This window comes from Oryx dammah, unplaced genomic scaffold (genome assembly GCF_014754425.2).
Source record: "Oryx dammah isolate SB20612 unplaced genomic scaffold, SCBI_Odam_1.1 HiC_scaffold_9, whole genome shotgun sequence".
In the NCBI taxonomy this organism is placed as follows: domain Eukaryota; kingdom Metazoa; phylum Chordata; class Mammalia; order Artiodactyla; family Bovidae; genus Oryx; species Oryx dammah.
The window spans coordinates 1,025,566-1,095,686 of record NW_024070193.1 but is presented as its reverse complement, the minus strand read 5'-3'; the positions used below and the strand labels follow the sequence as shown (position 1 = coordinate 1,095,686).

The following is a 70,121-nucleotide window of genomic DNA, read 5'->3' as shown; positions in this document are numbered from 1 at the left end:
TAATGCTTAAGTCAGAAGTTTAAAGGAGAAGGAGGGGATGGGCAACCGGGGTCCTGGGGCCTTTGAGGAGCCCTAAAGCATCGGCTCTTCTGGGAGGCCTTTGCTCGGGGTAGAGCAGGTGCGTGCCCAAGGCTGTAGGGAGGCCTGGGAGGCCCCACAGCAGGCGTGAGGGCCGCGCAGACCTACCCAGGGCCGGGCCCTCTGCACACTCTGCGAGCCCTGTCTGGTCACTAGCTGTCTCCACAGAGACGTCAGTGCTCACACGTTGCTTTGCAGAGTCAGTTCAGGTAAATCAACAGCCAGCAACAGAAACTGAAGCCAGCTTTCGGGAGGGGAGCGAGTCTGACTTCCAGAGTTGCTAGTTTATTTTGCTTAGAAAACCCCGCTATCAGCAACATATGAAACATGGCGAGAAACAGCAATGCAGAGAAAATGCGGTGTACACGCAGGAAGCGAGCCATCCATAGACGCTGTCCCCAAGGATACCCAGACATGGGAGTTACTAGACCAGGACCAAGCTCTTTTAAATACATACAGAGTTAAGTCAGGTCTAGAGACTTAGACATTTCCCTGGTGGCTCAGTGGTAAAGAATCTGCCTGCCCACGCAGGAGATGAGGGTTTGATCCATAGGTTGGGAAGATTCCCCTTGAGGGAAATGGCGATCCACTCCAGTATTCGGGCCTGGGAAATCCCACAGACAGAGGAGCGTGGCAAGCTATAGTCCAAAGGGTCACAAAGAGTTGAACACTACTGAAGAACCACCTGTGCAGGCATGTGAGAACACGCTCACCAAATAGAGGACACCCATACAAACAGGAATTAGGCCATAAGAGAAAGGTGTAACTCAAGGGGGAAAACTCACTTGAGGGCTCAACAGACTTCTCTAGGCAGGAGGAAGAATCCAGCCTACGGACAGATCAGCTGGGATGACCCAGAGGCAAAGAAGAGAGCGAACAGGCAACGTCTGGTGGTGGCTAGTGCCGCGGCAGCGAGACCAGCAAAGGCTCCGTCTGGTGCCCTGGTCTCCTGAGGACCGCACGGCCCAGCTGTATACAGTCGGGTTCCTGTCATCCCACAGCGGCCACTGGCCACGGGGTGAACTGGACGCCACGGCGTCCTGCTGGGATGGCTGTTACTGGCAGGCGGCACACTGCAGACAGTCCCTGGACTTGTGCGCAGTGACCTTCTTGAGCGTCTCTGTGACGCCTTCATCCCCTCAGAAACCACATTTAAAGTGCAAACAAATTCAGTCTGACTTAGATAGAAGCACCTCATTACTAACAGGCCACTCGTCACACTGGATTGCAGCCTAGCCACACACCTAAGTTTATGTTCTTAATACCGTGACGCACACACTCTTGACCTGGAGACGCTCTTACTGGAAATACGCGTCCGTGCTGGGCGAACGAAGTGTGTGCGCAGGGACGCCTCGTACTTCCAGACTCTTGAGGAACTCTGGGACCAACTTGTGTCTGTCTCCTCGGGGTTCAGCCTGGATGCGCAAGAAAGCCAGCCACGTGCTCGGGAAGCAGACTCACCCAGAAGGACCGCAGGTAGCCGAGTGTGGTTTATTACCCCGGCGGGACCTCTTCGGGACAGTCTCCTCTTAGCCAGGGACCCCGACCAGTTTTTGTGAAAACCTTATATGCCCTAAGTGTACATGCCCAAACCCACCTCCCCAAATTCCCTGAAACTAGTCTGAACAACGGAAAAGAAAGATGCAATCCAAGTTAACCCGTGATTCATAAGCCTTAAGCCTAGGTGGCTAACAGTGGACAGTTATCAGTAGGCCTGTGGTCACAGCCCAGTAAGCATACTAGAACGCATGATTCTATCGGTTACACAGATAACTAGGGTGCTCTTTCAGGCAGAGAGTCTAGGTACGAGCCCTGGGGCTCTTCCTTCCGGGGGCCCTGGTTTTCCGGATGGCGTGTCTTTTCCGTAGACACTGGGCATATAGCTCAGAGGTTACACAGATAATTAGGGTGCTCTTTCAGGCGGAGGGTCTAGGTACAAGCCCTGGGGCTCTTCCTTCCGGGGGGCCTGGTTTTCCTGATGGTGTGTCTTTTCCGTAGATACTGGGCATATAGCTCAGAGTCCACAGTCCAGCCCAAGATGGAGTCCCACTTTCAAAACAGAGCCTGTTCTGTTTCCTCCTCCAGCATGAACAACAGAACAGTCAACGAACGTTGACTAAGACAGCAGTTAACAATATCACTGGGAGGGTTTGAGGGTAGCAGGTTAAGTGGCAAATTCAGGGCCAGTACAAGAGACAAAACTGCCTATAAGCTCATGAAATCCAAGACTTGGGTGAGCGACTGGCCTGCAGGGCTGGTGTTGCCCTTGCTGCAGCTGCGCCTAGAACCAGATGCCCGGAGCCGCTGTTTGCACGTCGCGTGTTTCTGCTAAGCCTCACTCTTCCCGGTTGCACTGTTCTCCTTCATAAAGCAGGAAAAGTAACATCCTAACGTGTGCGTGTCAAGTCTCACTTGGGCCCACAAGGGCAAGTGAGTCCTGGGGCCTTGTAAACGCGCGAAGCGAGCTTGGGTGTGCACGGGGGGTGCTGGGGACTGGGGCAGAGTGAATCAGGATTCAGCCTGACTCACCCCAGCCTGGAGCCAGGGAAGAATGTCAGCCCAGGCTTTCCGGTTTTTCCGAGAGGCCCGGCGTCTCAGGCTGGCCCCACCCAGGAGGGCAGCAGGGCTCCCGGAAGCCTGCCCGGGCTTGTGGTCCTGAGGCATCTTCTCCCCAACGGCAGTCGCTGGGCGCGGGGCGAGGGGGTCTAGCCAGACTCTGAGTCTCACCAGGGAGGAGGGAGGAGATGGTGATGGAGAGGTGAGCTGAGCAGTGTCTTCTCGCTGGAAGGAAGACGGGTTCTCAGCAAACACGACGCCCCTGTTCTGATTATAAAGTAACTCAGGGTGTTAAAGGTGTTGGAAGATGCACACACGAGTGACGGGAGGTCCCCGCCACCTGCCCGTCGGGAAGCAAGGTCGGTCTCTTGTCTCTGCTCCGCTTCTGTTTGCAATGTGATCGCGACCACATGTCTTCTTCTGTATTGCTTTTATATCTTAAATCATTTTTGATTTTCAAAAGTTTTAATATTTAGATAAGTATTCTCAGTGTTACTGTGTACTATTTTCCTCGTATCACTAACAGTTTTTTTCCCATAAACTACATTTGAATATTCTACTCATGGGAGGTGCCTCCAGGGATATATAGTGGTGGTATATCCACGGTGTTTTATATATATATATATATATATATATAGCGATCTCCCTGAAGTTAGGGGTTGAGAGTCTTCGCTGTTGTTCTTTTCTGGTTACAAACCACACTGGGCTGAAGCGCTGCATGGCCAACTGTTGCCTCCACACCCTCTTACTTGGGAGCTTCTGGGCGGGTCGGCGGCACGCCGTTCAGGCCCCGGGCGTGTGCTGCCATGTTTCTTGAAGTTGAGCTGCACCTAGTTTGACTCTGAAGCAGGTGATGATAATTTTAAACACGAAAGGCCCGTGTTCTCAGCTGGAATGGAAGAGGGCTGTGTGCGGGCCTCTTGGGATGCAGGCTGACCTGGCCTGCAGGACCGGCCATACCTTCTAGAATAGTCCCACTGTCCCCACAGCCTCCCCCCCCGTGCCTGGCGCCTGTGGTTTTCTGCAGGTGGGTGTCCTCACCTGGACGACGTTGCTCCCAACAGGTTCCAGCCCACCAAAGCCCGTCCGCGTTCCCGACCCTTTCGCGCTGGCCCCGGGCAGGACCCGGGGTGGTCGGAGCCCACAGAGCGCGCGTGAGTCGGTTCAGGAGCAGAGGAAGCCTCTGCCGTAAGAAGGGAGGGGCGCGGGCCCCAGCCCCGGAGCGCGCGCTCCCTGCCCGCCGTCTAGCGAGAAGGGGTCCGCGCCCCACGTCTCTCGTGGCCCCGAGGCGGCGCGGGGGCCGCGCGGTCGTGACACCAGGACCTCTGAGGTGGCGGGTGCGAGGGCCCTGCATGCGGCTTCCTGCGGGCCGGTGGACCTGGGCTAAGCACAAGGGAGAAAAGAAGCTGGAGCTTTTCAGTTACCAGATCCTGCTGGTATTTGCTGGGAGCTGGGCGGCGGCAGCGGGCTGCGGCCCAGGCAGTCCCCGGCCCTCCGCTGACGCCCGAGCGCAGGGGCTGCTCCCAGCACCTTCTGCGGGGGCGCTGGGCCGGTGTCTCGTGGGGGGCGTCGGGCCTCCGCCGGCCTCCCGAGGGGAGAGGCGCCCCGAGGTGCGGGCTGGCTGAGCCTCCGGTCTGGGCGCTGCGCTGCCCCTGGGCTCCGAGCAGGGCGGCCCTGGCCCTTCTGCGCTGGCTTCAAGCAACGGACACCGGGGCTCCGGGGCGCGTCTGCCGAGGGAGTCAGGCCCCGGGAGCTGGAGGGCTGGGGCCGTCCAGCGTCCCGCGTGACCGGGCTCCGGGGGCCGGGTCGGGGGCCGTGGCAGCTGCTCTGCCTTGCCCGTCTCTTCCCCAGCCCAGTTTCCTCCTGGGAGGAGGTGGCGGCCGCCGAGGGAAGTGGCTGAAGACCAGAGGGGGCGCGTCTGTTCTCTGGAGCAGGAGGGACTTGGACAGAAGGGGCCCTGACGCCAGGCGCCCCGCGGCGGGAAAGGGTCGTCAACTGCCAGCGGCTCCCAGTGGGTAGATCCAGGCCCCTGGGCCGGGGGGTCACCTTCCATCTTTGAGACCCGCCGGGGTCTCGGTGCTCAACCCAGGGTGTTGGAAGAGCGACATCGTCGGGATTCCAAGCTCAGACTTCGGAGTCAGAAGGCGCGGCCTCAAGCCCAGGTCTCTGACGGGCCCAGAACCAAGGGCGGTAGCCGAGCCCGAGCCGAGCTCGCCTGAGCTGTGTCTGGCGCTGAGCACTCAGGGCGGGGAGGCGTGAAGCGCTCAGCACGCCGGGTGCTTCCTCAGGCGCCCGTTGGTCAGTCCCTGCTGGCTCAGGAGTTGATGAAGGGGAGTCAGCGTCACCCTCTTGCTCCACAAGCCTTCTCTGCGTCTTGCTTCCTGCCGTGTTTGTACAGAGCCCTCACTTTCCTAATTCCTGGAAATCTGAACCCACCTCACTGCCCTGTTGTGGTCCTCATGTCTGCATCCACCGCGACCTCCTCAGTGCCTTCAGGACGCTGGGCCCAGTAACTGCCCTCCTGCACGCCCAGGCAGCCCCATCCAGCCCACCTGCGACAGGCTTCTAGAGCTCACGTGTCCTTCCCCGTGTCTGTATCACTTAGGAGTAGGTCTGGCTGCTTGTTACAGAAAACCCCGAATAACAGCAGCTCGGACACTTGGTTTCTCTTGTCAGCTTCCAGGGCTCTGGAGGTAGCTGTCTTCGCGCGGCCGCCGGCTCCGTGGTCTCAGAGGCCCAGGCCCCTTCTGTTACTGCCCCGTTCCTGCGACATCGCATTGCCCAGCATAGCTGCTCAAGCGCAGTCCTGTATCTACATGCCAGCCAGCCAGCAGGACGGAGGAAGGGAGAGTCGCGCTCCTCCTTTTAAAGACCCTCTCCGGAAACTGCACACACAAACCTTCCAGGTAGCTCTCGTAGGCCGGACTCCAGCCCCTCGTCACACAAGGGCGGCTGGGGCCTGCATCGCTGAGCGTAAGCAAGATGCACGGCAGGAAAAGCACTCACGCGTCGGTACTCGGGTCACCACGCCCAGGACCGAGGCGGGGACCTCGGTGCCTCCACAGGCTCGTGTGGTCCCAGTTTCGAGACCTCCCCCAGGTACGGACTGTTCCGGCCTCTGCTGTCGTTGCTGACTGCTGCACATTCTGGAGCTCTGCGTGCACGGAAGCACTCAGCGTGGCCCCTGGTGTGTCTGGCTCGTTTCACTGAAGCGCGTTCTGTGAGAGTCGTCCGCGTTGCTGTGTGTGCGGAGATTTGCTCTTTTTAAACATTTTATTTATTTTTGGCTGTGCTGGGTCTCTGTTGCTGTGCGCGCTTCCTCTCGCTGTGGCAGGCGGGGGTTACTGTGGTCGCCGCGCGGGCCTCTCATCGCGGTGGCTGTGCTTGTCTCGGGTCCTGGGCCCTCGGGCACAGACTCGGCAGTTGTGGCCCTCGGGCTCAGCTGCTCCGCCGCCTGTGGGATCGTCCCGGACCAGGGGTTGAACTGGCAGGTGGATTCTTTTACCACTAAGCCACCAGGGGAGCCCCCCAGAGTTCACCTTTCTCCCTGGACGGCTGTGCAACGTGTGACGGAAGCACACAGTCCCTCAGCCACCACTGTAGTCAAGACCCAGAAGAGCTGGGCCCACGGTGCCTTTGTGGTCCGCGCCCCCCGCCCCCAGTCTCAGCTCCTGCCGACCACGGATGGGTTTTCTGTCCCCACGGTTTTTCCTTCACGCCTCCACATGAACACAGCCGTGCAGCGTGTCAGCTCTGCGACTGGGTCCTCCGGCTTGGCCGACACCCGACTTACCGAGTTGTTGGAGCCCTTCTGCAGAGCTTGCCTCTTCACAGCTTTGCAGACCCCCAGCCGCGTCCGAGGATTCCAGTTGGTCTGCAGCCTCACCAGCAGTTGCTCGTGTCAGGCTGCTAATAAACTGTCCGTCTCTTGTGTGGCGTCTTACTGTGTGTCCTACACGGGGGATCTCGCTGCACGTTGCCGTGCTAGCTTCTGCTTAGGACAACGGGAATCGGCCGTACGTATCCACAGGCCCCTGCCTCGTGGGCCTCCCTGCCCGCCCCGCCCACGTCATCGTAGCACCGCGGTGAGCGCCCTGCACTGCCTCCCACCGGCTGTCTGTCCCACGCACGACAGCGCGCACACATCACTGCTCCTCTCGGTTTGCCCCCCTTCCCTGCCCGTGTCTGCAGGTCCACTCTCCATGTGTGTGGGTCTGTCCCTGCCCTGCAGACGGTGCGTCGGCGCTGTTTGTCCAGATTCCACATAGATGTGTTACTGTGCGGTACTTGCTTTTCTCTCTCTGACGTACTTCACTCTGTGTGTGTGTGTGTGTGTTAGGTGCCTAGTCGTGTCCGACTCTTTATGACCCCATGGACTGTAGCCCACCAGGCTCCTCTGCCCACGGGATCCTCCAGGAAAGAGTACTGGCGTGGGTTGCCAGTTGCTTCCCCAAGGGATCTTCCCAACCCAGGGATCAAACCCAGGTCTTCCACATTGCAGGCAGATTCTTTACCCTCTGAGCCACCAGGGACGCCCCTCACTGTGTGTAACAGGCTCTGAGTTCTTACTGTGCTTCTGAATTGTATTTTCCCACTGACTCGCTCTATTGCGCCTCTTCTCATGCGCGTATTTGCCCTCTGTAGATCTTTTGGGGGGAGGGGGGGTTACCATCTTTTCAGGCATTTTGCCAGTTAACAAGGTGGATTGTTTGGATTTTCTTATTATTGACTTTTGACAATTCTTTGTAAGTTCTAGCTAAATATCCTTTATTAGAAAAAGCAAGAGAGTTCAGAAAATTCTCTACTTTTGCTTTCTTGACTCTGCCTAAGCCTTTGACTGTGTGGATCACAACAAACTGGAAAATTCTTCAATAGATGGGAATACCAGACCACCTGACCTGCCTCCTGAGAAATCTGTGTGCAGGTCAGGAAGCAACAGTTAGAACTGGACATGGAACAGCAGATTGGGTCCAAATAGGAAAAGGAGTACGTCAAGGCTGTATATTGTCACCCTGCTTATTTAACCTCTATGCAGAGTACATCATGAGAAACGCTGGGCTGGAAGAAGCCCAAGCTGGAATCAAGATTGCCGGGAGAAATATCAATAACCTCAGATATGCAGATGACATGACCCTTAGAGCGAAAAGCAAAGGAGAACTAAAGAGCCTCTTGAAGCGAAAGAGGAGAGTGAAAAAGTTGCTCTAAAACAACATTCAGAAAATGAAGATCATGGCATCTGGGCCCATCACTTCATGGCAAATAGATGGGGAAACAATGGAAACTGGCAGATTATTTGGGGCTGCAAAGTCACTGCCGACGGTGGCTGCGGCCATGGAAGTAACGCTTGCTCCTTGGCAGGAGAGCTGTAAGCAACCTACCCAGTGCCCTGTCCAGGCCTCCTGGTCATTTCCCCAGATGTAGGGCTGCCTACAGGCACACTCCTGGTTGAAACTTAAGACACTGTCAACACTTTGGAAAACACGTCTGGCTGTTCCTCAGTGACTAGATGACTAACGGTTAAATGTCAAAATTAAAGGAATGGCTTATGGCTTAACCGTTAGATGTTCTTCGTGTGAGTTGTCCTGCACGCTTGATCACTCAGTCAAGTCTGACTCTGCGACCCCGTGGACCGTATCCCGCCAGGTTCCTCTGTCCACAGGATTCTCTAGACAGGAATACTGGCGTGGGTTGCCATGCCCTCCTCCAGGGGAATCTTCTGACCCAGGGACTGAACCCACATCTCCCGTCTCTTCTGCATTGCGGGCGCATTCTTTATCCGCTGACCCAGGAATTCCATGGTTAAATATAAGCCCCAAAGAATTAAAAGCAGATGTTCAAACAAGAACTTGCACAGGAGTGTTCATAGCAGCACTATTCACAATAGTCCAAAAGTGGCGGCAGCCCAGCGAGTGAGGAGGAGATAAATAAAAACAGGCAAATAGGAAGCTCCCTGGTCCGGTGGTCCAGGTTCTGGGCTTCCACTCCAGAGGGTTTCGGTTTGATCCCTGTGCAGGGAGCTTCCACATGGGCTGGTGTGACTGAAAAACATAAAGAGAAAAGGTGGTCCGTTCTTTTGGCTGCAGCAGAAAGAAGTGAAGTGCTGACTCTTCCTCAGCGTAGCTGAGCCCTGGACGCATGGTGCTCGGCGAAAGGAGCCAGTCCCTGGGGCCACGCGCTGTGCGAAGCCCAGAACAGGTGGCCGTAGAGGCAGAGGTCAGGTCAGTGTTTGCCAGGGTGGAGTGGGGATGGAGGAAGTGAAAGGGCGCCTGGAAAGTGTGGGAGGTCTCTGCTTTCTAACGAGCCCGAGTGGGCTGCTTTCAGCTGCTGTCTGTGTCAGAGCGCGCAGGCGGAGCAGAGCTGTGGCCACAGCGAGGTCTGTCCACCCCAGCGTTGCCCTTCCAAGTGTCTTCTCTCCGTTATGTCCTTCTCTCCGTGGGATTTCGTTTCAGGGTGATAAAAAATGTCCTACGTTGGTTGTTGTGATGGTTGCACAGCTCTGAATACTCTCAATCACTGCATTGTCAGTGGGTGAGCGTTGCGATGTGTGAATTTCATCTCAATAAAACCGCTACAAAGCTGCGCTGGCCTGTTTCTCTCTTCTGCTGATGATCCGCTCGACTCCTTAGCAGAGGCTTGTTTTTTTCCTTTGCTGGAAATTCCTCCTTTATGCCCACCGGCCTGGGCTCAGCGGAAGGTACTTCTGGAAGCCGGGCGTACAGTTTTCCGGCTGCCGCAGCCTAGCTGTGTCTTCCATCTCTGGACCCTGAACTCCGACCCCTCCATCCTGCCCCTACTCAGCTGTGCCCCCTGCTGGCCGTCCCCGGAGCCGTTTGCGTGTCCCTGCGGCCTCCCTCCCCAAGCTTGGAAAGACGGAGCAGACCGATCGGGGTCTCGGCCCTCTGCTTGCTTGGCTGAGATGTAGGAACGAAATGAAACCTGCAGCGTGAGGATGGAAGAAGGAGAGGGGACCGCAGGCGGGTGGTGGAGAGCCGAGCAGGGAGGCCAGCTGCCCGCACCGGGCAGGGCTGGGCGTTGTCCAGCAGAGCCACGGCCATACATCCCGTCCTGCTGCCAGGCCGGCCAGGCCAGGGGCGCAGGGACCAGGTCTGCAGGGGACTCCAGGCCTGCATCCGGGTGGCTCGGGCCTGGTGGGCCTTCCTGGGGTCCTAGGGGATGGACGGGAGGGGCCCAGGAAGGTCTGGGTAGGGCTGGGGTGAGCTGGAAGGCAGGGGCTGGAGTAGAGGGAGGCGGCTGCCCTGGAAAACTCGGTCTCAGGCCTTCTCCCGGACTTCCTGACACAGAGTGTCCGGGCTGGGGCCTAGGTCCCTAGGGTGCACACCCCAAGTGATCTCTGTAAGCTTACAGGCCTCGGTGCAAGAATTGCACTTTTAAAGGATGTGGAAACCCCCACCCCCCGCAACAGAAACCAGCAAAGACTTACTCAGACCATGTAGCCATTCAGCTCTTGACGCAGAAAGCTTGCTTGTTGCTGCTGTAAGTCCTGAAGTGTGGGGACCAGCCCCTCACCGAGTGCATCCTTAGGTTCCAGCCTCGGCCTGATCGTCGGAGAAGGGCTGGTCTTTCAGATATAAAGGGAGGTGAGCTCAGATTGGAGAAAATGAAAGACGCGTGTGCCCCGTGGGGACCTGTCCTGGACACAGGAGGCTGTAAGGTTGCTGAAAACGAGCCTCTGTGTCGGGGCGCACCTGTAGCTGCTGGCTATCCTGGGAGGGGGCCCATGTGGCGGGGGCATGGGTCAGCGCCTCAAAGCCTCTGTGTCCACCTTGGCCCCTGCCTGGCTCATCGCAGGCCCCGGACGACTCCCTGGAGGACTGACTCCGTCACTTCTCTCAACAGGGTCGGTCGGAGCATCTCCCCGACACAAACATGGACAAGCCCAGCAAGCTGAGTGACCGAGGCCACACGCTGACCAGTGGGCGCCAGGCCAGGTTAGTCCAGGGAGCTCCCGCCGTGTGGATCTCACTCCAAACAAGGTTGGAGAAATGCTGTAACCAAACGATTACAAAATGTATCGTAAATGTAAAAGAAAGTATAGAGAACAGGGTAAGCGATGCCGTGGAAACCCTGATGCTGGGAAAGACGGAAGGCGGGAGGAGGAGGGACAACAGAGGGTGAGACGGTTGGATGGCATCACCGACTCGACGGACAGGAGTTTGAATGAACTCTGGGAGTTGGGGATGGACAGGGAGGCCTGGCGTGCTGCGGTCCATGGGTCTCAAAGAGTCAGACACAACTGAGCGACTGGACTGAACTGAAACGCCCAGGACAGACAGATACTACCCCGTGTCGTGCGTGGCGTGGATCAGAGCCACTGAGGCCCGGGAACGCTCGGAGGGTCCTGAGCCCGCCGAGCCGCCCCCTGCGTGGTGCACCCCTCCCTCCAGGCCGCCAGCCAGGTCCCAGAGTCCCCCACAGACTGTTACTCTTCTGCTTCACGTAGCCTGTCTCTGAGTCCTGCAGGGCGCTCCTGTGTGTTTCCAGCCCCACCACGGCGTGCGGCGCGGTTTCTGGTTTGCTGCCTGTCTGCCCTTGGCGCTGTATTTCCGAGGTTCCCCCCACACAGACGCGTGCCTGCTCTGATCTGCTTCACTTCTGTGGGGTTTGCAAGCAGGACCGTGCCTGGACGTTCGTGCCTTCTCCTGTGCTGGGCACTGGGTCACTCACTTCCTGACCCCACATCGCAGAAACCCTGCTGTCAGCGTGCGCTCAGGCCACAGGGGCTGCCCGGGCCTGCCTGCACGTCCACCACGCGGGGCCAGCCCGGCGCCCCAGCCTCGCTCCGGCCCGCACGGGCGTGAAGCGGCCCCTCTTCCCGGGTGGACTTGCTGCTCCCCGAATCCAAGCGGGTGAGCTCCTTTTTCCCTCCAGGCTCCCTTTCTGTGAAGCCTGCTCATCCCTTTCCCTGTTCTCCAAGGGTTTTTTTTTTTTTTTGCTCATCCCCGGTGCGGGCTGTCTCCCCGGGGGCCCGAGCGGCTCCTGAGCGCAGCCGTCCAGGCGGTGTCCTCGGAGGTGGCCCCCCGGCCCTCCGAGAGGGGCCGCGGCCTGGCTGTGGGAACGCTGCCCGGTGCCGCCGCCAGGGGGAGCAGCTGCTCCACTGACCGCGCGTCCTCGCCGCGCGGGGCCCCAGGACCGGCCAGCCCAGCCCGGGAAGGGCCGCCCGGAAAGCCCGCGGAGCCGGCCCGCCCAGCCCGGCCAGGGCGGCCCCCTGCCCTCACCCTGCCCGCCATGCCCTTCCCGAGCGGGGCCTGGGCACAGGCTGCCCCCTCTGTCCACCTGTCCTTGGGAGGAGCCCCCAGGACCCCCCACCCTGGGCTGCACACCCCACTCCCCGCAGTTAGGGTCACTTTGCTCCAGGAAGCGAGTCACTCACACGACGCCTCGGGGGTAGTGCCAACCTCCTTCTTTGAGGCCCGGGGCCCTTGTTAGAGCCGACTGGAGGTCGCGCCGCAGGCGAGGGGGCCTGTCCCTCACTGTCCCCGCGACCTCATCCCCAGACCCCGAGGTCCAGGCTGTGCCCCCGTCCCCGCTCTGGGCACTGGCCGCAGCAGCTGCTCATCTCAGGGACGCGCAGTCTCCGCAGCTCCTGTCTCTCCCTCTCCTCCTTGGGCGTCTTCTGTGATTGGTTCCATCTCCTCTGGGGCTTCGGCTGCCCTGGGGACGGGACCACATCCTGTCCTTGGCCACCCACCCACGTCCTGGCCTCTGGGCCTGTCTCCTGATGTCCCTGAAGATGGTCCTTCCTCCCTGACTCTGATTCCCGCCCGGGGAGTGCTGAGCACCCCCTCCTCAAATGAAAGCTGCCCTAAATCGCAGTAGGAGAAACAAAATGAGCCCACCATTTTATCAGTGAGATCTTATTTAATGACTCATTTTACAGCACTTGCTCACTATAAAGTCAGTGGGAACGATGATGCTTCAGCGCCCGGGTCACTACCCCCAGCCCCACCCTGTGCCCCCTGCTCAGCCCCAAACCATCCTGTCTCACACAGAAGAGAACCAGCAACGGTCCCGGTTTTATGAGTCCCCCCCACCCCCACCCTGCCGCCCGCAATACGCACTGGGACAGCTTCAGCTCAGGCGAGAGCGGGGCAGACAGGGAAGCGCTTGAGGCTGGGTCGCTATCAGCAAGAGGAGGTTGTCGCTGCTGCTCAGCCTCTAAGTCGCGTCCTCCTCTCTGCGACCCCAGGCACTGCAGCGTGCCAGGCTCCTCTCCTCCACTGTCTCCCAGAGTTCAAAGTCACGTCTAGATCCCACCAGTCCATCCTAAAGGAAATCGACTGTGCATATTCACTGGAAGGACTGATGCTGAAGCTGAAGCTCCAATCCTTTGGCCACCTGATGTGAAGAACCGACTCCTTGGAAAAGACCCTGATGCTGGGAAAGATTGCAGGCAGGAGAAGGGGATGACAGAGGATGAGATGGTTGGATGGCATCACCGACTCCATGGACATGAGCCTGAGCAAACCCCGGGAGTTGGTGATGGACATGGAGGCCTGGCGTGCTGCAGGCCACGGGCTTGCAAAGAGTCGGACACGACTGAGTGATTGAACACCAACAACACAGTCCCATAGCTCTGCTCCAAAGCTGTCTCTGTCTACCTGGTCTCCCCTGGGTAAGTCAGAGGGGGTCCACTGACTGTTCCTGCTTAAGTAAGAGTCTTGTGCATGTGAAACCCTTGGGAAATTGGTGAAGGACAGCGACCAGAATGCACTCTTTGCATGCAGCGGGCTTCCAGAAGCAGAGATGACGAGTGAAATAGACGGGTGTCCAAGGGCTCTTCAAACAACATTCCTAAATTGTATTTTGAGAGAAGGCTGTTTCCCGATACTGCTCAACTGTGACTGAAGCGGGCAGCTCCGTCCTTACCGTCCGACCGTGGGGAAGACACTGCAAAGGCTGAGTCCTCTCTGTCTGCATAACCCACATCCCCTGCAGCGCCCAGCACGCGCTGCTCTGCTTGGGGGCCACTACTCATGCGAACACACGTGTCCCGGGTGACGGATGTACGTGTGGACCCCCATGCCCAGTGCCTCCGCCGCAGACACCACGGGAGGCCCCTGGGCGATGCTGACCTCAGCGCCCCCCGCCCTCCTCCACCAGATCCGATGGCGGGGGGATGAGGTCGCGGGGGTTCATCCTGGCCACGAGGCAGACGTCGTAGCTGTCGTGCATGAGGACGTCGACGGCCACAATGTTCCACTGGTTCTCCCAGGGGTCCAGCTCCAGGATCTCCTTGCAGATAACCTCGTGGCGATCTGAAAAGCAACAGAGAAGGGCGGCACTGAGGCCAGAGGCCGTCGTCGCTGTTGCACAGCTTCCGCTAGAAGGCGCCGCGCTCCAAAAGTCAGCTAACAGCATGAGCATCGCCCTGCGGCAGACACGGTGCTCCTGACATTTCAGGAACGGAGAAGGGCCGCGTGGGACCTCGCATTCAGGCGTTACTCAGGCGATGCCTGAGTTGTGCACGCGCTGTGGGACGGTCCGCACACTCAAGCTTTCCACGCGCCCTCACCCCACATGGCCCCTCTGTGTGCTGAGCACACTTGGCAGATCTCAGGGATACGACGCAGTCTTGTTTTCTGGGGGTTTTTGGCCAAACGGCTTCTAGGCTCTTAGTCCCCTGACCAGAGATTGAACCTGGGCCGCGGCTGGGATATCCCAAGTCCTGACCCCTGGACGGCCAGGGGGCTCCCAGTACCGTCAGCTGCAGTCCCCAGCCAGGCCTCGGATCCCAGAACGCCCTCAGCGTGGAGCTGGAGGTCTGGACCTTCCGACCAGCATCTCCCCATCTGCCCTGCCCCATCCCGAGTCCCCGGCACTCCCGTCTCCACTGCCTGCTGCTGTGAGTTTGGTTATTCTGGAGTCCGCGTCTCCCTGACACCACACGGGGACGGCTTTCCGGTCTGGACTGCCCCGCTTAGCACCACGTCCCCCGGGTTCACCCTTGTGTGGACTCATGACCAGCTCTTTGTGGCCCAGTGACTGTGGCCGCCAGGCTGCTCTGTCCACGGGATTCTCCAGGCAAGAGTACTGGCTGCTGTTTCCTCTTCCGGGGAATCGTCCCAAGCCACTGAACTCATATTTCTGCTCTGCTCTGTCTCCCCTTCTTGTTTTTGGATTATTTTAATTTCTGTCTCTCTTTTTTGCTTCCCTGGGTCTCTCCTGCGGTGCACGGGCTGGCCTCTTTTGCAGCACTGACTCCAGACCAGCGGGCTCAGCAGTTGCAGCTCCCGGGCTTGCTGCTCTGAGGCATATGGGGTCTCAGTTCCCCAATCAGGGGTCAAGCCCACGTCCCCTGCACTGGAAGGCAGGTTCTCAGCCACTGGACCGCCAGGGAAGTCCCTGGATTGCTTGAATATTTTAAACATCCCATTTTAATTTATCTTGAGATTTTAAGCCTCCTTTTTTTTCTTTGTTTAAAAAATTTTTTTTTTATTAAGCATGTTCTTTCTACAGCTATTTTTTAGTAGTTGTTCTAAGGATTCCAGTGCCTTTGAACAGACTGTTTGCATTTATACCTCATCATATAAGTGGAGGCGGGAGCTCCCCTCACCGCCTCTAGACTCTCAGCCTCTCCACCCTTTCCACTGAATTGTCACCACAGGGAGACGGCCCTCTCTGCGCAACAGTAACCACACTGAGAACAAGATCAGACAATGCTGATTTTTTCAGCTGCCATTCTTGAGCGCAAGAACTGACGAGGAGGGCGCGCCACCCACTGCATTTAGCCCGGCTCCACCGGGTTCCTCTGCGTCTCTCTCTCCTCCAGGACGTCTTCTCAGCGATCCCATTGCCCTTTGTTCAGAGGATTCTCCTTTCTGTCTCTTTAAAGCAGGCTTGTTGGCAATGCATTCTCTTCGCTTTCCTCCGCCTGAGACAGTTTGATTGTCATTTTGCCCTCAATTCTGGAGGACGTTTGTGCTGGATTTGTAATTCCAGAGAGCTGGCAGTGTGTGTGTGTGTGTGTGTGTGTGTGTGCAGGCAGCTGTGTGCATGCATGCGTGTGTGTCTGCGTGTGTCTCTGCATGCGTGTGTCTGTGTCTGTGTCTGTCTCTGTGTCTGTCTCTGTGTGTGTATGTCTGCGTGTATCTCTGCATGTCTGTGTCTGTGTCTGTGTCTGTGTCTGTGTGTGTGTCTCTGTGTGTCTCTGTGTGTCTCTGTGTGTGTGTCTCTGCATGTGTGTGTCTGTATGTCTGTGTGTGTGCGTGTGTGTGTCTGTGTCTCTGTGTGTCTCTGTGTGTGTGTCTGTGTGTGTCTGTGTGCACGTGTGTGTCTGTGCTTAGATTCTGCTACACTGGCTTCTGGTCTCTTTGGTTGAAGACACCTACAGTCATTCTAATAATTTTTCCTTATATGTTCTCTTATTTTTCTCTGGTTCTTAAACATTCAGTTCAGTTCAGTCACTCAGTCGTGTCTAACTCCTTACGATCCCAGGGACCGCAGCACGCCAGGCCTCCCTGTCCATCACCAACTCCCGGAGTTCACTCAGACTCACATCCATCAAGTCAGTGATGCCATCCAGCCATCTCATCCTCTGTCGTCCCCTTCTCCTCCTGCCCCCAATCGCTCCCAGCATCAGGGTCTTTCAGATGAGTCAGTTCTTCACATCAGGTGGCCAAAGTATTGGAGTTTTAGCTTCAGCACCAGTCCTTCCAGTGAATATTCAGGACTGATCTCCTTTAGGATGGACTGGTTGGATCTCCTTGCAGTCCAAGGGATTCTCAAGAGTCTTCTCCAACAGCACAGCTCAAAAGCATCCATTCTTTGGCGCTCAGCCTTCTTCATGGTCCAGCTCTCACACTGTTGTCTCTTTTAAGGGAATAATCCAGTGGTTTTAGTGTATTCTCTGAACTGTCTCAGCCGTCAGCACCATCTGCTTGGAGAGCATTTTCATCACCCCCAGAAAGCAACCCAGTCCCCATTCGCAGTAAGTTCCTGTTCACGCCTCCCCCAGCCGCTGACATCCGATCTCCACACACTTGCCTTTTCTGGACATTTTGTATGAATGGACTCACAGTCTTCTGTGACTGCCATCTTTCCCCGAGCACAACGTTTTCAAGGTTGATTGACGCCGTCACCTGTGTCAGCCTTCTTGCCTTCATCGCCAAGGAGCCCTGTGTGGATGGCCCGTGCTTGTTTATCCATCGTTAGTCGATAGACACTCAGGTTGGCTGCGTTTTGCCTGCTGCAAACCTGCAGCTCTGAACACTTGTGTCTGCTTTGTGTGGACAGATGCTTCCATTTCTGTGGTGTATGTGCTTTGGAGGGGAATTGCTGCTGTCCATGGTGTTACAAAGAGTAACACGCATGCACACACGACGTGACTCCAAAACCTTAGGTTTCAGATCCCGCAGAAGCTGCTCCATTCCACATCCCCACCAGCCAGGCACGAGGCTCGGGGCTCTCCAATCCCTGTCGACGCTGGTCATTACCTGTTTCTCTTCTTTACAATCACTCTAGTGGGTGTAAAGGTGCTCTCACTGTGGTTTTGATTTGCATGTCTCTAGTGGCTGGTTGGAGAAGGCGATGGCACCCCACTCCAGTGCTCTTGCCTGGAGAATCCCAGGGACGGGGGAGCCTGGAGGCTGCAGTCCCTGGGGTCGCTGAGAGTCAGACACGACTGAGCGACGTCACTTTCACTTTTCACTTTCATGCATTGGAGAAGGCACTGGCAGCCCACTCCAGTGCTCTTGCCTGGAGAATCCCAGGGACGGGGGAGCCTGGTGGGCTGCCGTCTGGGGGGTCGAGGAGAGTCGGATGCGATTGAAGCGCCTTGGCAGCAGCGGCAGCAGCAGCGGCTGGTCATGTGACTCCTTGGCCATTTCTTATTTTCACTGGGTGCGTATCTATTCAGGTCCTTTGCCAGTTTTTTTGAAGAGTGTTACTGATCATTTTCTTTGTATTATTAAGTTGTAAGACTTCTAACAGATTCGAGAGACCAGTTTCTTATTAGATGTGTGATATTTTCTCCCAGCCTTTCACTCTCTTGACATTGCGCTGTGGAGCACGGAAGGTAAAATTTGAGGTACAATGCATCTATTTTTTTTCTCAGTTGTGCTTTAAGTTTAGATAAGAAACCATAGCCTCGTTCAGGATGAAAAAGATTTACACCTATGTTTTCTTCTGAAAGTGTAGAGTCTTTCCTTTTGGGATTAGGCTGTAGATCCATTTTGAGCTCATTTTTGTGCCTGTGTGAGGTCCAAACTTCCTTCATTCGTACGTGAATGAATGTCCAATTATTCCTGCACCATTTGCTGAACCATTTCCCCACTGAATTGTCTAGCACTGTTATTGAAGATAAACTGACCATTAAAATAAGGGATCCTTATTCTGGACTCTCAGATACATTCCACTGATCTCCACGTCTATCCTGGGGCCCCTACCGCACAGTCAGTGATTATTGTATGTGTGATGACTGTATGTTTTGAGATTAGGAAGTAGGAATCTTCTTTGTTCTTTTATAAGATTGTTTGGAGTTTTCGGCGTCTCTTGCATTTCCGTGTAAATTTTAGGATCAGTCTGTCAGTTCGTGTGTGTGATGTCTTACCATTTATTTGGGTTTTCAATGTCTTTAATGACGTGCAGTTTTCACTGTACAAGTGCTGAGGTTTTCGGAGTCACATTGTGTGTGTCTGTATGTTACTGTTTGCAACCCCATGGACTGAGGCCTGCCAGGCTCATCTGTCCATGGGATTTTCCAGGCAAGAATACTGGAGTGAGATGCCCTTTACTTCTCCAGGGTATCATCCCAACCCAGGGATCAGATCCTCGTCTCCTATACTGCAGGCAGATTCGCTACTGTCTGAGCCACTAGAGAAGCCCCTTGTTATTTCTGATACTATTATACATGGAATTTTTTCTTTTTAAAAATCTATTCATTTAGTAATTATTTGGCTGTGCTTAATTACAGCACTCGGGACCTTTAGTTGTGGTGTGTGGGATTGAGTTCCCTGACCGGAGATCGAACCCAGGCCTCCTGTGCTGGGAGCAGAGTCTGAGCCCTGGACCACTGGGGCCGTCCTGGAGTCGCTCTCTCGACGTTATTTCTGGAGGAGTCGTGAGCGTATGGAGACACAGCTGATTTATGCCCGTTGGTCTCGCGTCCTACAGCCTTGGGGAACTCGTGTGAGCTCCGGTGGCTTTTTTCTTTTGTGAACATTTATCTGCTTTCCTGCCTCTGTTCTCCGTTGCAGCACAGGGACCCTCCCTGCCACAGGCTGGCTCCTCTGTGGTTGTGGCGTGCGGCCTTGGTTGCCCCGTTGCTTGTGGGATCTTGGTTCCCTGACGATCAGGGATCGAACCCGCGTCTCCTGCACCACAAGGCGACTTCCCAAGCGATGGGGCACCGGCCGAGTCCCTCTCGGAGCTTTTCTGGTGGGTCCCTTCAGGTTTTCCAAAGAAAATACCATGTCCTGGGCAGTTTCCTATTCCTCTCCAATCTGGATGCCTTTTATTTTTTTTTCTTTCCTAACTGCCCTGATTAGCACAATGCTGACTAGAAGTGATGGGGGGCGGGGGTGGTGGGCGTCTTTGTCTTTTTACTGATCTTGGGGGAGAGCTTTTAGTCTGGCCGTACGTCTGATGCTACCTGTGGAGTTTCAGAGACGCCCTTTATTGGGTTCTATCCCCGTGTTTTGGGTGTTTATACCATGGACGGTGTTGGATTTTGTCAAATTCTTTTTCTGCATCTCTGGAGATGATCAACCTGGTTTTGTCCTCTCTTCTACAAATACACTGATGGCATGTCTCACTGGTTACTCTTTGCGAGCCGACTCTTCGGGCCTGGGGCAACTCCTGCTCGGTCGCAGCGCGTAGCTCTTTCTCCACATCGCTGCGTTCAGTTCGCCAATCTTTTATTGAGAACTTTGGCATCCGTATTCATCCAGGGGTCGAGGCCTGTAGTCTTCTTGCAACGTCTGGGCAGTTTTGGTGTCAGGGAAATACTGGCCTCATCAGAAGAGCTGGAAATGTCTCCTCGTCTGCTGTATCCGGTGAGTCTGTGACGCACTGGTGCCATGAGCGCTGCTCTTTCTGAAATGTCGCCGTGGCCTCAGCCTGTGCTGGCGGTGGACAACAGAGGCTGTGAGTCTGTCTGTTACCCGGGTGAGTCCCAGGGCTCTGGGCAAGAACTGTGATGAGACTCTGCTAGCGAGCTTGCTGCAGCTCCACGGATACCGGCAGATGGCCCGAAACTCCCGGGTCTGGAGGAAGGACCCAGTGCACCTACATTTTTAAAGCTGCCAGTAGCTTGAGCCCCAAGCCCCACGGCAGCATGGAGGGTGCCAGGTGGCACCCGAACAGTCAGTGGGCTGCGCTGTGGGAGGGGAGCCCCAAGCGCAGGAACTGGGAGCTTTACTAATGGCCGGTCAGCGTGACTGCCTGCCCTTGCTGTGTTTACCTGTCTTCTGGCCCCCAGCTACGCGTCTCTTAAAGAATCTTGTTTCTCGGTGTTTGTTTGCCGGCGCTGGGCCTCGGCTGTGTGTGGCACGGAGCAACATCAGTCCCCATCGCAGCCTGCGGGATCTAGTTCCCTGACAAGGGGTCGAACCTGGGCCCCTGCGCTGGGCGCTCGGAGTCTTAGCCACCCAGGGAAGCCCCCACTCCCTACTCTTACTTGGCTTGGACGCTTGTTTTTGGTGAAGGAAAACCTCATGAAAGGGAATGGGGGAGACAGATTTCGGGAGACACAGTGTGTCTCACATCTGAAAACGTGGCCCCCACTTGGCGGTTGGGCAGGTATGGCGGTGCGGAGAGAAGGTGGCTTTCCCAAAGGCATTGAAGGCACTGGCCTCCCCTTCTTCTGGCTCCCAGCGTCCTGCTTCCCGAGAGTGGCTCCTCTGATTCCGGACCCTTTCTACGAGACGAGCCCTTTCTCTCCCGGACTCTCGGGACCCTCCTGTGTCCCTGGCGTCCCGCGCTTCACTTCTCATCCGTTTCCTCCCGCTCCGCTGGGGTGGCTGGTTCCTTTCATCAGGGGATTTCAGTTCCAGGAAACTTTACTCATTTACTGCAGGGGTGTTTCATCCATCCATCGTCTCTATTTCTTTCTTTTCTTTGTTTTTTACTAAAACGCCTATTATGCAAATATTGGACATCACAGACATACTCTCTTTCCCTCATTTCCTCTCCAGTTGCTGAGATGTCCCTTCCACCCTGCAGCCCGGGTTCTCTGCTGTAGATTTCTTTCCCTTCGTGCTCGTAACCTCCACGAGCCCTCGGGCACCGACGCACGTTCTCTCTCTTCTCTCCAAGGACGCGTCTCCTCCTGGCATAGCCCGTTTCCTCCGGTCTGTTTCTTCATTTCTGTGTTTTCATTTCTCTCTGTTACGTACACGCTTTCTGCAGAGGTCTGATGACTCCCAGCTGTTTGCTGTCTGTAACAGAGGGACACCACGGAAGCCTTTTCTGTGAGGTTCTTTAGGGGGTGAGTTTGCTTTCCCTTTCCGAGGAGGGGGGTTGCTGGTCGGTCCCCAGGGTAGAGTCGTCCAGTCTCCTGACTCGAGGGTATAGCCCACATCTGGGAGCCAGAGAAGGAAGAAAGCTGACGCTCTCGAGGCCCGAGATGTAGCTGCTCTCTTCAGTTCCGTTTTTATCATTGATCACCTCCCCCGCCCCGCCCTGCCCTCAGCTGCTGTCTTTGTTGGGGTGTAGGAAGGGCTTTAGCTCCGTGTGGGAGGGCATGACTGGCGTCTCCTCCTGCCTCTGTCCCCGTGTGATCAGAGCAGCCCACTCCCCTCCCGCAGTCGCGTGTCCGCTCCTGGGGGTCTGTGGTTTGTGCTTCCGTTTCCTGTTACCAGGTGAGTGCTGAACTCATCCACCCACTTAGGTGCTTCCAACACTGCACTGCTGTTGCCCCCGTCCCCTTCTGTCTGACTGTGTTCATTCCACGTACTGTCCTTTGCAGGGAGTGTGGGAGAAAACAGAGGTGTCCCACCACCATTTTAACCAAAACCCTACCACTGTATTTACTAACTGCTCTGGTATCCATCGAGCTGGGCTCGGCCCCTCGGAATGCAGCCGCCACACTTCTCTGCCCGTGCCTCCCGCAGTGGCAGGCGGGTTGTGTACCACAGAGCCACCGGAGAAGCCAGAGGAATTTCTCAACTGGTTTTCCGGGTAAATAAGCGGGACACGCGGGCTTATGCCGCGTAAGAAGAAAAACGTCAGCGCGTGCCTTCGGGTGCGACCCGGAGATCCCTGGTTCATCACGAGCGTGCGATTGCCTTAATACCCTTGTTCTGCTTTCCATAAACCCTGTGACAACTCACTCATCCAGTCCCGGACAGTTACTGTCTTCGAAGCAAATAATTAAAATGGACTTTGAGAGCTTGCCTGGTAAACCCATTTCCCTCTGGCTGGAAGCATTATTAGTCCATTATTGTTCCAGGAGAAGAGGTTGGCTCAGACAGTCTTGAAACACAGGATATCAATTCTCTAACTCAATATGATACAAAGGGAGATAAGACAAGAAACGAGATGAAGCAGTGTCTTCTGGATCCTTAGACACTGATCGCCGGCCACTGCCCCGGAGGTCCCGAGGCTGCCCTGCATCTTGCCTTCTGCTCCGGAGAAAGCCCGCAGCCAGAGGACAGAGGGCAGGGCCGCGACCAGCAGGGGTTCTGTGCTTTGGTCTTCCTTTTCCTGTTGCCGGGTTAGCGCGCTGAGCTCCGTCACTGCTGGAGGGGAGCCCTAGAGGCGGGGGCGGGAGGAGGTCAGGCACCCAGGCTCTCTCCTGCCCTTCCCAGGCCTCCCTACACTTGTGGCTCCAACAAGGATCCTGACAAGATCTCCTTGTCCTGCCAGGGTTCTTGCTGCTGTGACAGGAACCACCTTTACGTGAGCATCTGATGGTTAATATAACCAAATATTTTGTTGTTCAGCCAGTAAGTCGTGTCTGACTCTGCACCCCACGGACTGCGGCACGCCAGGCTTCCCTGTCCATCACCATCTCCCAGAGCTTGCTCAAACTCATGTCTGTTGAGGCGGTGATGCCATCCAGCCATCTCGTCCTCTGTCTCCCCTTGTCCTCTTACCCTCAATCTTTCCTAGCATCAGGGTCTTTTCCAATGAGTCAGCTCTTCGCAGCAGCTGGCCAAAGTATAATAATGAAAGCTATTAGAACCATTAAAAAATACATTTTGGAAAATTCTGTGAAGAACAAATAGAGAGAGGAAAATTGAAGCTTGTTACCGGGACTTTCAAGCATACAAAAACGAGTAGACATGGGCTTTGGGCGGTCCCGTGGTTAGAGCTCCGAGCTCTCACCTCCAGGGGCCCAGGTTTGATCCCTGGTTGGGGAACTAGGATCCCACAGCCCACGTGGCCAGAACGAAACAAAACAGTAGTAAGTAAAGGCCCTGAGGCCATTATCCAGCTGCAAAAATGACCCGCACTTTACCAGTGCTGTAAAATCTATTCTTGCCATCCCCAGTCCCCAGTCCCCATTCAATTAAAATAAAAATTGCTAGTGGGGAAGGCAGTGGCAGCCCACTCCAGTACTCTTGCCTGGAAAATCCCATGGATGGAGGAGCCTGGTGGGCTGCAGTCCATGGGGTCGCCAAGAGTCGGACACGACTGAGTGACTTCACTTTCACTTTTCACATTCATGCATTGGAGAAGGAAATGGCAACCCACTCCAGTGTTCTTGCCTGGAGAATCCCAGGGACGGGGGAGCCTGGTGGGCTGCCGTCTGTGGGGTCGCACAGAGTTGGACACGACTGAAGCGACTTAGCAGCAGCAGCAGGGTAGATTAACACAAATTTCAGAGAGCGTATCATTCTCGTCTATAAAAACTTCTACACAGTCTCTACTCATCCATGACCTTTTTCCTTTTTCTTCCTCTCTTATGTAAAGCCACAGTGAAAAAAGGGAAAGCGTTAGGCCCTTGGTTGTGTCCAACTCTTTGCGAACCCCTGGACTGTATCCCACCAGGCTTCTCTGTTCATGGGATTTCCCAGGCAAGAATACTGGAGTGGGTTGCCATGCCTTCCTCCTAGGGCCCAAACTTGGGTCTCCCGCATTGCGGGCAGATTCTTTACTGTTTGAACCACCAGGGAAGCGCCTAGAACAGCCTTATCATCGTAACCTAACAAAATTATCAATTCCTTAACACCATGGAGTATTAGACGGTATTAATACTCCAGTCCATTCAGCACTCCAGCCTACATTCAGATTCCCCAGAGTATCTGAAAAAAATATCTTTCTGCAGAAGATTTGTTTGAATCAAGAGCCTAATAAGACACACTCGTCATGTCAGGCTCACAGATCTCCAAAGCCTCTTAGTTGCTAATGGAAACTTTATTCTTTAACTTAAACATATTTATGTGCTTCAACACGAGGGCAGCCGTGCCGCGGGCTCGGCTTTCTTCAGGGGCTGTGCCATTTTTATCTGGCATGCGTCCAAAGTCGTGAGTGCTCCAGAGGCATGTTTTTCCCAGCCCTGTCCTGGCCTCGAGGTCCATTAGGGAGGTTAGAGTGGGACTCCTCGTCGTTCTCAGTGTAAGTGCTTTCCACCTTAGTTACCAGGGCAACTAATCACACTCTGGAGACAGCTGTTTATTAGATTTATGCACATTTAAGATTCTCCCTGTTGCATTAAAAATTATAAATCCATACCGCAGATTGCAACAACGGAGGCAGTTAGATTTATGGAGACAGTCTGGTGACGAGCGTGTGGATTAGGTGTGGTCGCAGAAGTGCTTTCCAGCAATCTGTCGCGGGTGGCTGCGGTGCAGGAGTGAGATTTCTCGGAGGACAGGTCACTCCTGTTCCGCGGGCTCCTCGCATGTTCAAGCTCCACAATCGGGCATCAGCCTTCCCTCCTCCATTCCTCGTCCCCTGGTGTTCAGCTCCTTCTGATTGCAAGGCCGCCGTGTGCCAGGCACGTCGCAGACCCAACCCCACCCACCGGGGAGGGGGCAGCCCCTGCTCTGAGGGTGTGAAGGCCCAAGGTCAGAGGTCACCGACTTTGAGTCAGTCTCCTGAGAGGGTGCCAGGCAGGAAGGCCGGGGGTCTCCAAACGGAGGAAATAGGCTGCGAGCGTCAGACACTTTTTCTCTTTTTCGCTCTCTCTGAAGCGGCAGGAGGAAACGAACTACAAGCGTTAAGATTTTTCCCTTCTCGATACAAATTTAAAAAGAGGTTTCTCTTAAAATTCTGTGTCGCCATGACAACACCTGGCTCCACCTGAACTTAACTGTTGTCAAACCTTGAGCTGAGCAATGCGTTTTCCTTATGGAAATGTTTGTCTTAAGCTATGTCAAGGGACTATGCATTTACCCTAGACTGCAAGTCGGTTCCGCCCAAGACTCAGAACCGACTGGACAAACCAGGATGATTCACTCACACGTTGTTCTCCTAATCTGTGCTAATAAAACTGTATCTGCTTGGAAATCTGCCTTAAAGGTTTCGCGTCCATCGCTTGATGGCCCGGGAAGACTCCCTGGTGCCAGGGTTATCTCAGTGCATCATGTGTGGGTGAGGGGCCTGGTGCCAGCCTCTGAGTTTTGAGACATTCCCTTCCTCTAATTAGCAGTCTGCTAGTAGCTATATAACATCCAGCTAAAGACTAGCAGGGGGCCACGCTTTCTGCCCTTTTCTGATGTCTGTGTCAGAAGCGTTCTCTCTCTTTTATACTGTAATAAAACTTTAATACACAAAAGCTCTGAGCGATCAAGCCGCGTCACTGGCCCCGGATTGAATTCCTGTCCTCCTGGGGCCAAGAATCCCGGCGTCTTTCACTGCTCAGCAGCACCCTTTCAGCCCACCCCCCTCTAGGGACTGTCGGTCGCGGCATTTCCAGCCCCGTGGGTACCTGCTCCGTGGAAGCCCCCGCAGACGTAGAGCTTCCCATCCACGGCGCCCGCGCTGGTGGAGTTGGAGCGCAGCCCGAGCAGGGGCGTGGGCATCGGGGGCCCCTCTCTCCAGAAGTCCCCGTCCGGGTTGTAGATCTCCACCGCGTCCAGGCACTTCCGGACCTGGCCCCTGTCCCGGCCAACGCAGCCGATCCCGCCTGCGGAGGGACACAGGACAGAGTGACGGGGCGGCGCGTCCCTGGGGGCATGCCCCCCACCCGGCCCGCACCCCAGGCTCGCGGCCTGGGCGTTCTCGCGCACCTGGCGCCTTTCCCAGGATGCTTTCTTTCTTTTTTTAATTAACTAATTATTTTAATGGAAGGATAATTGCTTGGCAGAAATTTGCTGTTTTCTGTCAGACCTCAACCTGCATCAGCCATAGGTCCCCACACGTCCCCTCCCTGTTGAGCCTCCCCCCTTGCTCCCATCCCACTCCTCCAGGTTGAGACAGAGCCCCTGTTGGGGTTCCCTGAGACATACAGCAAATTCCGGTTGGCTACCTGCTTTACACACGGTGATGGAAGTCTCCACGTTACTCTCTCTGCACATCTATCCCGAGATGCTTGCTAAGCAGTGGTGAGGCCCGCTGTGCACCCAGCCAAGCCCAACCCCTTTGACCCTCGGTGCCGTCGGTCTGTGCTCACGCGTGGGGCAGACGCACACTGGCTGTCTCAGGGGCCCTCTCTTGAGAGGAGGCCTTTGTGATCTGAGTGTGAGGACGGCCCAGTTCTGACGTCTGCCGTCCCGCAGTCGGTAGGGTCCCAGGGACCTGGCTATCGAGCGAACATCCTTTCCTCTCCCCAAGGTCACCAGCCCGTTTCTCCGTCTCCTCCTGTTTTTATTTTATTTCTGGCAGCACCGACTCCTAGCTTACGGGATCTTATCTCCCTGATGAGGGACCGAACCTGTCCCCGGTGCAAAGCAAGGGCAGAGTCCTAACCACTGGGTCCCCTCTCCCTCTCTTCTCAAGGGGCAGGAATCTTCCCCACTCAGGGCAGGGCCAGCCTTTGGTAAATTTTAGCTTTAGGTTCAAAGGGAGGCCCCAAACCTGAACGCCTGCTGCGTCTTCTGTTTTCGGCAACACCGTGCGTTCAACAGGTGCTCTCGGCCGTGCGCTCGGGATGAGCTGGGAAAGGAGAGGGGCGTGTTTCCTGCCGTTAGGAAGCTGATGGGGTGGAAAGCCACACGAACAAATAGACAGAGGGCAGACTCAGAGGTTAAAGCGTCTGCCTGCAACGCGGGAGGCCCGGGTTCGATCCCTGAGTCAGAAAGATCTCCTGCAGAAGGAAATGGTAACCCACTCCAGTATTCTTGCCTGAGAAATCCCATGAATGTCCACAGGGTCGCAAAGAGTCGGACACGACTGAGCGACTTCACTTTCACACATCATGACAGGCACCTCATAGGAGACACAGGTTATGCTCGGAAGTCCAGAGACTGCAACAAGTTAACAGAAACACCACGTACATAATTATGACTCTAAGTCCCACCCCCCACTGAGGCAGTGATGGCATAAGGATTTCCAATCCACTGTAATAAGAAACAGGAGCTTGCCCCACAAGGAAAGGCTGTAAACGTCGGGCTGTCTCTCCTTGTCTGAAGCGTGGCTCCCGGGAAGCAGGTGAGGTTCCTGGAGGGGAAGGCAGTCCTCTCATCGGCAACCTCACTGCACGCAGACCCCATCAGACCACCTGCTCTGCACGGCCCATCAGAGTCGGGACAGTGCCAGCCTCGGCTACCGAGACCAGCGTTGAGACCTCTGGGCTCTCGCAGCCTCTGCCCAGCGTGTCGTGCCACTTGGAGACTAATCCCAGGACTCCCGGTGGCATCTCTTCCGTCATTTAACCCCGTGCCCGCCCGTGTGCGGCTGGCGGCCCTCCTGCCTCCCATCCATCGAGTTGGTGATGCCATCCAACCATCTCATCCTCTGTCGTCCCCTTCTCCTCCTGCCTTCAATCTTGCCCAGCATCAGGGTCTTTTCCAATGAGTCAGTTCTTCGCATCAGGTGGCCAAAGGATTGGCGCTTCCGTATCTGTCCTTCCAATGACTATTCAGGGTCAATTTCCTTTAGGATGGACTTGTTGGATCTCCTTGCAGTCCAAGGGGCTCTCAAGAGTCTTCTCCAGCACCGCAGTGTGAAAGCACCAATTCTTCAGCGCTCAGCCCTCCTCACGGTCCAGCTCTCACATCTGTACTCGTGTTATAGTGCGTGACGCTCGGCCCTGAGCGACTGCGAGAGGACAGATGGGGTGGCTTGTTCTCACCCGGGTCGGGCCCACCCAGAGTAGAGGCGATGGAGAGCGTGTGGGAGGAAGCTTTTTCTTCCCCCCCTTTGCTGATGGAGCCCGGCCCGTTTCCTGTCTCAGGACACATCCAGGGGTGAAGGCTATAAGCACAGGAAGCTCTTAGCGCTTTCTCTCTTCTCCGCCTGGATAAATAATTTAGCCCATTACTGTGCCAAGTCTGAGTGGCTGCGCTTCCAAGGAGGGGCCACGTGGGCCTCAGTCGACTGCGCTCTCTGACGCTCACAGACCCACTTCCCCGCTGCCACTGGGATGGCCAGAGGCTGCTTCGTCCAACAGATCAGGGAGTCTCTGTCCGAGGGGCAGGACGGCCTTAAGGAAGAGGCTTTGTCCGTAGCCGCTGACCCTGGGAACCACCCATCAGGTAAGAACGAGATCACTTAGCTCTGTGCTCCCTGAGATGGGAAGGGTGGTTACCGGGCTGGTTTCTGTTAATACGAGCACTTGGGATGACCGGTCAGTGGAGGCGAGCAGAGGGCATCGAGTCGCTCGTCATCAGGCTGGCACAGCCAGCAGCCAGCGCCCTGGGTGTGACCAGAAGTTCACATAAAGCCCATCAGGGAAGCTCTCCCAGCGTAATGTACAAGAAGCACGGCTTGTGCTGGAGGTTGCTGGATAATTAGAGTGCTTGTCACTTCTGTCTGTCGCTAAGTGCCTTTAATGGTGCCGTTCAGCCCTTCACGTCGCTGTGCTGCTGCTTGGCTGGCAGAGTTCACAGGCTCCACCCGCGCGGCCCGGGCTCTGCCTTTGCTTCTGACTGTCGGCCCCCGAACGCACCCCGTCTCCCCTGGGTGTAGTTCCAGCACCAAGCACACTCCGGTGGCCCTCTAGTCCCAGCGACTTAATGAGCTTAACCTGAAAGTCGGGGCTGATTAGACAAACCTTCCCACAAAAGCGTGGTCTGTATTAAGAAGTCAGCACCGGCGCCACGAGGGAAGGCTTCTGATCCTGCAATGGGATCAGAGCAGCTTTAGAATTTCAATGAGCCGCCCTGGATCTCTCACTTCTGTGCCACCAGAGCCTGACTTGCCTGTATTCAGAAGCAGGCGCACAGAAGTTCTCTTTGCAAGCCCTACGTCAGCGGACCTCCAGGGCAATATACAAACCTTAGTTCTTTCGGGGTGGGGTGGGAGGGGGTGATTACAGAAGAGGGTGCCTCTCTCTCCTCTTTTATTTCTGCCAAGATGAAGAGCTGCCCTTCGTGTGTTTGGTCATCGTGGTCTTTCCCTGTTCGGAGATGAAATGTCTCCCCACACAGAGCCTCAGCCAGGCACTGGAGACGGTAGGGTGTGGTCCTTCCCTGACTGTCCACGGGGCCTTGACCGCAGCGCGGGGGTTGCTCCTGTGTCCCTCCCCTGCAGGCTGCCATCAGGAGCTTATTCTGCCCTGCTCTGGGCTGGACCCCAAAGGAGGGGTGATTTTGGAGCACTTCTGACAAGCTCCCAGAGTTGCTTCCGTGGCTGAAGAAGCTCTTTTTTTTAAAAATATTTATTTATTTGGTGGTTTTAGCTCTCAGTTGCAGCATATGAGACCGTGTCCCCTGATCAAGCATTGAACCCATGTCTCCTGCATTGGGAGCTAGGAGTCTTAGCCCCCGGACTCCCAGGGAAGTCCCTTAGCAAGCTTTAATAAATATATTCACTGCTGCCGGCTCCTATGGGCCTTGGAAAAAATCTGTGTGCTTTTGAAAACAGAAAATGAATGGGAAAGCGTTGCTTGCTCAGCCGTTTCTTACTCTTTGCAACCGCATAGACCGTAGCCCGCCAGGCTCCTCTGTCCATGGGAGTCTCCAGGCAGGAATCCTGGAGTGGGCTGCCACACCCTCCTCCAAGGTATCTTCCCCACCCAGGGACGGAGCCCAGGTCCCCCCATGGCAGACAGTATAATTTCTCTAAGTCTCAAATTGCTCATCTGTAAGTTTTGGATAATAATTTCAGTTTCGTGTTGCAAAGATTAACTTACACGTGAAGGAGGAGAGTGGTGAGGAGGAGCAGACGAGTGTTGCAAACCCAACTATCACCGCTAGGACAGGAGTTTGATTTCTTCCCACGCACCCGCGAGAGCAAGCAGCCAGCGTGCAGCAGGTCCGGGGGGATGGCCATCCCGCCTCCTCCGTGTTCCAGGACGCTGTGTTAGGAAGCCGGTGTTCACGGGAGCCGCTGAAGTCTTTGGTTTGCTTGCTCACAACTTAATTATCTGCCTGTCTGTGATTAAGGGCTTACTGACTGAAGGGGCGAATCTCTTAAATGCTTCCTTCGAGGTTGGATGGAGGCGATTGGAGGCTGAAGGGCTGAGCAATCAGCTGAACCTCTGGGCGGGGAGATGGGCTCCCTGACACGGCGCATCAGGTCAAGCGTTTCGGGGGGTGGGAATGGTCAGGTGGCCCCATGGGAGACAGGCGGGAGGATCCTGTTTGATGGGGGGGCGTCCGGGAGTGAGGCCGCCTCAGGTCGGGGTGGAGGGGCTGCTCTGACTCACATGTGGGTGCAGTGTCTTCCTGACAGTATAATGCCCGGGCGGCATCATTCTCAGGCTGCCTGCTCTCTCTCTCTCTCTTTAATCATATTTATTTATGTATGGCTGTGCTGGGTCTTCATTGCTGTGCATGGGTTTTTCTCCAGCTGTGTCCACTGGCTTCTCATCGCGGTGGCGTCTCTTGGCGCAGGGCACCGGCTCTTGGGCGTGCGGGATTCAGTACCTGTGGCCCGCGGGCTTAGTTGCCCTGTGGCTTATGGCACCTTCCCGGGTCAGGATTCAAACCCGTGTGCCCCGCCCCACACTGGCAGACGGATTCGTTGCCGTTGAGCCGCCAGGGAAGGGCTCTGCTTCCCTTCTGCTCTCGTTCAGGAGCTCCAGACATGAAGCCTGAACCCCAGAAGGCCCGACTCACTGCTCGTCCCTCGTTAGTTAATGCCGGGCTCTAATGGGTATTTTCAGAAAAGGAAAAAAGCCCCTCAGCACAGGGTGAAAGGCAGGGCCACCTGCCTTCACAAACTCCCGGCCGCGCCCAGGACTGTCCGGCCCACCACCTGGGCGGCATCGCTCTCTGTGCTCACCCGCTGACCCTGCCCGTCCATCAGCAGCCTGCTTGCTCTTCCAAACAGATGATCAGGAAAAATCGAATAAAAGAGCTGAAAGGAAAGACCGAGTTCCACTGGTTAGCGCTTGACTCTGCTTGATTTTGGAGGGAAACTCAAGTGCCTGAAGTGTCTGACAGTTACCAAGTGGGAATGCAGACGGTTGACAGAAGTTCTGGCTCCAAGTCCCGGGCGTCAAAGAAGCTGCAGCTGTATCTGTGGCTGATTCCGGACAACCGCGGGGCTTCCCTCCGGCCCCCCTGAGCGCCTTGCCCCTCTGCTCTTCCAGATTCTGAGCCATCTCTGTCTCCTTTCTGCCCTGACTGTCCTCCCCAGCGCGTCCTGCAGGGCCCGGCAGGTCCAGGAGCCGAGCCCGCAGGGGGCTGAAGGGAGCGCCGGCAGAGGTCAGAACCTCGGAGCAGGCCTCCTGCCACCTCGCCACCCTCAAGCAGGACCCCAGCCATCTCGGGCCTGTCCGTCTCCCACAGGCACGCCTGACTTTCAGCCACCCCTCTGCCCACTCCTCCTCTCCCTGCCTGTCTCCCTGGCCGCCCCGTTCGCGGCTCCCCGTGCTCCAGGCTGGCTCAGCCTGGGCCCCAACAGTGAGGTAGTTCCTCTCTAGGCCTCTGTGGAGGCTGGTCTCCGCCTGGATGGGTCTCTTCTCCCCAGGAGGACAAACCCCTGCTTCAAGGCTCAGCTCAGCCATCACCCCAAAGAAAGGCGTTGTGTCTCTGCAAGCAGCCATCCCCTCCTTCGGGTGCCTGCTGCTCTCTGAACAGAGATCTAGGTTCCTATAAAGACGCTCCTCCTGTGTGTCTTCCTGGGCTGCACGTCACTGGACAGCAGAAGGGTGCCTCGTTCCCATCCGCGCACCCCACGCTCCTCACTGGGGCAGATGGTTGGGTAACAAAACTTAGCTGAGTGCGTGCGTGCGTGGCCCAGCCCCTTCCCACACCGCGGGCACCGTTGTCCTCTTCTACTCTCCTGTCAAAACACAAAGTGATGACTAGCTTTCTAGAGCTGGTCAAGCCCCAAGTCCAAACAGCTGAACGCTCACTTCCTGTCAGATTATAAACACGATCTGCTTAAGGACACAGGACTCCCGGCGCAGATAGGGACCTTGTTGGTGTCTGTTGTTGGGCTCATCTTTGCCCCCAGGTCTGCCTGCCTGGAAAGTCACTGACCTCCCCTAACTCTGGCTGGATGTAACCTCACAGGACCCAGGCTGAGTTTACACTAATAATTCTGTCCGGCGACCAAGCAAGGATGCATTAATCAGAGGTGCCCCACAGCTCGCAAACGCAGACACACAGGATGTAAAGAGTGTAGGGAGACTATGCGTCGTTCTGTTCCCTGAGGTCTTCTAAAGGGGGCTTGACGGCGTGTGGTGAATAATTACTGCAGAGAAAAGATCTCGGGGCTCCTCTGGTAGCCCAGTGGTTAGGACTCTAGCGCTTTCATAGCTGGGGCCCAGGTTTGATTCCCGGTCAGCGAACTAAGATCCCACAAGCTACCCAGAACAGCAAAAAAAAAAAAAAAGTCTTAACAAATCTGGCATATTGACTGTGTGTAAATAAAATCATTTGTGGAAAGTGATAATTTGTGCTCATTCCTATATCTGCCCAAGAAAGGGGAAAGGACGCGAGCATCTAAAAAATGATCACAGACGTGAATCAGGATAAACTAGCTGAAGAAAATGCATTGTCTCCAGAACGACAGGGTTTTAAAATAGGTGTCTTCTTCTTTAAAGCATTAAAATGTTTCCATTTCAACTCTTCACGCTGTTTTAAAACATGTATTACATTATCCCTGCCTTAGTGAACTGATGATACCAGAGTCAAGGTTTTCTTAAGGACTGAGAAGTAGCTAACACTCTGCTCCCCAGCATCCCACAGACACAGACGGTTCTGTACACCAGGCTGCATGAAAACACACCCGGATTTGCTTTGCTGGACGAATCCTTGCTTTTGGTGTGGGTTTGAGCAACTTACCTCTTTTCATGAGCGCAAAGCATAGAAAGTGTACTTGCCTTACGCTCCTCTGCAAACACAAACAAGTCAGAGACCCAGACAGCGTCCGCAGACGTTTCTCATCTGTTCTTGGTAACGGTCTCATCCCTGTCCATCCGGGGCTTTCACACCGTAGCAGCTCCTGACAGTCTCTGCTTTCAGTGTCAAAATCGCTGTGAACTTCTAGCTCGTTTCCTGTGCGTAATTAATCTTATGAGTTTACTTTGGGCCGCGCTGCAGCCCATGGGGTCGCACAGAGTCGGGCACGACTGAGGCGACTTGGGGGCAGCAGCGGTGCTGGTCTTAGTTGCGGGGCAGGCTTTCCTCTGGTTGCGGTTCCTCTCGTTGTGGAGCGTGGGCCCCAGGGTGTGTGAGCTTCAGCACTTGTGGCCCACCGGCTCAGCTGCTCCGAGGCCTGTGGGGTCTTCCCAGCCCAGGGGTCAGAGCTGGGTCTCCTGCACGGGCAGGCAGGCTCTTCACCTCTGGGCCCCCGGGGAAGCCCTCCAGCCATTTTGAAGCAATCCGTGCGCATCTTTCGGATATTTGCCTCCTGTCTCTCCTGGCGCTAGAGAACACGTTTAAGGCTTTGTTTATTTGTGTGTTTTGTGTTTTCTGGTGCATAAAACTCAGTCTTGAGAAACTGAAGGCAAGTAAGAAACCATTAGAAAACAGCATTACAATTATGTATCGATCCAACAGAGGACAAGTTCCCTCTAACCGCCGCACTGAAGTGTGGAGCTGCCGACGCCGGGTCTGTAGGATATCAGTGATGACAGCGAGCTACGCTGTGACGTGAGTTCAGCTCAGTCGCTCAGTCACGTGGACTCTGCGGTCACGTGGACTGCGGCACGCCCGTGAGCACCCCAGGCACACCCTGGCCTCTGGGAGCCCTGATTCTGAGTTCCCCAGTGAGCGGCCGGGTCACCAAGGCGAAAACCCTTCACAGGGTTCCCTGGAAGGACGTCTCATGGGTACCGAGCGCGAAAACGCGGCGAGCCTTCTCTCTGGTTCGAAGCCGCTTCAGCTGGTGCGTCTCTGAACTCAAGTCCGCTCTCAGCATAAAGGGGGCGCTGGGACCCCCGCTGAACTGCTTCGGCCGTTGAAACGGCACCTTCTTTCCTTGGCCAGCATGAGCCTAAGAAGCGTACCTCTAGGCCCAGAAGACTCCCGGGACGACGTCAGAGCACACCCCGAGCCCGCCCTGAGGACACACAGACACGGGGAGCAGCTCCGAGCAGTGCCCGACCTGCGTCCCTGGGACACGCACTGTGCCGGGGGGTCCCCCGTCCCTTCACCTCTGGTCTCTCCTAAACACCAGCTGGGGCGCCTCATGCACCAGGCACTTGGTCAGTGTTGTGAGCATATAAAACACCCTCCTTGAACACGGTGTCCCCTCTTCCCTTCCTCACCCAGCATCTGAGCTTTGCCACCTGCATCCCTGCGGGCATTCTTACCAGAGTCGCCCAGCGCTTCCCACAGACCAGACCCCAGGCCCCACTTCAGACCTGCCAGCCCAGAATTTGCCACAGGTCAGGGCCAGGAATCTGCCATTTTATTGAACAGCCCGGGTGTTTTTAAAAAACTATTTTTAAAAAACTGCTTCAAGGGGACTTCCCTGGTGGTCCAGCGGTTAAGACTCTGTGCTTCCAACGCAGGGGGCACAACAGGTTCAACCCTAGTGCAGAAACTAAGATTTCACATGCCGCTTGCTGCAGCAAAAAAAAGTAAAAATAAATTTAAAAAAATTTTTGTTAAGCTTACTTTGCAAAACATTAAAAAAAATACTGCCTCAAATTTTATCAAAAGACATAAAAAGGCAAAATCAGAACAATGATGAAGCTTGGTCCTCTCATAATGTAATCCACCTCTGGACTGCTCACTGACACGAATTTACTGCAGCAGCTGGAACCTTCTGTGTAACTACCCCCATCGAGGGGCGCCATCACCCAGTGAAAATGACCCCTGTGGCCATGTGGGGAGACTTGGTATTACCTGGCTCCCTGGACAGGAAAGTGAAAAAATCTGTGCTTTGCAAAATCCCCTACAACGCCTGGAACTCTGATGCTGTTTGAGGTTTTTTGCCCTGGTCAGTTCGATCAACTGATGTCTGTGAGCGCTGGTCACGTGGAGCAGCCAGGCCGGAGGTCAGAACAGACACAGCCAGACGAGCGGGGCAGCTCTCTGCCCCTGGGTGTCCGGGGAGCCTGGCCAGAATCCTGCTGAGAGCCGCGCCCCCGATTCACACAAACCACCTCGAGGGGTGGAGTCCTGCCAGACCCTAAAGGGTGCACTGGTCTAGACGCAGAGGCTTAAAAGCAGAGGGAAGAGAGGAAACCCAGCCACAGAAGGGAGGCTTGTTCGGGGGTGACCCCCAGGGCCCACGGTGGGGCGGGCAGGGACGCAGCTGCCGGGGCCGGCCCGGGACAGGTCTCGGCGTTTCCACAAATAGATCTCGTGGCTCACTTTCTGTATTTGACTTCGCCTGACCCATCGAGTTAAAGGAACTTCGGCATCCGATTTGGCTTTTTAAAAACACTTGCGGAAAACCCCAGGTATATTTATAAGTGCTCTGTCATCGCAGAAGCAAGCATACTGCACTCGAAGGTGTAACTGATGCTTTGAAATCTGAATTTTGTCTCCAAAAACTGTTTTCCGAGAGAGAACCCTTGGTATCACATTCTGTCAGTATTTTATAAGAGCGTCAAGAGTTGGATTTAATGAAGTGGAGCCCAGAAGGTTTTATCTTTCTCAAAACTATACTAAAAAGAGTGTACAGAGGACTTCTCTGGGGTCCAGGGGTTAAGACGTCACCTTCCAATGCAGGGGGTGCAGGTTTGATCCCTGGTCGGGGAGCTAAGATCATGGCATCTGGTCCCATCACTTCATGGAAGTATAAGGGTAAAAAGTGGAAACAGTGACAGATTTTACTTTCTTGGGCTCCAAAATCACCGCAGATGGTGACTGCAGCCATGAAATTAAAAGACACTTGCTCCTTGGAAGGAAAAGCTATGACCAACCTAGACAGCATATTAAAAAGCTGAGACATTATTCTGCTGACAAAGGTCCGTCTCGTCAAAGCTGTGGTTTTCCCAGTGGTCATGCATGGATGTGAGAGTTGGACCATAAAGAAAGCTGAGCACTGAAGAACTGATGCTTTTGAACTGTGGTGTTGAAGACTCTTGAGAGTCCCTTGGTCTGCAAGCAGATCCAACCAGTCCATTCTAAAGGAAATCAGCCCTGAATATTCACTGGAAAGACTGAAGCTGAAGCTCCAATACTTTGGCCACCTGATGCGAAGAGCTGACTCACTGGAAAAGACCCTGATGCTGGGAAAGATTGAGGGCAGGAGGAGAAGGGGACGACAGAGGACAAGATGGTTGGATCATCAACTCAAAGGACATGAGTTTGACCAAGCTCAGGGAGATAGCGATGGACAGGGAAGCCTGGTGAGCTGCAGTCCATGGGGTCACTAGGTTGGACACAGCAACTGAACAGTAATGGGGGCTAAGACCCGACATGCCTCGAAGCCAAAAATCAGAACATAAAACAGAGGCAGCATTGTATCACATTTGGCAAAGAGTTTAAAAGCGGTTCACACACAAAAAAAACTTTACAAAAGGGTCTTCATGTAATTTCTTTCCTACTTTATTCTTCGCAAAAGTAGGCTTGAAAGCCTTGAAAACAAGGAATTAACAACATTTTCTCCTAGCAATAGGATATCTTAACCTAAAATTACTGGGCTGACAACTTTTTTAGAGGATCACAGTTACACTTTTGAATACAGTATGCTTGCTTCTGAAATGACAGTGCACACTCACACCTTTTTTAGAGGATTAAGCCATATTTTGGATTAAAGTAGCTTAACTGTCTCTTATAATGAATTCTCACAGTACAAATGACAAAAGAGTTTTCTTAAAAAAAAAAAAAAAAGCACCTTAAAATGCATGGCCTCAAGCAGCACCCTTCCAGGAGTCTCCTTTCAGAGGATTTCAAAGGGTTCTGTTAAGACACAGCGCCTCTTCCCTGCTCTTTCTGAGAACGAGCTGCCCAAGGGAGCTCTCAGGAAAAAGTCAGTGTGGAAATCAGCTCATTTCAAATACCTGGAGATTTTAACAAGGGCATCATTGGCTCAGTGGTAAAGAATCTGCCTGCAGTGCGGGAGATTCGGGTTTGATCCCTGGGTTGGGAAGATTCTCTGGAGGAGGAAAAGGCAACCCACTCCAATATCCTTGCCTGGAGAATCCCGTGGACAGAGGAGCCTGGCGGGCTACAGTCCACAGGGTTGCAAAGAGTCGGATGTGACTGAGCGTGCACGCAGTTTACTCATGAGGTCCATGGAGACTATTTAAATGTTCCAGAAAGTCACCCACCAGAAGAGCCAGTTACCATGTAGGGAAGCTGCTAAAATACACGTGTAAATGCACGAACAGTGGAATCACTTTAGCAACGACCTAGACAGATGCTTTCTTGAATTTTAATTTTATTGTTAAACATTTATTGGTTTATTTGGCTAGGTCAGATCTTAGTTGCAGCACACAGGATCTAGTTCCTGGAGCAGGGATCGAGCCCAGACCGCCTGCATTGGAGGCGCAGAGGCTCAGCCACTGGACCCCCGGGGAAGTGCCTGTATTTGTATGTTAAGACGGAAACGTACAGTTTTCCAGGAACAACCACCCAACAGCTTACTAATGCACTCTTTGCTAGTCTGTCATAACTTCTGGGGTCCTTTTCACATAAATTCGAATTATTCACGGTGTCTGTGATGATGTGGTTTTCCAATATAGGCATTTTCACAACAAACATTTAGTGCAGATTTTAACTTAAATCTTTACAACGCGAATCAAACCTCCAGGGGCAGCATTAGCCAGGGAGAGCACCCAGCTCTCTGATGTGTGCAGCTTTAGCTCCTACAGCAGGAAGACGTCCCGGCCAGTATTCCCCCCACGCAGGGGCAGGCTGTGTGAATGGACACCGGGCCGCTGCGCGTGTCGGCGAGGGGAGGGCGGGAGGAGGGCGCGTGTCGGCGAGGGGAGGAGGGAGAAGAGTAGAAAGACGGGGTCCTTTGACTCCAAAGGCCTGGGGACGGGCGGTCCCAGCACCAGGACCGCCGCTCCGGGCCGCGAGGCCAGCTCAGAGACCTGCCGGGCAGGAGCTGGAACACCTCAGGCTTCTGAAGACAGGAAGGAGTCTGGGGCCATGTTAGGACACCGCAGTGTAAGGACACCCCCGGCCACTTTTCCTAAAACACGGTTTTAAATCGGTGGCTCAGAGAGTCAGGAATCCGCCTGCGATGCAGGAGACCCGGTTCCGTCCCGGGGTCGGGAAGATCCCCGGGAGAAGGGAATGGCGACCCGCTCCAGCACTCTCGCCTGGAGAACCCCATGGAGAGGGGCGCCGGGGGGGCTACCGTCCACGGGGGGCGCAGAGTCAGACCCGACTGAGCGACTGGCGCCGACACACACGCGCCTCTCGTTGTTTTGCTGGGCTTGCTTTGGTTGTGCTGTGAGGCTCGTGGATGTTAGTTCCCCGAGCAGGGACCAAACCCACGCCGCCTGCATGGGAAGTGAGCAGCCTTAACCGTTGGACCGTTGCGGGAGCCCTCCCTCCCCCCACTTGCTTCCCGTGCTGATACTCACCATCTCTGCCGTTTATTTGGTACCTGAACACACGGCCCGGTGTTCATCTCTCAAGTGCCTCGGTTTATGAACGAAGAAAACAGACTCGGAGAAGTGAACCCACTTGCTGGAAGTCATAAAGTGAAGCCGCTCAGTCGTCGACTCTTTTCGACCCCATGGACTGCAGCCCACCAGGCTCCTCTGTCCATGGGGTTCTCCAGGCAGGGATATTGGAGTAGGTTGCCATTCCCTTCTCCAGGGGATCTTCCAGACCCAGGGATCGAACCTGGGTCTCCTGCATTGCAGGCAGACGCTTTGCTATCTGAGCCACCAGGGAAATCGTAGGGTGTTCATAACTTACAGGGTAGGGTCTGTCTGCAGAAGGAACTTTGTTTCAGCCAAGAAGACACTTGGGGAGTCTTTGTACAGATGGGATTAACTCAGAAGACTTATAAAATCATAATACAGTGAAGGTGCGGCCGTTCATCGCACGGCCCAGACTGCCCCTGCCGACTGCCTCTCTCCCTGAGGTACTTAGATCTGCGGTTCCCCAGTCCCTCTGGCTCCAGCTCTGTAACAGTCCGCCTCACATAACGGAGGCCAGACTGCACGCCCAAAACACGGGACCAAAGCTGGAACAGAGGCAGCAGCGGGCCGTGATGGGCAGCGGAACTTTCCTCTGCAAAGCCTGGAGCCTCTGCTAAAAGTGCCTGGCCGACCGGCCCCAGGGAGCGCATCCGTGCGGTCTGTGCGTCTGCACAACGGCCGACACGCGCAGTGCAGGTGAGCCGTTTGCACAGTCTTGTATGGACGGGCGTGACAGCAGTGGGAAGTGAAGAGAGCGTAACAGCAGCAAAAGGGAAAGGAAGGGCCATCGAGACGCGGCAGCCGGCAGACGCTGAACTCCATACCCCAGGGGGCGGCTCGCACACCCAGGGAGCGCGATTTTGGGGCTCATAATGACCGATCACCTTTAAAAGTTATTTAGCTTTGAAATGGGACAGATTTGGGTCTGAATCCGGATTTAATCACACTATTTGGGTGATCAAAGGAAACAAAGGCCTTCCCTTCTAGGTGATTGTGGAAACTGAGGCCGTGCATGGAAACGGCACCTAGCATTCAGTAATTCTTCAGTAATTATTACTTTCCCTCCAAGTAATTTCTCACGAGATAGAGAAGAAAGTGATAACTTAAAAAATGGTTTTTCTAGTTAGAAATGTTGGCCAAAATTTGACACTTAAAGGTGCTGGCATTGGAACTTCCCTGGCGCTCCACACACACGTGTACCCAGGAGTGATTTGTGTTGATGGAGGGCAGAAACCACCACAAGGGAACCAAGATTTCTCAGAGAATCTTACCAAGTTTTGCATAAATGTCATCTGAAAAATGAAATGGAAAACTTACATAAATACCACGGAATCACACATGAAGGAAAATAAGTTTGAAAACTCTGAAAACAAACAAAGAATCCAGTGTACACTGCAGGGGAATGCCGGTTCCATCCCTGGTCGGGGAGCTAGAGTCCCGCCCGTCATGGGGCAACTAAGTCCATGGGCTGTAACTGCTGAGCCCGAGGGCCGCCACTGGAGAGTCCACACACCTCGACGAGAGAGCCCAACTAAGACCCAACACAGCAAATGAGTAAAATGGTACAGACGCTGGCATCAACTCTCTGGAAAACGTAACTATCCACACTGCCTCAGTTTCCAACGCCAGGAAGTTTCCGCACTACTGAGAACTCGGACTGCAAAGCTGGACTGTCCGCCCCCTTAAAGGCAGTTTATCCTGTAAGTAAGATGATAAACCTTTTCCAGACAAAGACCTTGTCCATGTGGTCATCTAAGTGGTGCTGGACGAGTGACAACAATACAAAGATTCAAAATGCAAACGCCCATAAACGTGAATCAGTAGGAGACTTTGAACACAGACTCTAGGAGGCTTTCCACTTTCTTGGATGCACCCAAGAATTAAGGCACAGAAAACCTCGTCCTCTTTTTTTGTACTATACCCTGGTGGCCCAGCGGCAAAGAATCTGCCTGCCAATGCAAGAGACCCGGGTTCGATCCTTGGGTTGGGAAGATCCCCTAGAGAAGGAAATGGCAACCCACTCCAGCATTCTTGCTGGGATGATACCATGGACAGGGGAGTCTGGTGGACTACAGTCCGTGGAACTGCAAAGAGTCCGACTCAGCGACTGAAGAACAAACGGCAATTCCTTTTGTAAAATGGGCTCTAATTGAAGACGAGTCTCAGAAAAAAAGACACTGGAATGGAAGACTGCTGGTTTAGACCTAACGTGGGATGAACATTTTCAGAGCTTCAGAAAGTAAACAGAACTGGACACCCACCCATTACGGATCTTAAACTGAGCTTCTCCAGATGACCCCGAAGCATCTGGTCCATGGACAATCCTTGAACTAAGAGTGTGTGCTCAGTTGCTAAGTCATGTCTGACTCTTTGTGACCCCAGGGACCGCAGCACATCAGGCTTCCCTGTCCTTCACCATCTCCTGGAGCTTACACAAACTCATGTCCATCGAGTCGGTGATGCCATCCAACCAGCTCATCCTCTGTCGTCCCCTTCTCCTCCCGCCTTCAATCTTTCCCAGCATCAGAGTCTTTTCCAGTGAGTCAGTTCTTTGCATCAGGTGGCCAAAGGGTTGGAGCTTCAGCATCTATCCTTCCACTGAATATTCAGGATTGATTTCCTTTAGGATTCTTCAGTCTTTCCCAGCATCAGGGTCTTTTCCAATGAGTCAGTTCTTTGCATCAGGTGGCCAAAGGATTGGAGCTTCAGCATCCATCCTTCCACTGAATATTCAGGATTGATTTCCTTTAGGATTGACTGGCTGGATCTCCTTGTTGTCCAAGGGACTCTCAAGAGTCTTCTTCAGCACCACAGTTCGAAAGCATCAATTCTTTGGCACTCAGCCTTCTTTATGGTCCAACTCTCATGTCCATACATGATTACTGGAAAAAGCATAGCTTTGACTAGATGGACCTTTGTTGGCAAGGTGGTATCTCTGCTTTGTTATACGCTGTCTAGATTTGTCATAGCTTTTCTTCCAAGGAGCAAACGTCTTTAAATTTCATGGCTGCAGTCACTGTCTGCAGTGATTTTGGAGCCCAGGAAAATAAAATCTGTCACTGCTTCTGTTTTTTCCCTCATCTGTTTGCTATGAAGTGATGGGACTGGATGCCATGATCTTACGTTTTTTAAATGCTGAGTTTTAAGCCAGCTTTTTCACTCTTCTCTTTCACCTTCATCAAAAGGCTCTTTAGCTCCTCTTCTCTTTCTGCCATGAGAGTGGTATCATCTGCATATCTGAGATTGTTGATATTTCTCCCAGCAATCTTGATTCCGGCTTGTGATTCATCTGGCCTGGCATTTCACATGATGTACTCTGCACAGAAGTTAAATAAGCAGGGTGACAATATACAGAAGACGTACTCCTTTCCCAATTTTGAACGAGTCTGTTGTTCCATGTCTGGTTCTAACTGTTGCTTTTTTCCTAACGGTTGCATACAGGTTTCTCAGGAGGCAGGTAAAGTGGTCTGGTATTTCCATCTCTCTAAGAATTTTCCACAGTTTGTTGTGATCCACATGGTCAAAAGCTTTAGCATAGTCAATGAAGCAGAAGGAGATGTTTTTCTGGAACGCTCTTGCTTTTTCTATGATCCAATGGATGTTGGCAATTTGATCTCTGGTTCCTCTGCCTTTTCAAAACCCTGTTTGTACATCTGAAAGTTCTTGCTTCACATACTGTTGAAGCCTAGCTTGAAGGATGTTGAGGATTACCTTGCTAGCATGTGAAATGAGCGCAACTGTGCGGTAGTTTGAGCATTCTCTGGCATTGGCTTTCTTTGGGTTTGGAATGAAAACTGCCCTTTTCCAGTCCTGTGGCCGCTGCTGAGTTTCCCACACTTGCTGGCATATTGAGTGCAGCGCTTTCACAGCATCTTCTCTTAGGATTTGAAGTAGCTCAGGTGGAATTCCATCACCTCCACTGGCTTTGTTTGTAGTGATGCTTCCTAAGGCCCACTTGATTTCACACTCCAGGATGTCTGGCTCTAGGTGAGTGACCATACCATCGTGGTTATCTGGGTCATTAAGACCCTTTTTGCACAGTTCTGGTATTCTTGGCATCTCTTCTTAATCTTGTCTGCTTCCTTAGCTCCTTGCGATTTCTGTCCTTTATTGTGCCCATCTTGCGTGAAATGTTCCCTTGGTATCTCTAATTTTCTTGAAGAGATCTCTAGTCTTTCCCATTCTATTATTTTCCTCTATTTCTTTGCATTGATCACTTAAGAAGGCTTTCTTGTCTCTCCTTGCTATTCTTTGGAATTCTGCATTCAGTTGGGTATATCTTTCCCTTTCTCCTCTGCCTTTTGCTTCTCTTCTTTTCTCAGCTGTTTATAAAAACTCCTCAGATAACCATGTTGCCTCCTTGCATTTCTTTTTCTTTGGGATAGTTTTGGTCACCGCCTCCTGTACAATGTTAGGAACCTCTGTCCATGGTTCTCCAGGCACTCTATCAGATCTAATCCCTAGAATCTATTAATCACTTTCACTGTATAATCTTAAGGGATGTGATTTAGGTCCTACTTGATTTGCCTACTGGTTTTCCCTACTTCCTTCAATTTAAGTCTGAATTTTGCAATAAGGAGTTCACGATCTGAGCCACAGTCAGTTCCAGGTCTCATTTTTGCTGACTGTATACAACTTCTCCATCTTTAGCTGCAAAGAATATGACCAATCTGATTTCTGTATTGACCATCTGGTCCTTTCCATACAATTTACAAGACCGACACTGTCGGTTTTCGTTCCCATTTAGCCCGGCTGTGTTTTCACACTGGGGAGGGGCTGGGAATGTCACTGCCCTTCCATCGACAACCGCTTCTATCCCACTTTCGACTGCCTCCAGCTTTAATGCAATCAGTAGACGGCCCTGTGCTCCTCGAGTCCACATACATCGATCCCAGGAGACTGATCCTAGCATAGATGTTATCTCTACTGGGTGATGCCACTGCGCGTGGTCATAACGAAAGCAGCAAGTGTCTACCCAGAGCAGAAACTTAATTATAATCTCAAGCGAGTCTCCTGACTGAGGCGGTCATGAAGCGTGTGGCGTAGTGTTCTTCTTCTTAAAATCACACGACTATTAATGTCGCAGCACGCTAATTATTTTGCTTCATGCTGTGCACGCAGCCAAGAGATAATGGCTTCCATTTAGCTTTTTTTTTTAAAAAAAAGAAGCTACTCAAAGACTTGGTTTGCTTTCAGCCCATACTTCTTTTTTTTTTTTTTTTTGCCATTTCTCTGTTACCCATTATTTTCGCCAGTTGGCCAGCATTGCAGAAAGGGTTGAAATAAAGATTCGGCATCATTTTACCAGTGCGTTCAGCCTGTCTCAGCCCCTGTCTGCCCATGCCCGTGGGAGGGGAAGGCAGGCTGGCAGAGGGTGACGTTAGGAGGAGGGAAGCAGCTTAGGCAAGGACTGGGAAGGACAGGGAGGCACCAAGGATGCTCTGGAGTCGCTCGGACCCACCTCAGTGGGAAGGACCCAGCCGCTCACCAACCCCTATTGGCCAGCGCAAGACCACACACACTCATTCCAGAGATACGGGACAAATGCCTTCAGATAAAACATCGTTTGACGCCACTGTAGTGGAATTCTGGTGAGTGAGGCAAAGTGAAGAGGACTGGCATAACCTGTGGCATTTTTTTTTTACCCTCTGCCTGTTTCTTTAATTAGTGCAGAGAACCACTGGTTGTTAAAGCCTATGTTTTGACCCACGTAAGGTGGCCAAAGGCTTATTGCCTTTTCACAGCATTTTAGCTGCTGGGTATATAATGATGTGTCACTACTGTTCTTGGATTCCAGATGACTGAAAAATTCAATAAAAGTAACTTTGCTATCAAGAAGTCAGTGGACTTTCATGTAATCTTATCTGACTGTGCTCTAGAAAATAAAAGAACGTTGGAGGCTAGCGGTGTGTGTAGTTGAACTGGGATGCGAGAAGGAAGAATATTTCATTTTCATGGAGGCAAACGGCTGAGAAAAATAAAAGGAGTCATCTAGCTTCTCCTTACCCAAAACATAAATCTCACTGTTGACCACAGCTGTGCTGAACCGGTACTTGGAGTACTTCATGGGCGCGAGCTCCGTCCATTGGTCTTGGCTGGGGTCGTATCTCAACAGCTTGTTGCTCAATCGATCAGGTTCTTCGTCAGGAAGATCCATCTATATGAAATATGACAGCCAATATAATAACAGCCCATTTAGAGATCGTTGTGAGTACGAGTGCAATTAATCAAAGCAGACAGCCAAGATAAATAGAGGTTAATACAGTGACTTATATTCACAGACACACCGAATCCCGAGGCTTGGGACTATAAATACGCTGTCAATAGCGGAGGCATTTATATTCTGTGCTAATGGGGCTAAAGTGTTGGTTTTAGCAAAGAACCTGTGATTTTAGCAGGGAGACAATACCGCGTTTTTTTTTGTTTTTTTTTAATGAAGCATTGCAAAGCCTTAAAAAATCAAGCCAAAGTTTATTGAACACTATTTAAAGTGTAATTTTATTTTACCAAGCTTTATAGTGGTTGGTTAAATAATACTTGTGAGAAACTAACTTTAATAATTTATAAAGCGTTTTTCTTTATAACATTTTTATAATCGAAGTAGAGCAAAGCTAGAAAACCAATTGAGTGTTTTAGTAATGAGAGTATTTTTATACCATAGTATAGGAGTGGTTTGAATTTAATTTTAAAGATACATGGATTAATAGAAATTATTTGCAGTTATTTTTATGTATTTATGTTACATTTGTTGTTCAGTCACTGAGTCGTGTCCAGTTCTTTGCAATCCCATGGGCTGTAGCCCACCAGGCTCCTCTGTCCATGGGATTCTCCAGGCGAGAATACTGCAGTGGGCTGCCATTTCCTTCTCCAGGGATCTTCCTGGGTCAGGGGTCAGCCTTGTGTCCTGCATAGGCAGGTGGATTCTTTACCACTGAGCCACCAGGGAAGCCCATTTATTATATAGATAAAGTAAATGTATATAAATATATAATAAATGTATATAATATATAATAAATGTATATAATATATAATAAATGTATATAAAATATATAAATGTATATAAAAATCTATAATAAATGTATATCTATAATAATGTCTATCTATAATAAATGTGTATCTATAATAATGCATGTCTATACATCATGAGTAGAAACATTACAAGCTAAATACACATAGATGTTTGCAGCTTTCCCTGCTCCTAAATTTCCAGCAACAACAGTAACAAACTTCAGGTAAAGTAGTATTTTCTGTCTGCAACGTGGTAGGAACTTCTAAGATGTCAAGCTAAAGATGACTCGGTATCTTTTGCTTTTTGTTTTCGTGCCGGTGTTCAACACAGAAATAATTTCCTTGCTTATGAAAGTCATGCAATGAGTTTTGGCTCAGGGTTATAATCACTTTACTGCAATCACAGCCCCAGGCTACCTTGCAACTTAATGTATTGTATTCTGTACAGATTAGCAAAGGCTTTCATTATCCAGGAAATAGTCACATGTTCAAAGACATTATAAATTAGGAAATACTGACTTCATTGTTTTAATTTTCCTTATAATTTAAGTATTTAATCTCTACTTTACTGCTAGAAAAATCGAAGGAAAGCTTTTCTTTGGAGCATATTCATGCAAAATTAACTACGTAATGAATAGCTCTGAAAAAGCTTAATTACAAATACTCTGTCAGGTTTCAGCTACTAGCTGTGATTAAATCTAAGTTAATTTTCAATGCATAGCGTGAATTTACAACATGTATTAAATGTGAAGTTTAAAATTTTAAAAACAAGTATGATACATCCTAAAAGGCAAAATGGAAGCTCATGAAATGATTGCAAAAAGATGTATCAGACAACTGATGTATCATGAAGTAAATCTGGAGAACGGAGAACTCAGACAGGCGAAAATAAAACTAGTGTATGTCGTGTGAAGCTCCGGTCCTTTGGCCACTCGAAGCAGAGAGCCGACTCATTAGGAAAGACCCTGATGCTGGGAGGGCAGGAGGAGGAGGAGGAGGCAGAGGGTGAGATGGCTGGACGGCATCACCGACTCGATGGACACGAGTTTGAGCAAGCTCCGGGAGACGGCGTAGGACAGGGAAGCCTGGCGTGCCGCAGTCCTTGGGTCGCAAAGACTCAGACATGACTTGGCAGCTGAACAACGACGACAACGCCACGGGGACGGACGGTGAGCAGTGAGCCTGATCTTTCCACAAACACTGGGCGGCCGGTGCAGAAGGCAGCTGCGTGAGACTCCTGTGACAGCCCCAGGCGCTGGCAGGGCCAGCAAAGCGCAGAGAAGCGGCCCCTGTGGCCCCGGCCCGCGGGCTCCTCCATCCTGCAGCCCTGCCGCCGAGCTTCAGCCTGGCCTCTGTCTCTCCCTCTGACGCCCAGCAGAGACAGAGGGAGCACCCTCTTGTGAAAATGGCTGTGAAATCACAGATAAGCATTTCAACTTTACGCTTAGAGTGAGCAGCTTTATATGAAAAAGACCAAAGAGTTACGCGCAGACAGAACCGGGCTGGGGGTCCCGCTTCTCTGCCTCCAGCTGTGATGTTTCCCACACATAAGCCCTCAGCACAGGCCTCCTTCATCATCTGCAAGAATGGGTGGGTTCTGAGGGACGCAGCACAAATCCTGAGTGAAGTCAGGTCTAGAATAACGCACTTTAAAAAAATAAAATAAAATTCATTCCCCTAAACTGCTTTCTCAGGCTTCCCAAGTGGCTCAGTGGCTAAGAACCCGCCTGCTAATGCAGATGTGACTTGAATCCTGCTCCAGGAAGACCCCCTGGGGGAGGGAATGGCGACCCCCTCCAGTGTTCTCGCCTGGGAAGTCCTGTGGGCAGAGGAGCCTGGTGGGCTGCGGTCCACAGGGTCACAGAGCGTCGGACACGACTTAGTGACTAAACAGCAAAGCTGCTTTCACACTTTAAAATCTTCTGTTTAATATTCTATAAAATACAAAGCATGTTACCAAAAACGTGAGCCACCCTCTTTTAGTATTCAACAGCTGCAACGATTTTCAACAGCGGCCAGGCTCGGCGCAGCCGGGCCACGTAGCACACAGGAGTTCTCTTAACCTGAGGGGTCCAGCCTCCAATCACGTAGAGTTTATTGTCCACCGTGGCAACCGCATGGCACGCCAGCTGCAGAGGAAGCGGAGACACCCTTTTCCAGGTGTCCTGTTCCACAGAGTACTTGTCAACACAGTTTGTGAGAAGATACTGGTTCTTAACTTTCATCTGTCCTCCTATCACATAGAGGTCGTTACGGACGGCGCCCAGAGCGTAGAGCTCTCGAAATTCTGCCGTGCATAACTTCTCCCAAAACTGGTTTCCTCTATCGTGGTACCTGTGAATTAACAGAGAGAGAACCAGGATTAGATTCAGTGTGAAAACAAGCTGCCAAAGAAACAAGTTTCTTTTCCAAAAACAACATGCTTTGGTTCTTCTAACTGGAGAGGAAGAAACATCAATATAAGACAGTGACACGTGGTGGCGTTTGACCGCTAAGTCGTGCCTGGGGAACCCCAGGAAAAATATGGCAAATAAGAAAAACAAAGGTTCTGTTTGGAAACAGGTGAAAAAATTATGTGTGTTCTATACAGAGTACAGCTTCTACGTATAGGTTACTTATTGCGCATCAAACATTCGACAGTTGAACCTAATACAGGCGTTCTCCCCCAGCTGTTCTAGACCAACTCTTACATTCTTCCCCAGGATGATGTTTTACTTCAGGTTGGACAGGGACATTGGAAGATTGTTCTTTTCAACCCAAAGACTGCTCTCTTCCTTCAGGTTTGTCTGGCTGGTCACAAACTGAACGCCAGCATTTATCAACCCTCAGGACAGCTGTCTTCTCACTGATTTTAGGCAGGAAACCAGAGTTCCTAGCAGCACAGACAATATTTTCACCACTGCTTTGAACTGTAGGGGATTTTAGAGAAGGGAGGATCGTGCGTCTACAGGCGGGGGCTCCTGAAACAGACGGTGAGCGTGTCAATAGGATGGAAAATGGGTTTTGGGGTCTGGGGGACCACCCCTGGTGGGGGAGCTAAGACCCCACACGCATTACGCCAAAAGAGAAAACAGAAACGATGTTGTCCCAAACTCAATAAAGACCTTAAGAACAGTCCACGTTGGAAAAAAAATCTTCAGAAGCTGAGTTTTCGTTTTTCTGAGACATGCTTTAGGAGGCCAAGAACAAAAATATATCCCTTGAAGGTTGGGAATACATGTTTGCCAGGCGACTTGGTGATTGATTTAGCATTTTGCACGAAGGACGAGGAGCTAAAACGCCCAGATGAAGCCATGAAGCTCACTGTCTCGGACGCGTCACAAAGAAGGCAACGACCGTGGGGAAGCACGCGGCGCCCTTTCAGAGGCCGTTGGTCGAAAGACGACTGTCCTCAGCTGCTTGTCTACCAAAGCGTGACGGACGAAAGGGATGGGGAGGCGACTTTAAAAACAGAAACAACCGACTAGCGAATAGTCCACTCCCTCTGTTAAGTCAAGAAGAAGGGTATTTGCATGGAGATCAGTGAACTACAGAGTGCAGGCAAGCTGGAGAGCGTCTGGGCAAAGGTGAACAGCTGACGGCGCGCGCACGGCCATGGAAATGCAAAGACGCTCACGCCCATCACAGGCGTCTCCCGGGTCCGCTCCGCGTCTGCCCTTTGTTGTCTGTCTTTGCATGAGATGTTCCCTTGGTGAGGTGGGCATCCCAGACCCCCTGACCTGCCTCCTGAGAAATCTGTATGCAGGTCAGGAAGCAACAGTTAGAACTGGACATGGAACAACAGACTGGTTCCAAACAGGGAAAGAAGTACGTCAAGGCTGTATATTGTCACCCTGCTTATTTAACTTCTATGCAGAGTACATCATGAGAAACGCTGGGCTGGAAGAAGCACAAGCTGGAATCAAGATTGCCGGGAGAAATATCAATAACCTCAGATATGCAGATGACACCACCCTTATGGCAGAAAGTGAAGAGGAGCTAAAAAGCCTCTTGATGAAAGTGAAAGAGGAGAGTGTAAAGAGCCTCTTGATGAAAGTGAAAGAGGAGAGTGAAAAAGCTGGCTTAAAGCTCAACATTCAGAAAACGAAGATCATGGCATCCGGTCCCATCACTTCATGGCAAATAGATGGGGAAACAATGGAAACAGTGAGAGTTTATTTTCTTGGCCTCAAAATCACTGTGAACAGTGACTGAAGCCATGAAATTAAAACACATTTGCTCCTTAGAAGAAAAGCTATGACCAACCTAGACAGTGTATTAAAAAGCAGATAGTTACTTTGCCAACAAAGATCCATCTAGTCAAAGCTATGGCTTTTCCAGTGGTCATGTATGGATGTGAGAGTTGGACCATAAAGAAGGCTGAGCAGCAAAGAACTCATGCTTTTGAACCGTGTGTTGGAGAAGACTCTTGAGAATCCCTTGGACTGCAAGGTGATCCAACCAGTCAATCCTGAAGGAAATCAGTCCTGAATATTCATTGGAAGGACTGATGCTGAAGCTCTAGTACTTTGGCCACCTGATGCAAAGAACTGACCCACTGGAAAAGACCCTGATGCTGGGAGAGATTGAAGGCAAAGGAGAAGGGGATGATGTAGCATGAGATGGTTGGATGGCATCACCGACTCAATGGACATGAGTTTGAGCAAGCTCCGGGAGTTGGTGATGGACAGGGAGGCCTGGCGTGCTGCAGTCCATGGGGTTGCAGGTTTGGACACCACTGATCGACTAAACAGAAACGACAAATCACAAGCCTGGCACTGAGGTGCCCTCAGGAAGTACTGTGAGACCTTGACTACTCACGCAGCAGGGGAACCTCATTCAAGCCCCAGGCAGCGCTTCTCACAATGGCAAAGGGCCGGCCAGTCAGAGCTACAGCTTCTCCAGGAGGCAGGCACCGGGTAAGAGTCGGACCATAAAGAAAGCTCAGCACCGAAGAATCAGTGCTTTCGAACTGTGGTGTTAGAGAAGGCTCGGGAGTCCCCTGACTGCAAGGGCCCCCACCCAGTCGATCCTAAAAGAAACCAACCCTGAAAATGCAGTTGAGGGACCGATGCTGAAGCTGAAGCTCAGATACTTTGGGCACCCGATGACGAGCTGACTCATCAGAAAAGACCCTGTTGCCGGGAAAGATTGAAGGCTTTTCCCCCCCGAGGCTCCAAGGGGAAAAGCAACAGGAAGCGAGTGTCAGGGGCCCAGAGACTACCCCCAGGACACCCAGGCTCCCTGTCCCCGGGGACCTGGGGTCCGAACCCGCACGCGCTCTGTCGCTGTGGGCAGAGACCAGAGGGGCAGTCACTGCCTGGGGTTTCCATGCCCGCCCCCACTGCTGGGCAGAAGCAACATGCCTTCAACATGTGCGGGTGAGGGGCGCCCGCTGGAGCCTGAAGTGGTCCTGCGATGCGAGGAGGTGACAGCTAAAGAGAGACCTCTCCTCTCTCTGTGCCCACTTTGCTGTCGAGAAGCACTTCCCGAGCGAAAAGCCTGAGAAAGTCTGGCTCAAGGGCCCCAAGAGGGGCTGGTGTGTAAGGAGGGCTTGAGGGCCTCCCTGCAGTCCTTATTCACCCAGGTCCATCTCAGGGCTGAATTCCTGCTGTCTGCACGCACAAGACCTGGAGAGACGTAGCTGCTAAGGAGACACTCCTCTCCTACAGTTCTAGGTTGGAGCATTCTTTGGCTGCCGACGTTCTACACTATTAGAGGTTTAGGAAGCGGGTGTTAGTCACTCAGTCGTGTCCGACTCTTTCCGACCCCATGAACTGTAGCCCCTCAGGCTCCTCTGCCCGTGGGATTCTCCAGGCCAGAATCCTGGAGTGGGGAGCCTTTCCCTTCTCCAGGGGATCTTCCCGACCTGGGGACCGAACCCTGGTCTCCCGCATCACAGGCAGATTCTTAACAATGAAAGGGAGAGGAAACTAATGTGGACGCTTTCCTTATGAATTTTACCTCTGTGTCAGATACATGATCGCGGGTAATTCAGAACACATGTGATTCAAAACATGCTCTCAGCAGTAACTTCTGCTGGGAGTGTCAAAGCCAGATAATGGAAACAAACTCACAAGCACATCGCTGGGTACAAACCTGTAGAGTTCAACGTTCTTGCTCTTCTGTCTGGAGAGTTTAGAGGCGCTGGCTTCCCCAGCCACGACGACAGTGTTGTCTTCCATGACAACACCGGTACACACAGTGCCCAAACCCTCCCCGTACTTGGGAGACGAGATGAAGTAGGTCTTCCGTGACGCAGGGTCATAGCAGAAGCTGGCGTCTCCGTAGTTCCTGTGTCTTGACCTGACCCCTGAGGCGTTGGTGCCAACGCACAGCAGGAGGCTGGTGGTCTCCATGCCGTAACGAAGGTTCAGGGCATGCGGCTGGGGCGTCTTGATGGCTTTGAATGCGTTCTGAACGAGGTCGATGCAGTTCGCGTCGCACAGGAGCACGGTGTTCCTCCTCAGGGCTTGTCGCAGAAAGGAAGGGCTGACCAGTGGCAGCCTCACCTGCTGCAAAAGCTCCACGAGGTGCTCCGTGCGTCGGTCCGGGCGGTGATTGACCCACCTCAGGACGAGGTCCAGAATGCTCTCCTCTCGGGACACGTTGAGGTCGTCCGACTGAATGAGCGTCAGGAGCTGGTGCACCTCCACCTCCAGGATCTCCTCGTGCAAGCTCACCTCGGCAAAGTGCCGGTGCAAATACTTCCTCGCTCGATCGGCTAAGTCTTCAGCTCCAATCTGCTTTGCAAAATAATAGATGCCGACACAGTTGGAGGCATCCATGTGGGCCGTCATGTGCTTCTGACACGCCTGGAAGACGTCCTCCATCTGCATGAAATAGGCCGCCATGGCTACCGTCTGCACGTTGGCGTTGCTGACCTCCAGAGCCGCGTGGTACATGTAACGGAGAATCACCGCCACGCTTTCCGCCGTGATGTCGTGAAGCACCACCTCTCTCCGGGTGCACTCGAGCAGCCCGCAGGTAAACATGGCTTTGAAATACGGACTGAAGGCGGCCAGGACCAGTCTGTGGCAGGGGAACGTCTCCCCTTCCGCGATGACCACCACGTCGATCATCTCCGCCAACTCTTTCATGCTGTTAATCCTGTTCAGCAAGTTCAAGCTGTGCTCGTATTTTTCTTTCCCCTCAGACTTGCACTCCATGGTGTCCTCTCCAATGTCGACGTAGGTCTTCTTCACACGTAGCTTGATTCTTGAGGGCCTGTTTTCATGTCTGATTACTCACCCAGCAACAGAGATGTCATGAAACACTCCTGAGGGGAAGGAAAGAGGCAGGTTTCTTCTAAGCAAAAGAGTCTCTGAAATTTAACCATGCAGCATTACTTCTAAGGTATTTTTAAGTAAACATTCATTCCAAGCAGAGACTTTTTATATTAAGACCACCACGAGGGGGCCTCCCTGGTGGCTGAGCAGTGAAGAACCCAGCTGCCAAGCGGGAGACTCAGGTTCAGTCCCTGGGTCAGGAAGATCCCCTGGAGAAGGAAATGGCAACCCGCTCCAGGATTCTTGCCCAGGAAACCCCACAGACAGAGGAGCCTGGCGGGCTACAGTCCACAGGGTCACAAAGACACGACTTAGTGAGTAAACAGCAACAGAAGACATTGGTTGTAAAAAAAAAAAAAGAAGAAAAGGAAAAACCAATAAATTATTAACCACGAACAATATTTCTCTAGCTAATGGCAGAGATTTTTCTAGGAGGGCTGGGAAGACCTTCCTGCCGAGGTGAATGAAGACAGAACAGACGGACACCTTTAAAAAACACTGATTTTACGTGTTTATCTGTGGCGCCGGCTCTCAGTTGCTGGGTGGCTCTCTCGGCCGCGGGGTGCAGGCTTCCCAGTGCAGGGGTCTCCCCTGCTGCACAGGCTCTAGGGCGTGCGGGCTTCGTTCCACCCCCACCCCCCACCCCAGGCGTGTGGAATCTTCCCAGACCGGGGATTGAGCCTGTGTCCCACGCATTGGCAGGCAGACTCTCAACCACTGGACCAGCAGGGAGTCGAGATGGGCACCTTTTTTGTGTCCACTTCCTGTTACCAAATTCAGCTGACCCTCAGGTGGAGGACCGGGGTCATCAGGAGACAGTCTCTCTGTGGAGATGCAACCCCACCACCCCAAAGGTTACACGCGCCATCCCCCAAAACTCACCCAGATGCGATCACGGCCAGTCTGCAAAATCACAAGGGGCCATGCAGGCTGGCTGGAAAAGCAGCCCACTAAAACTCTGCTCAGACTTCGCCGTGGAGTAAATACTTCAAAACAGGGCTTGGGAAAGCAAAGCACAGCCAAGCGTCTGTCTGTCGATGTGGAAACTCAGAGCACTTGAAACTTAAAACCTAATCGTCCTAAACTTACAGAACCCACAGGAGTCACCCCCTTTCTCTGACCCTCCCTTGGCTCTTCCCTATCTCCCAGAGGCAGAGGCAGAGGCGGAATTACTTCTTGCCTGAAAAGGCACAAGTCTAATTAAAAATTTCTTTAAGCTTGTCTCAGCTTCACCTTTCCCAGGGGAACGGAAGCTAATTAGCCATTTTGCTCTAAAGAACGACAATCCCAGAGTCGGAAGCTCTGGACTGGAGGAATGGATCTCAAGTCTCTGTCACCTCGTCCAGGTGTAACGTGGCCAAAGTTGTACACGGCAAGAATTAACATCGATGGCAGAAACATCAGCAGACGAGCTGAGAAAGAAGGGGTCGTGATAATTTCAACACCGTGAAAGCGGAATCTGTCAGCTGTAAAGGTTATCAGTTCAGTTTAGGTCAGTCACTCAGTCATGTCCGACTCTTTGTGACCCCATGAATTGCGCCATGCCAGGCCTCCCTGTCTATCACCAACTCCTGGAGTTTACTCAGACTCACATCCATCAAGTCAGTGATGCCATCCAGCCATCTCATCCTCTGTCGTCCCCTTCTCCTCCTGCCCCCAATCCCTCCCAGCATCAGAGCCTTTTACAGTGAGTCAGCTCTTTGCATGAGGTGGCCAAAGTACTGGAGTTTCAGCCTTAGCATCATTCCTTCCAAGGAAATCCCAGGACTGATCTTCAGAATGGACTGGTTGGATCTCCTTGCAGTCCAAGGGACTCTCAAGAGTCTTCTCCAACACCATAGTTCAAAAGCATCAATTCTTCAGTGCTCAGCTTTCTTCACAGTCCAACTTTCACATCCATACATGACTACTGGAAAAACTATAGCCTTGACTAGATGGACATTTGTTGGCAAAATAATGTCTCTGCTTTTGAATATGCTATCTAGGTTGGTCATAACTTTTCTTCCAAGGAGTAAGCGTCTTTGAATTTCATGGCTGCAGTCACCATCTGCAGTGATTTTGGAACCCCCCCCAAAAAAGTCCGACACTGTTTCCCCATCTATTTGCCATGAAGTGATGGGACCAGATGCCATGATCTTCGTTTTCTGAATGTTGAAATTTAAGCCAACTTTTTCACTCTCCTCTTTCACTTTCATCAAGAGGCTTTTTAGTTCCTCTTCACTTTCTGCCATAAGGGTGGTGTCATCTGCATATCTGAGGTTATTGATATTTCTCCTGGCAGTCTTGATTCCAGCTTGTGCTTCTTCCAGCCCAGCGTTTCTCATGATGTGCTCTGCATATAGGTTAAACAAGCAGGGTGACAATATACAGCCTTGACGTACTCTTTTCTGTTGTTCCATGTCCAGTTCTAACTGTTGCTTCCTGACCTGCATACAGATTTCTCAAGAGGCAGGTCAGGAGGTCTGGTATTCCCATCTCTTTCAGAATTTTCCACAGTTTATTGTCATCCACACAGTCAAAGGCTTTGGCATAGTCAAGAAAGCAGAAATAGATGTTTTTCTGGAACTCTCTTGCTTTTTCCATGATCCAGCAGATGTTGGCAATTTGATCTCTGGTTCCTCTGCCTTTTCTAAAACGAGCTTGAACATCTGGAAGTTCATGGTTCTCCTATTACTGAAGCCTGGCTTCGAGAATTTTGGGCATTACTTTACTAGCGTGTGAGATGAGTGCAATTGTGCGGTAGTTTGAGCATTCTTTGGCATTGCCTTTCTTTGGGATTAGAATGAAAACGGACCTTTTCTAGTCCTGTGGCCACTGCTGAGTTTTCCAAATTTGCTGGCATATTGAGTGCAGCACTTTCACAGCATCATCTTTCAGGATTTGAAACAGCTCAACTGGAATTCCATCCCCTCCACTAGCTTTGTTCATAGTGAGGCTTTCTAAGGCTCACTTGACTTCACATTCCAGGATGTCTGGCTCTAGATGAGTGATCACACCATCGTGATTATCTTGGTCATGAAGAATTTTTTTGTATAGTTCTTCTGTGTATTCTTGCCACCTCTTCTTAATATCTTCTGCTTCTGTTAGGTCCATACCATTTCTGTCCTTTATCAAGCCCATCTTTGCATGAAATGTTCCCTTGGTATCTCTAATTTTCTTGAAGAGATCTCTAGTCGTTCTCATTCTGTTGTTTTCCTCTATTTCTTTGTACTGATCGCTGAGGAAGGCTTTCTTATCTCTTCTTACTATTCTTTGGAACTCTGCATTCAGATACTTATATCTTTCCTTTTCTCCTTTGCTTTTCGCTTATAACCTTGTAAAGGTTATAAGCTTTCTAAATTTCTGTAATCTGGTAAAGTGTTAGAAATCTCATCTGTCTCAATAAGACACGGCATGTTTCTCGATGTTTAATTAAAGTTCATTTCAGGAAACAAGTGTTAAGCATGAAAGGGATGTTTAATGATATGATAGCAACTGTAAGACCTAAAAAATGACTGCTCAAGGGTGTGGAATCATAGTGACTAGCCAGTCCCAGAAGCCTACACAGGAGATGAGAATGCAGCCCTCCTCGACGGACTTTCCGGCAGTGAACGGCTCAGCTGGCTTCCGTGATGGCTCGGTGGTAAAGAGCCTCCCTGCCAACGCACGAGACCCAGGTTCGATCCCTGGGTCTGGAAGATCCCCTGGAGGAGAAAATGGCAACCCACTGCAGTCTTCTTGCCTGGGAAATCCCATGGACAGAGGAGCCTGGTGGGTTACAGCTCATGGGGGTCGCAAAGAGTCAGCTATGACTTAGCGATTAAACAGCAATAAGAATAGAACAATGGCTCAGCTATATTCCAATAAGAGGTTAAACCTCATATGTAAGAGTTTTCCGGCTGAAAGTGAACCTTTGCTTTTTGCTTTGTTGTAGATTTTTACAAAGAGAATCCAATTATGGGTAATTAGGCAGTCATTATCTTTCTGAGCTTTCTGCAACACGTTACAAGTGGTCCAAAGCATATTATGTAGCCTTCTTTATACATAAACACATCAGTCAGCTTTACAGATGACAGCTGTTGCCTCAACCTAAAAAGTGTAAAACCGGTCTTATAAGGAAATAAATGTTTGAAGATTTCCATTCCATTTGCTGATATATAAGACTTTCAGAGGGCACCTACCCCCACAGTGCTAGAAGGCCACGAGCAAGCTTCCCGGGGGAGGGATTGCAGGGCGTAACACAGTGCAGGCAGCTCAGCCTTGCTAATTCCTAGAGCTTATCTGGATGATGCTGGAGGGAAACGAGGCACTGGGGACCCAAGCATTACGACTGCAGCCTAGGATTTCGTATCTTTCAGGCAGGAACCAAGCCACCCTTGTTGACCCTTTTGGCTTAGGACTAGTTTCATAAAAACAGAAGTGGCATTCATTTCAAAGAGGTTAAAAACGGAATCCTTGGTCCCTGATGGACGGGTTTTCTGTTTTTAAACCTCCACCTGTTTATTTATGCATCTGGCTGCGCCGCTGCGGAACGTGGGCGCTTTGATCTTTGGGTGGCACACGAACCCTTAGTTGCGACGTGTGGGATCCTGTTTGTTTCCTGGAGGTGGAACCGGGGCCCCCTGCACTGGGACCGCTGAGTCTTACTGCCGGACCACCAGGGAAGGCCCGGGGCCAGTTTTCTTGGTAAACACGTCGCAGCTCTGTACGCACAGTGCCAGCCTTCCCTCAGCACCCAGCCTGCCTCCCTTGGGGCAGGGCGGGTGGGACTCGCCCCCACGCCCCTCGCCCTGAGGCTGCCTCAGGGGCCCGCGGGAGCCTGGCTCTGGCCCGACTGCAGTGACGCTCAGCCTCTGGTGCAGTGGTCTGGGGCCAGCCGCGTGCTACGCAGATCAGGGGTCTGACCCTCTGCACCGTGTGCCCACAGCTGGCATGAGGACGGAGCAGGACAGGAAAGGCGGCCGTGCTCCAGACGTGCCTCGTGTCTCTACGTTCCAGCTCCGGGAGATGCCAGTCCCTTCGATGCCTGAGCAAGCTTGAGTTGGTGGGTGCTGTTGCTGGCACTCAGGAGGCCTCACTAGCACAAGCGGCATATGCGTCAGCACGAGGCAACGCAGCAGAAGGAATTGCAAATACATATTGTAGTTTCACTCTTGGTATACGCTTACGTTCTCTGTTACTGTACTGTGGAGCAAAAGAACTGTAGAAATTTCCAACGTTGCTCATTTCTCCTTGATAGAAGGCGGAAAGCACGAAGTCAACTCTTTTGAATTTACCTCTTCACATTCAGTGACCACAGCATCTTATAACCAGAGGAACTGAGTCTTGAACCCAGACTCCAGGGCCTGCCCTCTTAATCAGCCCCCTAACACAAGCACCCGAGTACAGCCGGAGAGGAAGTCTCAGGCTCCGTGGGATTTCTGTCTGAGTTCAGCACTGCCACTGCAATGCAGGGCTTCAGTTCAGTTCAGTCGCTCAGTCGTGTCCGACTCTTTGCGACCCCATGAACCACAACCCGCCAGGCCTCCCTGTCCATCACCAACTCCCAGAGTCCACCCAAACCCATGTCCATTGAGTCAGTGATGCCATCCAACCATCTCATCCTCTGTCACCCCCTTCCCCTCCTGCCCTCAATCTTTCCCAGCATCAGGGTCTTTTCAAATGAGTCAGCTCTTTGCATCAGGTGGCCAGAGTATTGGAGTTTCAGCTTCAAAATCAGTCCCTCCAATGAACACCCAGGACTGATTTCCTTTAGGATGTATGGTTGGATCTCCTTGCAGTCCAAGGGACTCTCAAGAGTCTTCTCCAACACCACAGGTTCAAAAGCATCAGTTCTTCGGCACTCAGATTTCTTTATAGTCCAACTCTCACATCCATACATGACGACTGGGAAAACCATAGTCTTGACTAGATGGACCTTTGTTGGCAAAGTCATGTCTCTGCTTTTGAATATACTATCTAGGTTGGTCATAACTTTCTTTCCAAGGAGTAAGTGTCTTTTAATTTCATGGCTGCAATCACCATCTGCAGTGATTTTGGAGCCCAGAAAAATAAAGTCAGCCACTGTTTCCCCATCTATTTGCCATGAAGTGATGGGACCGGATGCCATGGTCTTAGTTTTCTGAATGGTAAGCTTTAGGCCAGCTTTTTCACGCTCCTCTTTCACCTTCATCGTGAGGCGCTTTAGTTCCTCTCTGCTTTCTGCTGTAAGGGTGGGGTCGTCTGCGTATCTGAGGCTGATGCAGGGGCAGCCACAGGCAGTGTGTAACAGATGAGCACCGCTCTTTGCCAGAAATAAATGTTTTAGAGACACGGAAACTTACATTTCATACATTTTCACATCATGAAATACTCTTCTTCTTTTGGTTTTAAAAAGCCATTTAAAATGGTGAGATTCATTCTGAGCTCGTGGCTATACAAACCAAGCAGCAGGATAACAAACCTGCACCACTGTCTAGACCCTGCCTGGCGCCCGGCCTGCAAGCCTCTGCTGCAGTCCAGCTCGAGAGTTTGAGACGGGGAAGGCTCAGAGTCCTATTTTAAAAAGATCATCTGGTTGTCTCCCCGAGATTCCTGAAGATAAACAAATTTTCTAAATAAATGTCTGGATGCAGTTTCTCTGCCCCAAACACTGGCTTCAACAACAACAGCAACAACAAATAATACTTTTCACATTTGGAAGAAGCATTTATGACTTTTTTAGATGAGAGCATATATTTAAGCTTCTGTTCCTTCTAGCCGCGGGGCTTCCCTGGTGCCTCTGGCAGTAAAACATCCGCCTAGAACGTGGGAGACCTGGGTTCAGTCCCTGGGTTGGGAAGATCCCCTGGAGAAGGAAATGGCAACCCACTCCAGTGTTCTGGCCTGGAGAATCCCATGGACGGAGGAGCCTGGTGGGTCGCAGAGTCAGACATGACTGAGCGACTTCACTGGTTCACTTTCCTTCTAACCACCTTTTATACCACTCCTGAAAGCTACTCTAATTGCTTTGGATTTACAGACCAAATGACTTTCCTGGTGAAACTCTGGAAAATGCTCGGGCAGTTAAATGTTTCAGTAAGTGTTCCCAGAATTGCTTCTTGTACACAAAATCAGCATAGAAGACACTGGTATTGCAGACGGGGGCTTTAAAGTGAGGCGGTTCTGGGTCTGGGATTCCCTGGTGGCTCAGATGGTAAAGAATCTGCCTGCAATGTGGGAGACCTGGGTTCGATCCTTGGGTCGGGAAGAACCCCTGGAGAAAGGAATGGCAACCCACTCCAGTATTCTTGCCTGGAGAATTCCATGGACAGAGGAGCCTGGCAGGCTACAGTCCATGGGGTTGCAAAGTGTTGGACATGACTGAGCAGCTCTTACCCCGCCCCGCCACAATCCTGGGTCTGAGTTGAGCCATCTACTTGCTGTCATCCTAGAATGCGGAACACGTCGGTTTCTGCATCAGGAAGATGCGGGCGCTGTATGTAAGTAAAGTATTCAGAGCTGGATCAGTCCTTTGGGCCAAGGTACTCATGGCGGGTAGCAGTGTGGCTCAGCGGTGAGGAACATGGGCTTTCTCTTGGGTTCCTGAGACCTGGGTTCTGCAACCTTGCTGTGCCATTTACAACACGAGCAAGTTTCTCAGCCTCTTTCTGATTCCTGACCTGAGACTAGTGTCGAGAATTATATAAGAATAGTTGGGAGAATTAAATAAGGCCATGCATCTCCAACGTGTAATTGGCTTGGTGAAGCTGAATACACCTGTGCATTTTTGAACAATAAAGAAGTTTGGGCTCCTAGACAAACTGCTTGCGGGCACAGACACGGCTCACCAGTGAAAGAACAGACAGCAACTTTTCCTTGGGGGCTGGGGCACATAGGGCATTCTCCCTTCATCAGCAAAATAAAGCTGTGCAAATGTTCTCAGTGATATCAATGGGGAGTTATTCTCTGCTTCGATTTATAGAAGACTGAATTGGTGGACTCGTGTTAACAGTGCCCATAACAATGGGGAAAAATGAGTAGCAAAGATAAATATGTCACAAGAATAAAGCCTAATTACTCTGCAAAGCCAACATGCAGTTTCACCCACGTCCACAATACTTAGTTTTAAGAAGTGGATTGCTATAGTTTAACGGGACATAAGAATGTTAATTTACTTAAACTGCCAGTGTTGTGCTTTTTATGACGTTTAGTTTCATAACCTTTATATTATCTTTAAAGTTGTCAGTTCAGTCGCTCAGTCGTGTCCAACTCTTTGCGAGCCCATGGACCGCAGCACACCAGGCCTCCCTGCCCATCACCAGCTCCCGGAGTTTAATCTGACTCATGTCCACTGAGTCGGTGATGCCATCCAACCCTCTCTGAATAATGATTCATACATGACCGTGCCTCTATATTTTGCTGAAGTCAAAAGTAGTTTAAATTCATAGCAGCACTGTTTGAATTAGCAAAACTTTGGAAAGAGCCTAAATAGCTAATAACGGGAGAACAGATAGACTATAGCATATTCACTCAAGAGAATATTGTACAGTATTTAAAAAGAGCTTGTAGAAGCTTAAGAAAACAGTGAACTAGGGCTACGCGTATCAACATGGATCACAAACCTTAGTGTGTGAAAAGACTGTGAAGAACAGGGGCTGCGTGCCATTGACGTCTTGTTTAAAATATGCCGAACAATATTACACACTCTAATAGAGTAAACACAGAGGGTATATTATGACAAAGTAAACACAAACATTTGGAGAATGTGGTAAAGGGCTTTAGGGAGCTTTTTGTGCCTCTATTACATCTGTCCTGTAAGCCTGACATTGTATTAAAATGAGAACTCATGGGATTTGCTGGCTGTCCAGTGGTTAGAACTCTGTATTCCCAGCACAGAGGCCGCGGGTTCAATTCCTGGTCGGGGAAATAAGATCCCACCTGCCACACAGTGCAACCAGAAAATAAACAAATGAAGAAAGTTAGAAGACTTGCATGTTCTTTAAGGATACATGCAACTTTAGCGGAATATAAATAAATGAAAGGTAACTATAAACACTGCCTTCAGGGCAGCGCCTGCCTTCAGAAGGCGTGGCAGGAAGGGGACACAGCTGGAAAAGGGGGCAAGGAGATCGGACTGAATAACCCACGGTTAATTTCGTCACTTGCACGGTGGACACCGGACGCATTTTATTACTATTCCTTATGCCTTTTTGCATGGCTTAAATATTGCATAAACTAAGTTTAAAATTAAAATTTGTATTAACATTAGAGAAACTTACAAACTCTGAAAATGTAACCTACATTGTAAACCACATTAGTGTGTGTATATAGAGAGACAGACAGATAGACAGGATATATAGATACATTATGAATCTCCTTTCAAACCTGTCATAGTGTAGGCAACCTAACTTATGAGTCACTGGAAAATCCAGAAGCTTACAGCCTACTTCTCCAGTCTGAATGAGAACTGCCTTGGGAGAAAGGCAGGAACAATGTCTTCCTACATCGGCTTTGGTGCGAAGAGAAGTTACTGGATTCCTGAATTAGTGCATGTATTTTTTCCCCATAGACACGTTCAGTATGTGAGGAGGTTATAATCTGAAATGATAGAGTTGTTAAACAGCAAAGCCTTGAATTTTGTTGAAAAAGACTGACGACCTAAGAAATTACGCGGTTAGGGCCCCAAATTCCAGCCTAAAACCCCTTTGAACAAATTTTGGTTGGCAAGCCCAGGAATGTCAACGCGACCTCAGAAAGTGATGCCTGAGTTCCAGAGTTACCACACAGCCCTTCTGGGAGCTGGTGACTCTGTGCGTGAAATCCGTCTCCCCACACTCACAGAAGTCATCTCGAGCCAGTTTTTCACCAGCACCAGCGCCATCCAGGCATCAGAAGGCCCTCTCTGAGCGGGCCCTCGCAGCCCTGCCTGCCTCACCAGCTGACTTGGCCTCCTGTATTACCAGGCTCTTCGTGACGGTGAACCCCTGGCTGTTCCAGGGCGGTCAGCCTCACACGTTCTTCTCTGTGTCTGCAGCACCCTTAATCTTCCGCCTCAAAAAATGGACTGGCTCTTCAAAATTCAGCCCAGTCATCACTCTCTCAGTGAAGCCTTCCTTGCTTTTTACCTTGAGCACAGCAGTGCCTGCGCTGGTGTTCAGTTCAGTTCAGTTCAGTCGCTCAGCCGTGTCTGACTCTGCAAACCCATGGACTGCAGCACGCCAGGCCTCCCTGTCCCTCACCACTCCCGGAGTTCACCCAAACTCATGTCCATCAAGTCAGTGATGCCATCCAACCATCTCATCCTCTGTCGCCCCCTTCTCCTCCTGCCCTCAATCTTTCCCAGCATCAGGGTCTTTTCCAATGAGTCAGCTCTTTGCATCAGGTGGCCGAAGTATTGGAGCTTCAGCTTCAACATCAGTCCTTCCAATGAACACCCAGGACTGATCTCCTTTAGGATGGACTGGTTGGATCTCCTTGCAGCCCAAGGGACTCTCGGGAGTCTTCTCCATCGCAGTTCAAAAGCACTGTTACCGCAGTTTATTTATGTATCCACGCTCCTCCCTTTTCACTGGAGATCACAGTGATGGTAGAGGCTCCGATCTTAACCCTTCAAAACTCTTTTTAAAAACATTATTTACTTATTTGGCGGTGCTGGGTCTTCGCTGCGGCATGTGGGATCTAGTTCCCTGCCCAGGAATCAAACCTGAGCCCCCTGCATTGGGAGAGCAAACTCACAGCTGCCGGGCCACCTGAGAAGTCTCTCCTTTTGTGTTATTAACGTCTGTCTGTGACATTGCCTGAGACACACAGCAGAGCTGCTCAACGTGGTTTGTGCAATTAAATGAATGCTTTGCTTAGCCCTAAATTACAAGTTCATAGCTTTTATGTTTGTTATTAACCAATATCTTGAAGATGTTTTCTTTCTATGTATAAAAGTGGCGCTTGATTCTCTAAGTTGTTATCCCTTTGTCCAAGGCAAGTAAATGCTGCAGAATCATTGCCTTGATTTCCTTGCCTACAGCTTGACACATTCTGACATCCAGGTCTCCGGCCCTCAAAATCAGTACCCAGTCACCGTGTGGTCAGGAATTTGGCCCCAGCCCCTGTTCTTAGGGGCCTGAAGCCAGAGATAGCAAATTGGCAGCGCACAGACTTTTTTTGGTAACTTGTCAACATGCAAAGCTGACATATTCCAGCACCCAGTGGGAAAAAAAAAGGAAGACAGGGCGGCAGGGGCTTCTTAATTTGCGTGGCGAGGTCACCAGACGACTTGGCAACTCCACCTCTCAGACCCGGCCTCCCTGGTGGCTCAGTGGGAAGAGTCTGCCTGCAATGCAGGAGACCCGGGTTCGATCCCCGGGTCGGGAAGATCCCCTGGAGAGGGAATGGCGACCCACTCCGGTACTCTTGCCTGGAGAATCCCATGGACAGAGGAGCCTGGTGGGCTGCAGTCCACGGTCGCAAAGAGTCCGACAGGACTGAGCGACTAACACACACACCCACCTCGCAGACCACCGGCAGCCCTCGAGTAGCCCCCCTCTAAAAGCGGACATGCCTCCCTCACTCCCCACGCCCGCATCCGGGCCTGACCCCGCCCTCATTTCTAACTCCTCGGGGGCTGTTGCTTTTCTCGCCCTACAGCCGGTGCCTTGGGGGCCCCTGGCTCCCCCACTCGTCTCCAGCCTTGCTGCCTTTCACCGTCACCGTCTCGTTCAGAGCCTGGCAGAAATGGCTCCGGACCGGCCCGAGTACCCCGAGACTCCCGGGGTGCTGACAACCCTGGGTTCGCTGCATGGTAATGAACCACACCAGGGCCTCAAGGCCGACCAGGAGGGGGATAAGCTAAAGACGCGTCTCCTTTGCTCCTTCCTTTGCGGCCTCTTTGCATTCTCCCCGGAGCTTTTAGCTGGCACAGAGCTCCTCAAGAATCCCCCCGGGGTCCGGGCGGGAGGGAGACGCAGGGCGGTTAGACTCTTCCATCTGCAGTGAGGGCTCTGGACCATGTGCTGTGCCGAGCACTGTCCTCGCGTTCCAGGAGGACCCCCGGACCGGCAGGCGCCCCCGCCCCAGCGCACACAGGCCGGCGAGGAGGGCGCCCCAGGGCCGGGCGGGTCCCAGCGCGGGGCTGCGCGCGCGCGGCGGAGGCGCAGGGCCGGAGGGACCCGGGAAGCGCGGGTGGTGCCCCCGCCCCCAGGAGGGTCGCCGCTACTTACGGGGCTGCCCGGCTGGAGGCGCGGCCGCACTCGCTCCGCTGGGGCCGCCGCGATGGCGCCTGACCGGCCGGGCGCCTGACCAATGTGGGCAGAGCCGGGGCGCATATAAATAGACGCCGCGGGGAGGGCGCGCGGGTCCCGCGGGCAGGGAACCGACCTGGCAGCTCCGCGCGGACAGCTGCTCGCCCTCCGCGCCCGCCCCGGGCGCAGGCACCGCGCGCCGTCGTGCCTGCGTGCGTGCGCGCGCGTGTGTGTACACGCGTGTTGCAGGGGCCTCGTGCCGGAGCCTCGTGGTGAGCACGGGAGGTCCCAGCCGTCACCACGCAGTCGTTTCTTTGTCCTTTGCAGCCGTTCCGGCCTGACGCGCTGGCACCCCTGCGGTCCGGCCGGGCACACGGTGCTCAGCCTAGAGCCACACGGCACCCAGGTGCCAACACCTCCCCAGAGGCCACGAGCTCTGCCCTGTCTGCCTGGGCACGCTGGCCCTGCAGAGAGCTCATGGTCAGGGAGTGGGCACTGACGGGGCTGATGGTGGGCAGAGCTGGGAGAGGCCGGAAGCAGGTGTCCTAGCTGGCCTCCGCTCCTGGAGGCCCCGTGAGCTGCTGCGAGAGCTCAGACTCTTGGGGACAGCAGTTGTTGCCGTTCAGTCGCTCAGTCCTCTCTGACTCTGCCACCCCCTTGACTGCAGCCCGCCAGGCTTCTCTGTCTATGGGATTTTCCCAGGCCCTCCTCCAGGGGCTCTTCCCGACCGAGGGAGGGATCGGACCTGCATGGCAGGGAGGTTCTTTACCGTCTGAGCCAGCAGGAAAGCCCCAGGGACGCCCGGGGGACAGCAGACTGGCCCCTAACGCAGCCAGCTCACACCCACGTTATTAGAGAGCTGATGCTTGCGGGTGCTGTGATAGCCACCCTGTCCCCAAGCCGTGTTCTCCTGAGGAGGCAGGTGGCCTTAAAGGAGAGGGTGGGAGGATTTGAGAGAATAGCACTGAAACGTATACGGGAGCGTCTGTAAACCAGATGACCTGTGCGACCTCAAGGAAGCGCGAAGCAAGGCACCCAGAGTCGGTGCTCTGGGAGGAGGGGGGGGGGGGGGCCCCCCCCAAGTCACAGGGTGCTGAGGATGGGATTGGGGGACCCACGTATATCTGTGGCCGATTCATGTTGATGTACGGCAAAACCCATCACAATATTGTAACTATCCTCCAATTAAAATTAATAAACATTTTTTAAAAATGCAGACTCCTCTCCCCACAGGTCTTGAAATTGGGCCACGGTCACCTCTCACTGCTGATACTGGCTGTGTCGTGTCCTAAGCCAGAGGCAGGAACCACGTGTCCTTCGGAGGCTCTCCCGCCGCAAGAACCTGTCACGGGGAAGCACGGGGAAGTGAGTGCCGTCTGTCTGCTAAGCTTTGTCTTCCCATTCCTGGGGTGACGAGCCCCTTAGACAGCCCACCCTGGGGGCGGCCGGGGCTGCACACAGCTTAATCTAATAGATTCGAGGGGGTTTGGAAAGGTCACAAGCCTTCTAGAAGCCAAACTTCTCTCCACATCCTGAGATGATCTCATTTCCCCAGCAATGAGTCCCTCAGACCCTGGGCACACGAATAATCGAATCTCTCTTGAGGCAGAGTCCAACTCGTTTCTCAACAGGCCTGACTAATTGTTACTGTCTGTGGGATTATTAAGCCACCGTTCCGTTCAGTTCAGTTCAGTCGCTCAGTTGTGTCTCTTTGCAACCACAGGAACCGCAGCACGCCAGACCTTCCTGTCCATCACCAACTCCCAGAGTTCACTCAAACCCATGTCCATCGAGTTGGTGATGCCATCCAACCATCTCATCCTCGGTCATCCCCTTCTCCTCCTGCCCTCAATCTTTCCCAGCATCAGGGTCTTTTCCAATGAGTCAACTCTTCGCATCAGGTGGCCAAAGTATTGGAGTTTCAGCTTTATCATCAGTCCTTCCAATGAACATTCAGGACTGATTTCTTTCAGAATGGACTGGTTGGATCTCCTTGCAGTGCAAGGGGCTCTCAAGAGTCTTCTCCAACACCACAGTTCAAACGCATCAATTCTTCAGCAAAAGAAAGGTAAGCGACCGTATCTTCCAGATGTGTGCGTTGAAAAGTATTAGTTCGAGGACTTCCTGGGCGCTCTGGTGGTTAAGAATCTGGAGACATGGGTTTGATGCTTGGTCGGGGAACTGAAATCCCACATGTGCACCAAGTCGCTTCAGTCGTGTCTGACTCTGTGTGACCCCATGGACTGTAGCCCGTCAGGCTCCTCTAGGCGAGAACGCTGGAGTGGGTTGCCGTGCCCTCCTGCAGGGAATCTTCCTGACCCAGGCATCGAATCCGTGCCTCTCGTGTCTCTTGGATTGGCCGGCGGGCTCTTTACCACACGCCGAGGGGCCGCTAAGCCCACACATCACAGTTACTGAGTCCGCATTCCACAACTAGAGTTTGTGTAGCACAAAGAAAATCTCACCTGATGCAATGAGTCTGTGCTGCAACTGAGACCTGACCCAGACACACAAATAAGACTCATTCAAAAAAAAACACATGAGTGTAGTTGCTCCCACAAGGCACTCCAGTCATAGTTCCCTAAGAAGGGAGAAGTCTGTTTCTCTTCCACACGCCTCCCTGGGGAGGGTTCCGGGCTCCAGCGTCAGTGCCCTGGGGCTCCTCGCCTCCAGCTTCCCTGGAGCATCGCCGCGGTCCATAGGCTCCAAGACGACTCACCCCCTCCTCCAGCGGGGGAGGAAGGTGAAAAAAGGGAGGGGAAAGAAGTCCCTCCTTTAGCGACGCACTCAGGAATCACACCCCAGATACTGTCGGCCGTGACTTGGTCACGTGGTCAAACCTCGCCCCCGAGGGTGGACCCGGGCAGTCTGGGCTCCCTTGGGCGGCCGGCAGCTCCGCTACTTACACTCTGGTCCGGCCCGCAGTCTCTGCCCTCCATGTTCTCCAAAGATCGTCAGTGCACAGGTTTATCTCTCCTCCGGGAGAGCCTGGCTCTGCTCTGACTTTGCCTTGGTTTCGGATTTAGGTTGTACATTTGTTGGCGTGACTGTGAGGCTGATGGCACTTTTCCCCGGGGAAGAGGGCAGGGCTGTGTCTGTTTCTGCCCACCCTTGCGGCCCAGGGCCTGGCACAGGGTCAGAGCTCAGTACCAGTTGCAGAGTGAACGGATGCCCTTAATAAGGGGATTTTCTCCCAGGAGGAGCCCAGGCGTCAGCCCTTCTGTGTGTCTGTCCCAGTGCGTGTCCCTGGCAGGGTGACAGGCACCGCCCTCTGTGCCCAGGCCCCCCCTCTGCTGCTGGCAGGGAGTGTTTGGCGCATGGCCTCCCGGCCGTGGTTTGGGTCCGACGTGCTGCTGGGCAGTGTGCTTCTCAGGGCACAGAGTGCCGGCTCTCAGCCATGCGTCCCCAGGGTGCCACAGTGGCTGGCACGTAGCGGGCCCTCCGGTGCGAGGAGGCCCAGACGTGAAATTTTTTGGAAGCAGTTGGCTTCTGCAGAGAGCAGGGCTTCCGCTTCCTGTTCTGCGTCCTCCCCTCACCGCTCACGTGGCTCCTCTCCTGAAACGTTCTTCCATGCTTGCGCCCTAGCCCTTTCCTGCCCCTGCTGGTGCCCGCTGGCGGCAGAGGCCCGCATGCCACTTTGCACGAGAAAGGGGTGTCGTGCAGCGCCCTGCCTCCCCAGTGACACCCCGAGATCTCGATTCCTCTCTCAACTCCCAGCTGAGCTCTGGATTTTGTCCTTCCCCATCACGGGGGCTAACTGGGCTTTGACACCAGAAAAGTAACGCCTCCCTTTACGTCTGACCATGTGTCTAGTCGAGCTTCCCAGGTGGCGCCAGTGGTAAAGAACCTGCCTGCCAGTGCAGGGGACTTAAGGGACGCAGCTGTGATCCCTGGGGCGGGAAGATGCCCTCGAGCAGGGAATGGCAACCTACTTAATATTCTTGCGTGAAGAATCCCAAGGACAGAGGAGACTGGCTGGGTAGAGTCTGTAGGGCCGACATTTGTCTGGTCATTTAACAGACACTGGACTTCCCTGGTGCTGCAGCGAGCAGGGACCTGCCTGCCAGTGCAGAGGACACGAGTTCAATCCCTGGTCCCAGAAGATCCCACCTGTGGAGCAACTAAGCCCGGGGGCCACAGCTGCTGAAGGCCGCACGCCCAGAGCCTGTGCTCCACAAAGAGAGGCCACTGCAACGAGGAGAAACTCCCACTCTCTGCAGCTAGGAGCAGGCCCGGGCAGCAACGAAGACCCCACACACCATAAATAAATACATAAAAAAGAAAAACGAATGATGTTCATGGAGCATCTGTTCTGTGCCAGGCATAACTAGAGGCTAATAAACAGCTGTGAACAAAACAAGCTTCTTTCCTGGAAGAATATGCCCTGATGAGATGACAGTTACCTTATCCTTTCTGCCTGTTTCCTTGGATGAGATGGTAGACACCACGAGATCAGAGATGAAGCCACGTCAGAGAGAAGCCAAGGACCGGGTCACACCCAAGGTGGGGGTGGAGATGGAGGGACAGGAGAAAAATATTCCGAGAATTTAAGCGATGGAAATGGAATTTGGCTTTGGACGCCAGCCAGGAAGAAGTGCTGGGAGGAGGGTCGGGTTATGGGAATAACTAAGAACCCAGATCGGACCCCAGGACCTGGCGGAAACATCACGGGCGCATCGTGGTCGTCCCGTGGCAGGTGGGGAGCGGAGGCCGGATAACGGGAATCTGAGGATGCGCCGCGTCGGGGCTGGGCAGCGGTGAGAACCGGCAGCAGCAGCCCGGGGCTCGGCACGGACGGGCACGCGCGCCTCGCGTTTCTGCGGCAGCCAGGCAGGCATGTGCACAGTCCAGGGGCCCCTGCGCCCGTTGGCTGTTCAGACACCCGCCCTGTGGCGGCGCTGCTGAGCCGCGTCCGCTGGGGGTCCTGCTGTGGGAGCGAGCTGGAGAAGGCACATCTCATGCTGGGAAGGCGGAGGCCACGCGGTCACAGCTCGCTGAGATGGGTGCTGGGAAACCGAGTCCAGCGCTGTGACCAAGAGGAAGGGGAGAGGATTTGCTGGACAGGCGGCCGTG

General features: G+C 52.7%; 1 protein-coding gene across 2 annotated transcripts; it reads right to left on the bottom strand.

Annotated features, from left to right (window-relative positions):
- Window positions 1-13,427: 13,427 nt before the first annotated feature.
- On the bottom strand, window positions 13,428-65,114 carry KBTBD12 (kelch repeat and BTB domain containing 12). 2 transcript variants are annotated; one of them, XM_040246641.1, is made up of 6 exons: window positions 65,028-65,114; window positions 51,686-52,865; window positions 47,671-47,941; window positions 44,606-44,756; window positions 25,469-25,666; window positions 13,428-13,910 (listed from the first exon to the last, which is right to left on the bottom strand). In XM_040246641.1, the coding sequence occupies exons 2-6, from the start codon at window positions 52,753-52,755 to the stop codon at window positions 13,729-13,731; spliced, it is 1,872 nt and encodes a 623-aa protein (XP_040102575.1). In that variant the 5' UTR covers window positions 52,756-52,865; window positions 65,028-65,114; the 3' UTR covers window positions 13,428-13,728. The 2 variants fall into 2 exon arrangements, with proteins under 2 accessions (XP_040102575.1, XP_040102576.1); XM_040246642.1 differs by lacking the exons at window positions 13,428-13,910; window positions 25,469-25,666 and adding an exon at window positions 34,571-34,606 and having other exon boundaries at window positions 65,028-65,103.
- Window positions 65,115-70,121: the final 5,007 nt, after the last annotated feature.

Bases quoted from the DNA above. Each gene is read 5' to 3' on its own strand.
- KBTBD12 (XM_040246641.1), bottom strand. From the start codon at position 52,755: ATGGAGTGCAAGTCTGAGGGGAAAGAAAAATACGAGCACAGCTTGAAC. The intron at 47,942-51,685 runs GTTTGTACCCAG...GTTAATTCACAG, and splicing joins AAGAACGTTGAACTCTACAG to GTACCACGATAGAGGAAACC. The intron at 13,911-25,468 runs GTACCCACGGGG...GTTGCTTTTCAG, and splicing joins CGGGGGCTTCCACGGAGCAG to ATCGCCACGAGGTTATCTGC.